This window comes from Neovison vison, chromosome 2, assembly GCF_020171115.1.
Source record: "Neovison vison isolate M4711 chromosome 2, ASM_NN_V1, whole genome shotgun sequence".
In the NCBI taxonomy this organism is placed as follows: Eukaryota; Metazoa; Chordata; class Mammalia; order Carnivora; family Mustelidae; genus Neogale; species Neogale vison.
Window position 1 is genome coordinate 17503128 of NC_058092.1, and position 67829 is coordinate 17570956.

Here is a 67829-nt window from a genome sequence, read left to right on the forward strand (position 1 = left end):
AAAGGCGAGAAACCCAGGTTTCTGGCTGCAGAGTGGGTACCACTCCACCTGTCAGTGCCCCAGGCGTGTGAAGGACCCAGGGGAGTCTCCTCTGTCTTCAGACTTCCCAATGAGAGCATAATGACAACTGACGCAGAAAGGTCACGCAGCAAGAACTTCAGGCCCTGCCCATTGGCCTGGCTAGCAGGACCCTCAGCCTCTGGCTAGTGGAGCCCAGGGCTTGGTGCAGCCTCTGCATATATTGCATCGTATTTTTTTTTTAAGAGTGAGATCACTAGCCGGGGAGGGGTGGTAGGTGAGAGGGAGGATCTTAAGCAGACTCCGTGCTGAGCGGGGAGCCCAACATGGGGCACCATCTCACCACCTTGGGATCAGGATTTGAGCCATAACCAAGAGTAGACGCTCAACTGACTCAGCCACCCAGGTGCCCCTGTGTTGGAGTGGATCTTCCATCAAACCGACATCATCTCCCAGAAGCACATTTTTATTATCCTTCTCTCCTCAAGAAGGCATTCTTGGTGTATGGCCTTAACTTTCCCCAACCTTTACTGGATCGAATGCTCACTGTAAGAAGCTACCATGCATTTGAAGTAAATTACGGAACGTGGTATCTGATGGATGATTTTCCCGGAGTTTGTAAGTTAGTACCTTGTTCTTTACTCATTAATTCAACATTTGCTGAGCCAGAACCTGGATGAGACCTGGGGATATAGAGAAGCACACCCGTCCGGCAGGCAGTTAGGTAAGAGTAACCACCCAGCACGTGGCAGGTACCCTCAGACTCCCCTACATTGTCTCAGTGATCATAGTGATCTTTCCAGGTAGGTGGTCAGGGCCCCATTTTCAAAACGAGAAAACTGAAGCATAAAGAAATTAAGAATGCATGCAAGCTCACACAGTCGGTGAGCAGGGTGCTGTGTGCTGGCCGGATTCCCAAGCACAGGTGGTCAGTCACATTTAACCATCTATACAATCACACACACCCGAGTTAGGCCAAACCCCAACACCAAAAAACACCCTGATTGTTGCGTACAGTGATTTCTTCTCTCTGCTACACGTAACTAATGCCCAGAACAACACTCTGGCTGGCACATCACCTTGACTGATGCCCTCTTCACAGACACTCTCCCCTCGGGTTCCACATCCACTCGGGTCTCTTGATTCTTTGCCCAAATGGTGAAACGGGCAGTCTGTCTTCACAGGCCCCCAGACTTCTCTTTCTGTGATGCCTACTGTCTCAACCCCTTTCAAAATCCTCTGTGGAAAGGGCAAGCCACTGAAAATTTTATATAGCTACACCCGTGTTTCTCAAGTATAGAATTTCTGGAGTTGGGGGCCTAATGTGCACACTGAAAAAGATGAAAAATTAAAAAAAAACCCAAGCAATTCTTAAAATGTACATTAAAAAGTTTGAGAACCGCTGTGGCTCATTGGCCGCAGATAGTTTATAAGCTCTTTGCAGTTGACCCATGGGTCAGAGCTGGGAAGTTTGCACATTCAGTGACACAGCCCATATTTTGCCCCCATCCTGTGTCACTGAATCAGACAGACATGGTCTCTGCATTCCTGGAGCTTCCGTCTAGCAGAGGAGACAGTAATCAGATTACTGCACCAATCATTGTTTAAGATACAGATTTCTTTTGGGCCCCACTACAGAAATCTGTTCACATAGATCAGAGGTCGGATCTGGAAGTAAGTACTTTTCAAGTACTTCCCCAGTGATGAACAGCCTGGTTTGGAAATGCCTAGCATAGTGGGAAAACTATGCATGAGCTTTGAAGAGAGGTCCAGGTTCGAATCCCAACTCCGCCATCCTTTAGCTTTGTGACACCTCTTGGACTTTGTTTCCTTGCCTATAAAATGGGCATAATGACACCTCACGGGAATTCATGTAAGGATTCAATGAGAGAAAGGGAACTCAATATTATTTTTTAATTATTATTAATTAAATAATTAATAATAATAATAATTAATTATTATTTTAATTTATTATTATTATTTTTAATAAGAACTGGTTTGGGTTTTGTTTGTTTTTGAAGATTTTGTTCATTTATTTGACAGAGACACAGTGAGAGAGGGAACACAAGCAGTGGGAGTGGGAGAGGGAGAAGCAGGCTTCCTGCCAAGCAGGGAGCCCGATGTGGGGCTTGATCCCAGGACCCTGGGATCACGACCCTAGCCGAAGGAGGCTGCTTAATGACTGAGCAACCCAGGTGCCCCTCAATATTATTTTTAAATGTTCTTCCTTGGGGCACCTGGGTGGCTCAGTGGGTTAAAGCCTCTGCCTTTGGCTCAGGTTATGATCCCAGGGTCATGGGATCGAGCCCCATATCGGCCTCTCTGCTCCGTGGGGAGCCTGATTCCTCCTCTCTCTCTCTGCCTGCCTCTCTGCCTACTTGTGATCTCTGTCAAATAAATAAATAAAATCTTTAAAAAAAATAAAATAAATGTTCTTCCTTCATTCTCTTGAAATGTGGAATGAAAGGAAAAGCTTTATTTCCTATTGATAGAAATTGAAGCTTTAGGGTCACAAGCTGAGCACTAACTTTGAGGTCAGCAGGTCCTTCCTGATAACTGAAACCCTAGTCTGTGCTGCCCCAGACAGGGTTATTCGACTTTTCTATTTTTGGACTCCTATCTGTCCTTTCAGATCCCTTAAACTATAGCCCCAAACAACCACAGAAACAGCAGTGACTCTTCCTAATTCCTTCTTATCTCAGGAATCACAAACTCATATACCAGGAGTTTGGTATAAGATAATAGTGGGGGTGGACAGAAACAGGAAGTGAAATCTATTTACCTAGATCCCCCATTGTCTCAAAGTAGAAGGAAGGCAAGGCCCAGTGCTGTCACATCTTTAGAATTTTTTTAAGAAGACAAAAATATAGAATTCTTTTTTCTTTTCTCTTTTTAAGATTTTATTTATTGGGGCGCCCGCGTGGCTCAGTCATTAAGTGTCTGCCTTCTGAGGTCATGATGCCAGTTTCCTGGGATCGAGCCACATCAGGCTCCCTGCTTGGTGGGAAGCCTGCTTCTCCCTCTCCCACTCCCTCTGCTTGTGTTCCCTTCTCACTTACTCTCACTCTCTATCAAATAAAAAGAATTGAAATTTTAAAAATAATAAAGATTTTATTTACTTGTATGAGACAGAGAGTGTAAGCAGGGGGAGGGGCAGAGGGAGAAGCCGGCTCCCCACTGAGCAGAGAGCCCAACTAGGGGCTCTATCCCAGGACCCTGGGCTGATGACCTAAGCCGAAGGCAGATTCGAAAGTGATTGGGCCACCCAAGTGCCCCCAGAAATCTAGACTTCTTTGTAAAATTTCCCAGCTCTTAAAGTCTTGGGCCACAAATACATGAAACAAATCAGGAAACCTATATGAAGTGGATAATTCTCTGGGTGTGTGTGTGTGTGTGTGTGTATGTGTGTGTGTGCGTAAACTTGCCAAAATTGACTCCTAATGAGATGTCAAGTCGAAACAGAGCCGTTACAGAAGGAACAGGGAAAGTAATTGTAGAGCCTCCCAGTTGGATGGTTTCATAGAGAAATTCTTCCCACCTTAAAGTCAGATAATACCAAGGCCACTTAAACTATTCCAAGCCAAACCAAAGGAAGGAAAATGCTATTGAAGTTAGTATAACACCAACATGGAAACTGGATGAAAACTGAACAACAACAAAAATTACAGACCAATCTTATTTAGGAATATTGATGTGACTATCCTAAGTATTAGCAGAATCTAACAGCATATTAGAATAAATAGGGGCCCCTGGGTGGTTCATTCAGTTAAGCATCTGACTCTTAGCTTCAGCACAGGTCGTGATCGCACGGATCTAGCCCACGTCAGGCTCTGCGCTCAGCGTGGACTCTGCTTTGGATTCTCCCTTTCCGTCATGCTCATTCTCTCTCTCTCAAATAAATAAATAAAAACTTCAAAATAAATAAACAAATAAAACAAAGAAATCATGCCGAAATGGGGTCTGCTTCAGACTGGCAGGATACTCAGACTGTTAGGCAAGGCTGGAGGTCATTCCCAACTTTTGCCCCTAACAAGACACTTGGCAAAAAAACGTTAAATATCCCACAGCACCAGGACAGCCTCCCAAAGCAAAATATTATCAGCCCCCAAATGTCCATAGTACTGAGGATGAGGAACCCTGGACTTGGTCATGTTGTAGTAACAACTCCCATATTTCGGTGGCTCCAAATGACAGGGTCTATTTCACATTAGGTGTCCTTTGTGGGTCTGATGGGGCTCTGCTTTATCCTTTCTCAGAGACCCAGGCAAAGGAGGGCATGAACTGTGCTGCTACGTTTTTCAGGACACGTGAAGAATATTGCACGGGCCGCTAAGCTACGTCCAGAAGTGACAGCCATCATTTCCACCATGTTTCACTGACTGCGCCCAAGTTCAAGGAGATAAGGAAGTACAACCCCTCCATGTGCCTGGACACAGAGAACCGGAAATATTTGCTAACAGCATCAAAGACTCCCAAAACAATTGCAACAGCCCTGGACCCCCAGGTAATCTACAAAGCCACCCAGCTTCAAATCCCACACTTCCTAGCTGTGTGTCCTCAAGCAAGTCCCTTGACCTCTCTGTGTCTCTGTTTCTTCCTCCAAAAATGAGGAAAATACATCAGCCCTGCAGAACTATTATACAACGATGTAATGAGTTAAAACATATAAAGTGCCAAAGACAGTGCCTGGCACATAGAAAGCGCTCAGGACATGTTAGCCAGAATGTTGATGATGAATAAGGTGATGTACCCCACATGGAATGGGCATCTAGTAAAGGACTATTGTTATGACTGAAGCTTTGAGGGAAATGAATGTCCAAAGTAACCCCGCTGGTTAAGTACAGCCTGGTGGTTAAAAGCCTGAGCTCTGGGGTCTCACCTTGGCACTCAGAAATACTCAGTAATGGTAATTACTATTTGGAGAAGGTTCAGTGTGGTTAAGAGTATAGACAGCCTGAGTTTAAGTCCTGGTTCCAATATTCATCAGCTGTGTGACCTTGGGCAAGTCGCTAAGCCTCTCTGCGCTCCAGTTTTATCATCTATAAAATGAGGATCATAATAGGACACCTGCAATTATGAAGTTTAAAACACAATATAAGTAAAGCCCTAGGGACCTTGCGGCCAAGTGTTTGGCATATTATCAGTGCCACGTGATTATTAGAGATTATTTTACCACATTCTCAGATTGCCACACAGAGGCAACCAAAAGAAAAACGGTTCTCTCCTTCCAGCCTAATTAAGACGGGTGAGAAGGTACAAATTTAGCAGTCCTTGAACCACAGAAATATTCCCAATGAACCGGAGAATGAGAGAAAGAAAAAAATTGGAAGCTTTTCCTACCTACGCCTCAGAGTCCTAGAAGTTAGTGAGAATTTCCATTTGTTCTCAGTCACCCCTGCAGCACAGGAATTCAAGAGAAGGGACAGGTAGAGTAAGCCCAGTAAGCAGAGGCAAAAGGGCGTTATTCCCAAATCAGAGCTAAATTACTCTGCAACTGCTGGTTTCCGCCAAAGCCAGCCCTTTGAAGCAATTGCAGTTTTCCCACTCAACCAGACGGGGGCGCTACGCCAAAGTCTTGCTCTTAGCAACTGTGAGTTACTTTTTAACTTTTTTCCTACTGACGTTGTTCCATTTTCCATGCATGATCTCACATTACCCTGATAGTAAAACCCTACAGAATTTATTATTATTATTTATTATTATTATTATTGCCATTTTAGGTATGACAAATCTGAGGAGAGTAACTAAGCAACTTGCCCAGTAGGCCATACCTAATATTTGCAGGACTGGGGTAAAAGTACACACCTTGGAGGCATACTTAAAAAGCTATAAATGGGGGCATCTGGGTGGCTCAGTGGGTTAAGCCTCTGTCTTCAACTCAGGTCATGATCTTGGGTCCTGGGATAGAGCCCCGCATCGGGCTCTCTGCTCAGCAGGGAGCCTGCTCCCCGCCCCCCCGCCTGCCTTTCTGCCTACTTGTGATCTCTCTCTCCATCTCTCTCTCTCTGTCAAATTAAAAAAAAAAAAATCTAAAAAAAAAGTTATAAATGAGGAGCGCCTGGGTGGCTCAGTCAATTAAGTGTCTGCCTTCAGCTCAGGTCATGATCCCAGGGCGCTCCCTCCTCAGTAAGGAGTCTGCTTCTCCCTCTCCTTCTACCCCTTCCCCTACTGGTGCTCTCAGTCTCTCTCTCAAATAAATAAAATCTTTTTAAAAAGTTACAAATGGATTTCATGAGCTGTTAAATGAAATACAGCCTATTGGGCTACCTTGAAAAATAAACCTTCACAATGACCTGGAAGGCCACATTCAAATTTCTTGGCTTCTCAGAGCTCTGCTCTAGAGGGTGGTGGAAGGTAGAAAAGCAGGACGATAGCCCCATGCCCCCTTTTCTTCATGCCCCTAACTGCGTTCCTCTGCAAGGGGCCTTGTGCACAAGTGTGCGGATGTCCTAACCTGTATGCTCACTTTCTGTTCTAAGATTCCAAAACTGAAAGGGTCCATCAGGTCTCCAGCACGGTGACTCACAGAAGAACCACAACAAAGCACAACATCATCACATTTCAGAGCACCAGGGACCAAGAGAAAAGCTTAAAAGCTTCCAGAAAGGGAGCGGGGGGGGGGGGGGGGAGACAACCAGGCAAAGAATCAGGAATCAGAATGGCAGTGTACTTCTCAAAGCTAGAAGAAAACAGCAATATCTTCAAATTTCAAGATGAATTTTATCTTCACTTAAATTACAAATTAAGTATAAGAGAAAACGAAAGACATTGTCAATGGTCATTTAGCATGGATGGTAGTGTGGTGGCCAGCCTTTAATGAGTTCTATCTCCTGCTATTTGTACCCTGACACAGGTTCTTCACACTTTGAATATGGCTGACCTGTGGAACCATGCGATATCTGGGAGTTGACAATACGTGATTTCTAAGCTAGCACATAAAACATGTGGTTTCTTCCTTGCTCTCTCTGCTTTGGTGAACGCCAGCTATTATGTCCTAAGGACACTCAAGCAGTCCTAGGGAGAGGTGTGTATGACAAACAAAGTGAAGCCTCCAGTCAACAGCCTGAACCAACTTGCCAGCCATGTGAGTGCGCCATCTTGGAAGCGCCAGTTAAGCCTTGAAAGACTGTAGGCTTGTGAGAGAACTGGGCCAGAACCACCCAGATAAACCATTCCCAAATTCCCGGCTCAGAGAGACTGAGATAAATACTAACTTGTTTTGCTGTTATGTGTAGGAGTATGGGTTAGATAACAAAAGATAATTAATACAGATATATTGGGGAGGAGGGAAAAGGAGCCACAGGATTTTGTAGTTCTCTCAGTCAAAAGGTGTAGTCAATACCTCCACCCTTAAGTTTGGATTGGGCCATGAAACTTGTTTTGGCTGATGGCACATTAGCAAAAATTACAGGAGAAGAGGGTTAAAAAGTGCTCATGCAATTGGGTCTTCCATCTCTCGTTGCTAGAACTCTGTAACTGCCACCACGTGACTAAGCTCAGGTGGCCTGCTAGAGGCGTATAGCCCCGCTGCCTCAGTGGACAGCCGACATCAACCAGACAGGTGAGTAGGGCCTTTCCAAATTACGCAGTCCAAGCCAAACTGCCCCAGAAAAAAACTGCCCAGGTAATCTACAGAATCACGAGTATAATGCCTGGAACCTAGTACTCAACAAATCAGTAAAGGATGAGAGTGATGAAAATGACAGGAAAGAAGCCAGAAGTGAGTAGTTGTTTTGGGTAAGGCCTGTGTTAGTCCTGCAGTGGGGCATGGTCTTTCCAACAAAAGGCTTCTGTCATCCAATTAAACAAATATTTGCCAAGTGTTTACTATGTGCCAGGCTCCTAGCCTGAAACTGCGATTGCAAAGTAGAAATAATCTGACATTGTACTGTTCTGAACCAGAACCAAGCTTGCCTATTTCACAAAGAATTGAACTAGGACATCAAAATATTTTAAGTAGGCTCCACGCCTAGTGTGGAGCTGGAACTCAGAACTCTGAGATTAAGAATCGCATGTTCTACTGATTGAGCCAGCCAGGCACCGCAGACATCAAAATATTTTTTAGTAGAACTTAACCAGATGGATATCTTTTTGTTGTATTTTGCCAGCCCCCAGTCTTGTCTGGGCACTCCAGACAAGAGCCAGGCATGAAAGACAACGGGGTATCCAGAGTATCCCATAACTCTCTCTACATCCTCTGTCTTTCCCCCTCCCCACCAGCAGTAAGAACACAGTCTGCTGTGAATCCAAAATCATTTCAACTCTAAACACTGGCTTCCAATTCTTTTGACTTCAACCCCCAACATGAAAAACACTTTACATTGCACCTGAGTGCACAAACCCCAAACTGGAACCAAAATTCTATAAATTGTGTGATATATTCTGAGTTTTTAAGTTATACACTATTTTATTTTTTTAAATGTTAGTCACAGCAGTCTAAATGGGTTTTAAGACCCATTAATGGGTCACAGTTTTTGAAAAAACTGCTCTGATATGTCACATGGCAAGGGGATTTAAAGGTCATCTAGTCCGATCTTTGCACTTTACAGTGGTAAACTGAGACTCAGAGAGGTTGAGTCACTTGCCAAAGTCCACATGGCTAGGAAGTCCTCGGTTCTTAGATTTGAACCAAGATCTGACTCAGCCATTGAAATTTTACCATGTGTCAGCCACTGTGAAGAGTTAAATTCATTATCTCATGTAATACTCACTGTGATCCTATAACATGTTATCATTCCCACTTTACAGACGAGGAAACGAAGTCTCGGGATGGGGAAAATGACTTATTGAGAGCGTCACAGTGTTAGTAGCAGACCCAGGACTTGTCTCCAGATCCGGTCGTCCGTGAAGCCTGCTCTCGACCGCTAAGCCCACTATGAAGAGAGTGGTTATGAGAGTGAGTCTGTGAGCTTTACAAGCCGGCTGGTGCACATGTGAAGCGGCGATAACGTTTTGCTCCCAACCCTCCGAACCTTATCACTGCTCACGCTTTCCTCGACCAACTCCCAACTTTGGTGGCAAAAGAGCACAGACTTTAGCCTAATGAGGAGGAGGAACCGAATCCCAACCCCGTCATCTACTCAGAACGGGAGCCTAATCTCTCTGAGCTGCAGTTTCCACACCCGAGTAGCGGGGAGAGCCATACCATCCCCCTCCAGGTCTGACGCCCTGGCACCTGCAAGCGCTGGTCAAGCGTCAAACCTTCTCCGAGTCCCGCCCCCTTTCTCTCCGGGCGCATGCGCCGCACAGGGGCGCCTTTTACGACGCGGCGGCGCGGCGCGCTTGGCGGCCGGAGCGGAGTGGGGTGAGCGCTGTGCTGGAGGCGGCGGCGGCTGGGCCGAGGGGACGCGCGGGCGGCGGCGTCGCCATGTCGCACGGCCACAGCCACGGCGGGGGCGGCTGTCGCTGTGCCGCCGAGCGGGAGGAGCCGCCCGAACAGCGCGGCCTGGCCTACGGCCTCTACCTGCGCATCGACCTGGAGCGGCTGCAGTGCCTCAACGAGAGTCGGGAGGGCAGCGGCCGCGGTGTCTTCAAGCCGTGGGAGGAGCGGACCGACCGCTCCAAGGTGGGCCTTTCGGGGCCTGGGGCGGGCGGGCGAGGCGGGGACCCGCGCGGGGCCTCCCTTCTGCTCTGTCGGCCTCAGTGCTGCTGTTAAAAATAACGACAGCCCGCTTGCCAAGCGCTTTCCCGTGCCCGTCACCTGTCCTGCCCCTGGGAAGAAAACAGGGTCGAGTCTCCCCATTTTGCAGATAGAGGAACTGAGGCCCAGAGAGGGGAAGGGGCGCTTTGGCTTTACACAGTCAGTATTCTCTTCCAGAGCTTCAGGAGGTGGCGGAGGATGGCCGTGAGGGCGTTTTCCCTACTGTTTGACTGCCAGTCCCAGTGACTGCCTGATCATATCACCTGATGCAGACCAAAGACAGGCTAGGCGGAAGAAGCGTGCTACCCGTTCTAGAGCATTTACCACTGTGGGGTCACAGAGCCGTTTGAACGCTCTGGCATGGATTTTTACACACAATTTCAGAAGGCTAGTTGGGTCTGGAAGTTCATTCAGGGGCTCCCCATTGAAGAACCCTCCCAGAGGATGGTCTATAGACTATTAACTTATTAACATCAAGTTAATAAGTGCTGGAACACCTAGGGAGGTTGACTATTGGCCTTGAACTCCAGTCATAGAACAGGGTGGAAGACGCCTGAAATTGTAGGCTCTCAGCAAATATTTGTTGCTTTCTCCTCCCCACTCCCCGTCCCCTCCAGTTTGTTGAAAGTGATGCAGATGAAGAGCTTCTGTTTAATATTCCGTAAGTATCTCCTTGGTGTTTGCCTCAGGCTAGATAGGCTATACCCAGTTGTCTTCTCAGGATTCATTCATTGGTTGTGTCAACGGCACACATCTGTTTCTAGGAATGGGAGAAATTACAGTGTGGTGGGTTTGAGGAGGAAAGCATAAAGATGTATCTGTTGAAAGATAACTGAGGAGTCAAGGTAAATATCTTAGAACTGCAGAATGCCAGAGGCAGACAGGATCTTAGAAATGTTCTGGTACAAGTCTGACACATGAGTTGAACTGAAGCCCAGAAAGGGGAAGGGTCTTGTCCAGGGTCACATAGCTACACAAAAGTTCATACCCAGGTTGACAGCTTCTTTTGCATTTTGGCAGATTTACAGGCAATGTCAAGCTCAAAGGCATCATTATAATGGGAGAGGATGATGACTCACACCCCTCTGAGATGAGACTGTAAGTGGTGAGGGCTGAGGCCCTCAGGAAGCTCCTAGTTCTCTTTTTTCTCTGGTAGCACTTTATTCCAGAATGACACACTTTTTTCTTTTTACTGGGTTAAATATTCCCCTCCCCCCAAATCTTGGTCTTGTTCTGTATCAGAATACACTTACCTCTTCCTGATTTAACGACTTTTTTAGATTAACCATCTTTAGGGCCAGTAGCTTGTGTACTTGCTGTGACACCATTCATCGAGAGAGCATCCATTAAAAGCCAATTGTTGATGACTTTGCTGTTTTCTTAGTAACCCAGCTGCAGATCTCAATGATCTTTGTGGTTTCTACGCTTGGGCTTAGTTTCCAAATTTACCCGTGTTATTTCACACGGTTAAAATCTTAGCGTGTGTTTTCGTTGACACGGAATTACTTCTCCATCTGCATGTGCATGTCCTGTAGTTAGCAAAGTTCTGTAAACCTGCTGCTACCAGGGTTAGTACTCCATTTTTGACAGCTTGCCTTAGTCCGGCATAGCCTTCCTAAAAGAAGGGGGAAACTTTTTTGACTGGTAGAGAAAGAAATACCAGAAGAACTTTATACATAAAAAAAATTTTTTCCTGAAAAATTGGTCAATTTAAGTGAGAAATTTAAGAAATTGATACTGTTTTTGAAAGTTAGAAACATGAATTTGAAACCAAACCCACATATTTAATCATTTTAAGGAAACAGTACGTTTGAGTTGATGGTTTTGGAGACTTGTTTACTGGGGAGATGGATAGACTTGAGAAAACTAGAAGTCTGTGTTGTGTTGTGGTGAAGAGTGGGCTCTGGAATAAACTGCTAGGGTTCACATTCTGGCTGTACCACTGGTGAGCTGCATGACTTTGGGGCATTCCTTCTCTTTATCTCAGTGCTCTCATATGTAAAATGACAGTAGTAATAGTGTGAACCTCTTAAGACTGTGGAGATGATTGATACATAACATGTAAAGAGCTTATAGTAAGTCCAGAACATAATAAATGTCCAGTTACAAATACTTAAATAGTCCTTGGTTCTGGGCACTTTACATATATTATACTTTACCAGATCTAAGTTGTCATTCATTGTAATTCTCTTACATGCCATTAATTTTTAAACATTTGCTTATTCAACTGTGACATGCCACTGACACATCTAGAAAGGTTAAGTTGGTATTTAATGAAATTTAAACACAGACGAGGTGTTAGAGGATTTTAAGGAATTACTGTCAATTGTTAATTTTTGTAAAATGTTATCATTTTAAGAGTGGTATTTTAAGAAGTCCTTACTTTTTGGAAATAAATACTAAAGGGACGCCTGGGTGGCTCAGTCATTGAGCGTCTGCCTTTGGCTTGGGTCGTGGTCCCAGGGTCCTGGGATTGAGCCCCACATTGGCTCCCTGCTCAGGGAGGAAGCCTGCTTCCCCCTCTCCCACTCCCCCTGGTTGTGTTCCCTCTCTTGCTGTGTTCTCTCTCTCTCTTTTTTTTAAAGATTTTATTTATTTATTTGACAGAGAGAGATCACAAGTAGGCAGAGCAGCAGGCAGAGGGAAGGGGGGAAGCAGATTCCCTGCTGAGCAGAGCACCCAACATGGGGCTCAGTCCCAGGACCCTGAGATCATGATCTGAGCCGAAGGCAGAGGCTCAACCCATTGAGCCACCCAGGCGCCCCTGCTGTGTTTCTCTCTGTCAAATAAATAATAAATAAAATCTTTTAAGAAAAAAAAAAAAAAAACAAATACATGAGTGAAATGTTTGGGATTGCTTTAAAATATCAAGCACAAACAAAAAGAGGGTGTTAGGAAATAGAGATGATGTTGATTATTGAAGCTGAGTGATAAATAAATGGATATTCATTGTATTTTTCTCTCTGCTTCTGTATATATTTGAAATTTTCCATTGTCAAATTTTAAAGTGTACATATCTTAGAATTGATTTAGTTTAATCTCATCATTGTATGCAATATGTACTATCACTATTCCCACTTTCTAAGTGAGGAAACAGATACAGAGAGGTTAAATCACTTCCCCAAAATTACACAGCTGGTAAGTGACAGAGCCACTCTTTAAACCTAGAAGTCTGGCTCCGGAGACACTGCTTTTAACTACAGTGCTACACTGCCTGTCATAATGCTACTCATAAATGTTCACTGTTATTATTCTGTGCATCATTCTTAGAAACACTTTGAAGCAAACATTTGGTTTCTGAAATTACATGTGTTTTGCTGCCCCTAATGTCTAGGCCCCTCCTGTGTGGGTGTGTTAATAAAACACTGTAGAGATGGTGGGGGTGTGGCTTAGGTCTTTAGAATCTGAGAGTTATGGAGGAGACAGCTGTTTCTTAGCTATTTCTTTGAAAAACTTTTTCTTCACTAGCAGTTTTACTTGACTTTCCAAAGCTCGTTGTGAGTTGGCAGACTTTTGTGCTCTTTCCAAAATGGAAACCCCCCAATTTTATTTTTTTTAAAGAACTGTAAGAGGACTCAATATATAGGGTAATTTTGAACACAAAAATTGCTCGAGGGTTAAGTTACCTGCTCTTATCTCTTAATTTTGTTTAATAGGTTTCTGCCAAAAGTATTTTTTCTCCCATGAGTAAGCTGTTTTATTTAACCTCCTCAGCTTGGTCTGAATATGCTGAGTTGCTGATTCTCTCCATGCATTTGCTGCACGTGACCTGGTTTGAGCCTCCTCTTTGTGTGTTGCTTCTCATGTGATCTTAACCCACTCAAAGATGCCACTGGCTTATGTTGTAGTTCTCAGCTCTTTTCTTGTTGGTTTAAAGATATTTGTGTATAAATGCCAGTAAAATGCCATTCCTAAAATTTGATCTCCTTTTGATAAAACTGAAGGCAGTTGAGTCAATAAGGAGTTTTTGAAAAACTGAAAAATATGCACAGTGTGATAAGGCACGTTTCTTGATTTTTCTTCCCTTTTCTTTCTCAGGTACAAAAACATTCCACAGATGTCCTTTGATGATACAGACAGGGAGCCAGATCAGACCTTTAGTCTGAATCGGGATCTTACGGGAGAATTAGAGTATGCTACAAAGTAAGCATTTGGCCTGGCTCCACTCTCTGGCATCTCCTGAGGAACAGCAGGTGTTCATTTGCAGTGAACATATATGCATTAGCACTTACTGAGCTTGCAGTTTAATTTTGGCCTATTTCCTGCTTTCTTAGCATGAGAAATGAGTTCAAACAGTGGAGGAAACTTGATCCTTAGCTTGGTTAATTTTTGGCAGAGATAGAGTGCTATCCATAGACTTGTTAAACTTGTAAGCTGACAGATCTGAGTGATCTCCTCGGGCGGTCTTGGGAAAGGTGGTTTCAGAATTCTTCTTTGCATAGTGGGTTTACAGTAGACCACGTTACCCAAGACCACCTTACGTCTTCACTGGTTCTTTTTCCTAACGGGAAGGTTGGTGAGATCAACACCGAACTTGGGTTAGGATCCTTGCCTGGTCAGACAGCGTTTCTCATTCCTGCTCCTTGAGGGCAGGGCAATGTTGACTCATTTTTCTATTCCTATTGCTTGGAGCAGGACCTGGTTAAGATCCTCAGGTAGTTTCCACTGAATCAATTCTTGTCCAGAAGAGAAGAATGATACATAAGAGTCCAAATGTTCTCCAACATTTACCTGGGTTTTAACCACAAATTGGAGCTGAAATTGTTGTTTTTGTCCTGGTGGTGAGATAGTCATTGAATTTTAACCTGTGTCTTCTCTATCCATTCCTTTCATACTCTAGAATTTCTCGTTTTTCAAACGTCTATCATCTCTCAATTCATATTTCAAAAAACTTTGGAGCTGATACCACAAAGGTCTTCTATATTGGTCTGAGAGGAGAATGGACTGAGGTAAGAAGGGGCGGGAAGCATACCTAACCTCCCCCCCCCGCCACCCTGCACATATGTACATACATTTGATTACATCTGTATATTGTGATATGGACGCTCTAAGGAAAGGAAAAAAGAGCAAGTGAGATACCACTTGCTCTCAATCTGTGTATAATTTTTCTTGGTTTCGTTTCTGTAACCAGTCCATCTCTTTTGACAGGCCATAGGTATTTTTAAGGGAATTGAAATAATACAGTTGATATCAATTCATTTTTTTCACTTTGAGATTCTTTTCTTCATTGACATTTTTGATAACTTTTCTTGTTTCAGGTACCCAGAGATAAGATAATAAACAAGATAGATAAGGTCCTCTTCTCTCATGATGGCACTGTAATAGTGGGGGAATAAATCTTTTGAGTTATGGGGTGAATTATTGATAGTGATCTTTGCAGTCTTCCTAGGATAAAAGTTTCAGAAGGGGGAAGAGGTGACTTCCAGAAATGAACCTGAATAAGGACTACTCCAGTGTGTGGTCTGAGAAATGACCAGCTGACCCAGACTCTCCCTTTTCTTGCAGCTTCGCCGACATGAGGTGACCATCTGCAATTACGAAGCATCAGCCAACCCAGCAGACCACAGGGTCCATCAGGTTACCCCACAGACACACTTCATTTCCTAAGACTGGCCAGGGCTCCCACAGAGGCGCTGTGTCGGTGAAGATGTACAGCATCCTGTTGGGGAGGACAGAGAGAGAAGGTTCCAGAGAGAGTTGGTGCCACAGCCTCTGCCAAGCTTTGTCTTTGGGGCTTGCTGCAGAAACTTGGCTAATGGAAGAAGCCCACGCCACCAGAGAGGGTAGTGTGGGTGCTGAGGACAATCGTGGTTCTCTAGGGCCTAGAAATTGAGTCTTGGGCTGGTCAGCATCTGGCAGTCATTGGGTAATGTCTGCCTTTCCAGTCAGTGTGGCCACGGGATCCCAAGTGTCTTGTTGCTTTGTGGCAGGATTTTTGTGTGACTTGTTTTTTTTAAAAAATGGAAACTATTCCTGGGCTCCAGTAAACTTTCTGAAGCCCTCAGCATTGTGTTTCTGTTAGCCATCAGGAGGGTCTCCAGCTAGAAATACTTGTCCCTGCTTGCTCTTTCTTCCTGTCAGCGTTCAGCATTCTTGTCAAGTTGCCCATCTTGGAGTTGTCTGTTATGTACTAGTGTCCCATGGTTAGAGCTAGAAGAGCAGGAATCGCCTGATGATGCTCAGTAGCTTGAGGTCTTTTTTCTTACTGCCTAGGTAAGCAGTCTGGGGAGAGCATGGGCATCATTTCTGTGTGAGATATCCTGGTTGGGACTTATGTAAGATTCCCCTTGGGACATCCTTAATGTTTATTAGCTTCTAACTAGTGTCGTAAGCGCAATGCCCGATATTGGAGATCTCAGTTCTTCTGTTCATGGGTTTTTATTCACCGTAACTAATAAGCTTCCTAATAAATCTTTGCCAGACTTAATGTTTGTATATTCTTTTGATTTCTTGGTAGTACTGATGAAACTTTTACTTTATTGGGAACTTTGACATTTTCTGTTGTTGTTTTGTACTAAGTAGGTTTTAGTGCCACAATTTAAGACTAGATCATTTTCTCCAGGAAAGGTACAGTGGACTAAAAACACTCCTACACGCCCCCCCCCCACTCCCCCACACTTTGTAAAGAGGAAGGTGAGGTTACAAACCATGGTCCAGTTCTCATGAGAGGAAGTAACTTGTGGAGTGACATTTACAAAACAAGGGAGAACAGATTCCGGAGCTCACCAGAAGAAATGAGAGCAAGGAAAATAAGTGAGCAGCATATGCGGACCCAAGACTGGACTTAAATTTTGTAAGTCAAGACAGCAACTGGAGACAGTTTAAGTATCTAAAATGAGGGGATTTGAGATGGTCAGTATTCTCTACCTTCGCAGAAAAAGAAACAGTGAATAATGGTAATTAGTGTTGAATCTCATCCTCTTGAGAGAATTCCTCTGAAGTGTTGGCCCACACTATTTCTCCAGCCTGTCCAAGGGAAAGCCTGCCACCACCAAACTTTGTCAAGCCTCAAGATTTCTAAAACGTAACCTGAAATCAACCAGAGTGCAAATACAATTCTTGATGCTCTAAGGGTCCCATTCCTCAGCCACTGCCTCTTTATTTCAGTTGGATCATTTTGGAGATTAAAAAAAATAATAATAAAGGCTATGTTTTAAAATTTGGAGTAGGAGGAACGTCTTAGACCAGACTATCCCTTCATTAGTTCCACTATTTAAAGCCTAATTGTAGGCAGGCCCTAGGACTGGGCTTCTGAATTTGAAACTTCACTCTGAAGAATTTGTACAAGAACTTGAAGAAGTGCCCCAGGGTCCCAGGCAATTGGGGGTGCAGGAGGAATTGTTTGCTCTTCTATAAGCAGACCTAGCAGAGCTCCTGGAGCAGGGGGTGGGTGGCTGGCAATTACGTGGTCTGGGCACACTCATCCTTTTCTGACATCCAGTCTGGTTCTTCGGCTTGTTGCAGTCCTCAGGACTCAAAAGATTTCCTGTTCAGAATCCTGGTATTTTAGGCTCTGTTTTTGTGACCTGTTGAGCAATTCAGACAAACTGCCTCTCAGTCTGGAAAAGTACTTGGAGTTCCCAAGTTTGCTGTTTTCTTTCAGTTCAAGAAAACTACTGTAGGTTACACTGGGAGAATGAGTCCTAAGCTGCTGAGGTAGCAGCATCACTCATTTCCTGTTTGTAGGTGCCCACATGTTCCCTTAGGGACATAGCCCTGCAACCCAATTAGCTTCCCTTTCCAGCCTTTCTGTGGCCCCGGAGCCCATTTCCACTTTATCGTGTAGCAAAGGACAAAATGAAGCCCTTTTGTTCTTAACAACGGGAGCTCATTGACGGTATTCTGTGCCTTGTCCACAAGGCATTGCTTGTTGAGGGCAGAGCTAAGACACGCTTCCTGTCCAGCTGTCCTGATGTGATCTCTGTTGTTTTCCCAGGGTTCTTTTTAGTCATTAAGTCCTCAGGCTGTAATTTTACAGTGTATAAAGCATTTCCACACGGCCTCATTTGAGCCTAACAGGAAAGCTGTGAAGTAGGCAGGGCGGTGTTTATCACCGTGTTACAGGTCAGGAAGCAGGTGCAGAGAGGCAGCATTACAGTGTCATCCTGAAATTGCTGTTTTCTTCCCCTCCCTGAGCGTCGGTTTCCTCATCTTTAGAATAAGAGTGGAGACTGAGATGGCCACTAAGGATGGCTTCAGTGCACGATGCCCTCCATCCAGTGTATGACCCATCCGAAACTATGCTAGTGTAAGCGCTGGCTCTCCTTCCGCATAGCTCTCCTTCAGGAGGCGCATGGGCGGTGATAGCGGGCGGGAATTACCGACGCGCTGCCTAGAACCTGCCGGGGACTCGGTGGCTTCATTACGGGGAGTGGCCCCACCGTACCCAACATGGCAGCTCCTATCTGGCGGATCGCCGACGCCCACTTCCGGGTTCCGTACCGCTGGCCAGGCTACTTCCGGCAGCGCGATGGCTGGGTTCCCGGGACTCAAACGGAAGTTCCGGCGGGGGCGGCCGAGGGGGAAGAGTGTGTGTCTGTGCAGGAGAAAGAGGAGAATCGCCCGAGAGGTCTCGAAACCCCCAGGGAGTGGAGGTACCCTTGTCCGGGGCCAGCCGACAGAGGGAAGGCGAGGGGAGGAGACCGGATCTCCGCGGGGGTCCTAGCGAGTGGGGAGGCGACCGCGGTTGTGAGGGATGGGGGTGGGGAGTGAAGTGCGAAGAGGCGCTGGCCGGTCTTGGGGACTTTGCGGGTAGAGAGGGGTAAGAAGGCGTCCGGCTAGGATGGGACGGACTTAGGGTCGGAAGTGGAAGATCCCATTGTGGGGCTGGGGCTCCCCGGGGTCAAAAGCAGAAGAGAGGGTCCTGGCTCAGGGTAGAAAATGTCACTGTAGGGAGGGAGCGACCGTTGGTCAGAACAGTCGTTCCTAGTGTGGAGAGTGGGAGCCCTTGGCTTAGGGTGGAAGTAGTTACTGTGGGGAGCTCCCTTCCCTGTTCAGGGGGGAAGACATCACTTTGAGAAGGGGGACCCTGGGGTGAGAGGTGGAAGTCTCTCAGCAAGGAAGGAAGGGAATCCCAGCTTAGGGTGAAAGGTGCATCCCTGTGTGGGAAGAAGGACCCCAGGGTCAGAGGTGAGGGATCCCACATGGAGAGGCACATTTGGGGTCAGAGATGGAAGGTTGAAGCTGTGGGAAGGGTGGTGGGGGGGTTGGACACCACTGGGAAGTGGTTGAACACCACTGGGAAGGTAGGCGCCTAGGGGCAGGTAGCTTCTGGGACTTTGGAGGATGCTAAGGATGCGGAGAAGCCAACCATCCTCACATTCTTTTGTGTGCTTGGGAGTCCCAGAGCATGGTCAAACTGGGGGACCTGGTTGGATTCAGTGGGCACTAGCAGTAGCAGGTAGCACCATTCAGTGGGGCACCAGTTATGGGGTGGGTAGTGGATGGGAGTCTGTGCCTCGTTCTGGGGACATGGGCAGCCCGGGGGGGGGGCTTTAGGAATGGCTGAGCCAGAAACTGCTTGTGAAGGCCGGGTGGGGGCTGGATGTCGGGGCGGGGGGAGGTTGGAGAAAATATGTGTGTGGGGGGGTGTTGGGGGTGGGGTCTGAAAGCATACTTTCTGGCATTTTTCTCCCCTTCATTTTCAAGTAAGGCTGGGAGTTGGGGAGGAGGGAACCCGGGGCTCTATTAGAGGCGCGATGATCAGAGAGCAGGAAGGAGGGAGTTAGTGGGGGGACCGCGACAGCAGGGGATGCCCTGGCTCCCCTCCCCCACAGCCCCTCAGCCCTCCCTCTGCCCCTCTGGATCCCCAGCAAGCTCAGGCTATGTGGTGGGCCAGAACCAGGGGCACTAGGGTGGCTTCTTCTGCTTTTCACCCCTGGAAGGGAGGCAAACTTCCTACCTGCTCTGGCCCAAGACTTTTTGCTTTTCTTGCCTTGCCCGTCTTTTCTTGGTGCACCTTGGAACAGAACCTAGGGTGTTACGGGGCACTGACAGTCTGAGTGGGCCCTCGGTTTGAGGCTCTTCTCCTGTATCAGGAGTCTCTCCCCACTGCCTGGTTCTGCTCTTGACTGCTCCCCTGAATTTGCACAGGCCCCAGCCGTGGAGCCTGCAGTGTATGTGTGGTAACACCATGTCTGTGCCCCTGCTCACCGATGCTGCCACCGTGTCTGGAGCTGAGCGGGAAACGGCCGCGGTAAGGCCCCCCACCCGCAACCGCCCTCAGCAGCCCCCAGCCCGGCCCCCAGCCCGGCCGGGGAAACTGGCTGGAAGGGGTGTGGGGAAAAATGGAGGTGATATAGTTGAGAAGGGAGCAAACTGAAGCCGGGGGTGACGGGTTAATAGCCTGTTTGGCTGCTGCCACAGTTCCCTCCAGGTCCTTGGGGGCGCGGGGGGGGGGGCGAAGTTGGAGAACTGCAGGGAAATGAGAGCAGGGTGGTGACTGCCCTCTTCCCACCTCCCTATGTCTGACCCTTTCTTAGGTTATTTTTTTACATGGACTTGGAGACACAGGGTGAGTGACCTGGAGAGGGAGGGGGTACTTCCTTGGGAAGGTGGAGAAGGGCCCAATGGGCAGGATTGGGGGGGGTCTGCACCCTTCCTCTCTCCCTCCCCACATTGGTGCTGTTTTCCCCTTCCTACAGGCACAGCTGGGCTGACGCCCTCTCCACCATCCGGCTCCCTCACGTCAAGTACATCTGTCCCCATGCGTGAGTGTCACCCCAGCAAGGAAGGAGCTGAGGCTGGGGATCAGCCGGGGGGTGGTCCTGTGGTCTCAGGCCTGTTCTCTCCTGCCAGCTGCATCCTGCGGTCTGGGCCCAGGGCAGTTAGAGGTGCCATTCTCAGCCTTCACTCCCATGGAGCTTGGAGCCCCAGCCCCCAGCCCTAGACCCTCCTAGAGCAGGGATCTCCTAGACCCAGGAGATCCTGGGCCCCTTCCCCAAGTACTCACCCACTGAGCTGGAACCCCGTCACACCGAGTGTCAGGCTCTGCTGCTCTGCTGGTGCCCCAGCCACAGCCTCCAGCCCCACGTGGCAGGTTGCCTGGCAACACCTTAAACACAGGCCTTGCCTGTTGGGAGGGGCCCCCAGGGGCTACTCTGCCCTCTCCTGGCTCTCTGCTGTGGCTTTCTCATTCCTTCTGCACATCATGGCCTTTCTTGCTGCCCCTCCCCAGACCCCGGATTCCTGTGACCCTCAACATGAAGATGGTGATGCCCTCCTGGTGAGTTGGTGGGGGTGTTGTGCGGGGCCGGGGAGAAAGGATGGGAGCGGAGAGAGCTGCAGGGGCCTGGCCAGGGCCTTCCAGGAGCCAACACTTCTCTCCTCCCCCAGGTTTGACCTGATGGGGCTGAGTCCAGATGCCCCCGAGGACGAGGCTGGCATCAAGAAGGCAGCAGAGAACAGTAAGGCCCCAGCCCCTCCTCACCATCCGCCCTCCTCTCTCCACACCGCACCCCCCCCCACCAAGAAAGCTTTGGGCAGTGTCTGGCTCCCTTCCTTGGGCCCCAGCAGCTTTTCCCCTACTCAGTCATGTCCCCTACCCCAGTCAAGGCCTTGATTGAGCACGAGATGAAGAATGGGATCCCTGCTAATCGAATCGTCCTGGGAGGCTTTTCACAGGTGAGGGGAGACAGAGGGGGTGGGAGGTGGGAGGTGGGCTGTGCCCTCATGACCTTTCATTCTCTCCTCCCTCCAGGGTGGGGCCCTGTCCCTCTACACGGCCCTTACCTGTCCCCACCCTCTGGCTGGCATTGTCGCATTGAGCTGTTGGCTGCCTCTGCACCGGGCCTTCCCCCAGGTGAGTGTCTCCGCGACCCCACTCCTGCCCTTTGAGGCTCCTGTGGCTTGGGAGTTGTGCCGAAGCATTGGCTTTGCCCTGGAGGTCCTGTCTGGCCCACAGGCAGCCAACGGCAGTGCCAAGGACCTGGCCATCCTTCAATGCCATGGGGAGCTGGACCCCATGGTTCCAGTACGGTTTGGAGCCCTGACGGCTGAGAAGCTCCGGTCTGTTGTCACACCTGCCAGGGTCCAGTTCAAGACTTACCCAGGTGTCATGCACAGCTCTTGTCCTCAGGTCAGTGATGAGGGGCCCCTTCCTGCTCCTAACCCTCTCTCCCCCCTCCAGCTGGGAGCCTCTCACAATCCCTCCTCACCCCCAGGAGATGGCAGCTGTGAAGGAGTTTCTTGAGAAGCTGCTGCCTCCTGTCTAACCAGAGGCGCTGGCCTCCAGCGCAGTCCCCCAGCTCCTGGGGGGCCCAGCACGCGCGGCACCATCTTGGATCTGAGCCGGTCGAGCCCGTCCCCACCATCCCTGACCTGTCCTCTTTCCATAGGCCTCTGGGGCAGGTGGGCTGAGGCCCGGCCAGGCTTTCCTTCCTGGCCTCAGCCTCCTGGCTCTCTGCAGCAGGGGGTAGGCTGCCCTCTTCTCCCGTGTCCCTGGAGGCAGGCCCCCCTGGCAGCAGTATTGGGCAGGGCTGTAGGCAGCGGGAGAAAGGGGCCCAGCCGCTGACCCACTCACTCAGGACCTCACTCACTAGCCCCGCTTTGGGCCCCCTCCTGTGACCTCAGGGTTTGGCCCATGGGGCCCTCCCAGGCCCCACCTACCACTCCACCCCAAGTGATTCTGCCCAGATAATCGTGCGTCTCTCCTCCTCTCCAGCTGCTTCTCAATCATGAATGTGTCCATGGCCCTGGGCCCCTGTGCTGCTGTGGGCTACCTGCCCCTGCGCAGGGGTATTGGTGAGGGGGCAGAGTCCTTTGAAGGGGGCCTTCCCTTAGCCTCCCCAATGTGGGGGCTGGGCCCTGCCCCCCCCTTCCCCTGTTCCCCCGTAGGCCTGGAGCCTGCAGGGCTGGACTGAGGCTCAAGGTCTCCCCCAGCTGTCCCACCCCACGTTGTCCCCACTCTAGCGCCGGGGGGCGGTGGGGGAGGAGTTGTGTCTCGTCTTCTGTCTCCATGTGGTTTTGGGTGTTTTTCTTGTTGTGTCCTGGATTCCGATAAAATTAAATTGCTTCAACTCTCAGGCTGCATGGTTCTGTCCGAGGGGTAGGGACTGATTGTGGGTAAGAATCTCAGCGTTAGAAAACTTTTATTTTAAATACTTCGGAAAGCTCTTTCAGAGCATTATAAATTAGTGCCTGTCTTGGGCCTCCTGCTCCCCCATTCACTTCTGGCGGACCCGATGGGTTCCTGGACCCTGCTGTAGAGAAGAGTTATGGACCCCCCCCCCAGCTCCTGATCAGTGGAACCCTTGGCCTCATGCCTGGTAGGCTGAGAAGGCCCAGCTGGGGTTTGAGGTAGGGGAGGCTGAGGCCCCTGGGTTCCCACCAGAGGCTGGAGAGCAGGCGGTTGTCCTTTCCCTTCCTGGTGCATGGTAGGGGAGGGTCTCAGGCCTGCGCACTAAAGCCTGAAGGATTCTGCTTCTGCCAGCGCCACAGATCTTCACCTGTGATGGGGGGAGGTGGAGTGAGGGTCCACACTGGAATGCAGGACCCCCCCATCTTGGGCAGCCCAGGGTGGGCCTGCTCAGACCCAGGCAGCCCATGCCCTGCCCCTGACTCCCTCCCAGGGGTCAAGCCAGCACCCAGAGTCAGGGGTCGAGGCAAAAACTCACACATCCTGTCCAGCCCTAAGACTGCTGTCCAGCCCAGCTCCTTGAGGGCCAGGCTGGGGTTGGCGTAACAGGCAGCCACATCGCCTTCCCGCCGTGCCACCACCTTGTATGGGATCTGGGAGAGAGGAAGCAGCTATAGCTTAGCTGAGCTGGCCCTGGGAAGGGCCTGGGTCGCTCTGAAAGCCGGGGTAGGGGGTGCCAACGCGGGGCTGGAGTACAGCCGGCCTACCTTCTGGCCAGAAGCCTTCTCCATGGCCTGGACCATCTGTAGCACTGAATAGCCCGTGCCTGTACCCAGGTTGTAGATCTGCCCAGGAGAGAACGAGTGGAGGAGCGGGTTGGACTAACTGTCCTCTCTGGACCCCGTCTCCCTCTCCAGACTCGCTTCTCCCTTTCTCCCTACCCGACAGCCACACTGCTCCTTCAGCTTCCTCAAGGCCGCGATGTGGCCCTTGGCCAGATCCACAACATGGATATAATCCCGGACACCTGCAGAGAGGTGGTGGGGTGTGGGGGATGTTCAGTACCATGTCTGTCAGCCCTCACTCTCCCCCCAGCTCCCACTCCTGGGTCCTCCTGGTCCTCGGCTCACCTGTACCATCCTCCGTGTTGTAGTCGCTGCCAAAGACATTCAGTACCTCCCGGCGCCCGATCGCCACCTGGAGTGGAGATCAAGTCAGCTTTTCCCAGGCCCTGGGCACCAGCTGCACCCTTCAATCCTAGCCCTGCCCCGCCCCCGCCCTTCTCCCTTACCTGGGAGACATAGGGCATGAGGTTGTTGGGGATGCCCTGGGGATCCTCGCCAATGCAGCCCGAGGCATGGGCACCTATGGGGTTGAAGTACCGCAGCAGCACCGCGTTCCAGGTCTGCGGGACACAGGTCAGGGGACGTGTGGGGGCAGGGTGAGGGGGCAGGCCGCGTGCAGGCGCAACCCCGAGCTCTTTACCTGCACCCCCAGCTCCCAGCCATGCCTGATCTCTATCCCTGGAAAGTAGCTGGGTCCACCCGCCCAGGGCCAGGACATGGGGCGAGTCACTGCAGCTCCCGGAGTCCTCCTTCCTCCTGGGTGGGGGGTGCTCAGGCTCCCACCCTCAGGTTCCCGGGAAGCCTGGAGTCCGTGACTGGAGCCAGGGCTGGGTCAAGGAGGGCCCTCACCTTGTCTGCCCGGCACAGGTCCCGGATCATTTCCTCGATGAAGAACTTAGACTTGCCGTAGGGGTTGGTGCAGCCACCCGTGGGGTGGGCCTCATCCAGGGGCAGGTACTGTGGGTTCCCGTACACGGTGGCCGAGCTGCTGAACACCAGGTTCTTCACCCCGTGGGCCCTCATGACCTGGCCACGGAGGGGAGGTGTCAGTGGCCTTTGCCTGGCACATTATTTCCACCACCCCCCCGTTCCTCCTTCACAGGGGAGAGGAGAGGGGCTGAGGTTTGGGCATTCCTGTTTACAGATGGTGAAACTGGGGCGGAAAGGTAGGAAGAGGTGGAGAGACCTGTGTCTAAAATGGTACAGCTTGGGCGCCGCCTGACTGTCCCCTCGAGGCCCCTCATCCAGTGTCTGGTCCTGCCGGCCCGGGTGGGAGCCTGGGCCTCCCGGTGTCTGTGATCTTGCCGCTTGTCTCACCTCCAATAGCTGGATGCTTCCAGTCAGGTTAACTTTGTAATAATCCAGAGGCTTCTGCACGGACTCTCCCACTGCCTTGAGGCCCGCAAAGTGGATGACTGCCGTAAAGTTGTGCTGTAGGGGTGAAGCCAGGGTCAGAGGTCGCTGCATAGGCCTGGCCCTTGGCAGTGCCCCCTCCCTGCCTTCCAAGTACCTACCTTCTTAAAGAGACGCTGTAGGGCTGCCTGGTCCAAGATGTCCATCTCCTCAAACTCCACAGAGCGGCCTGTAAGCGCTTGAACCCGCTGCAGGCTCTCAGGCATGGAGCCCCTTCCTGGTTGAGCACAAGGGTGCCATCAGAGGAGGACATGGGTCCTGGGCTCCCCAGTGATGAGGGAGACCCACACCCATAGGAGGTGGTGTGGAACCCACCGTTTTCCTTCCATCCCCACCTGAAGCCCGAGCCCCCGCCCCTGTGCTCACCGCGGATGGCGTTGTGGAAGTTGTCGATGACCACGGGCAAATAGCCGGCCTCCAGCAGCTCCAGCACCGTGTGACTGCCGATGTAGCCAGCCCCGCCTGTCACCAGCACCTTCTCTGCCATTGTACCTGGCCCAGAACACAGTGTCAGAGGGGGCCGAGACTGCCCGCTCGGGGCCTCCGGCTCACAGCGGAGGGCAGTGGCAGTGTGTCCTGGTGAACAGCGCGGCTCTGGAATCGGCCCCGCTCCACATCTGGCTGCAGGCCTTGGAGCTCACTTATTCTCTCCTGGCCTCACTTTCTAGCTCTAGAAGCTGAGTTTATAATTGTACAAACGTGATGTGGTACGTGCCTTGAAAGGCCTGGCACAGTGGGTGGGGAGACTGATGTGCAGGCACCACAATTTCTACTTCCAATTTACCTGGGACTGAGAAGATGAAACCCAAAGCCTCCAAAGTGTCTGGGGACTAGGCAGTCCTGGCCAGAAGTAAACATGGCAGCAGCACTGCTCCTCCCAAGAGCCCAGTAAGAGGTTCTGCCTGCTCCGATTCAGGCCTTCCAGTCCTTCTGCCATCACTAGGTGAAAACTGGCCAGTGATTAATACTGCCTGCTCTAGGCAGGGCCCCAGACTCCCTCTCCAACAGTCAGCTGGGAGGAAGCAGGAAATATACCAAATGGCCCCAGGGTGGGGTGCTTTGCCAGGCAGGCAAAGCCCAACTCTGGGGCTGCAGCACCAAGATCCGGGAATGGGCCCCACCCCAGGTCAGTTAGGCCCCTACCAATGCATGCCAGGGCCAGCTGGGTCACTGCCCGCTAGGAGCTAACGATCCCATCCAACTTTGGGACCCACGGAGACAGGCAGTGTAGACGTGGCCCTGGTTCCAAATCCACTGCCAGGTGTGCACCTCCGCCCTGAACAAACTCTGCGGGCGGGTGGGAGGGTGTGGGGGGAGGAGGTTCCAGACACTCAGGTCTTTCATTCGGAGTGGCCTGGCCCGCAGCCGCCTTCCTTCTGGCTGCCTCAATCCCCCCTCTGGGCTTATCCACTCCCACACTCTTAACAGCGGTTGCTGCGTGCCAGACTCTGTACCGGGCACTTCTGCATTATTTTCTTGGATTCCCTTAACATCCTGATGAGCCAGGTGTGACGGCTGGCACTTCACCAAGAAGGATACTAAGGTCAGAAAGGTTAAGTAATTTGCCCGAGGACACACAGCTGTGATAGCCCGGCTAGAATCCGGATCTCCAGGCTCACAACTCGCTAATCTCGCGCCAAGCGGTACACCCTTCCCCCTCACCACCGCTTTCAGTTGGACTTTGCTCGGTACGCCGAGGCCGCCCCCACCCCCACCCCACCGTGCGGAAGCCCTAGAAGTGGTCGCGGATGGGGTCCCAGGAGGCGGAAAGGCTGGTGAGGCCAGCCTCGCCCCGGACCAGCGGGGTGACCTCGGTCGGCTGTCGTCGCCTTGGCTTTCCCAGTCTGCAAAATGGAGGGGAGGAGGCGGTGAGCGTCGGTCTGGGATTTGGGCCGTGGCTCCGAGGGGGCCGAGCTCGGAGTCCCCGGGTCGGGAATGAATGAACCCGGGCCGCCCCAGCCAAGGCAGCGGGAGCTGAAAGCTGCAGGAGCCTGCCCTAGTAGGACTCTATCCAGGATGCGGCCCGGATCCCTGAAGCCCTCCCTCGCTCTCCGCAGACCACCCAGTCCTTCGCGAGCCCGCCAGGCCTCCCACCCATTCGCCTAGCGAACCTGCTCCAAACCGCGCGCGCCCCGCTCTGCCTCCAGCGGCGCCGCCTCCCGCGCCCCGCGTCCGGGTCCCTTTAAGAGCCGACGGCCCACCTGGCCCCGCCCCCTCCACGCCCCCAAGGAAACGTGTCACCGGGGAGCGCGCTACCGGGCGCCGGGAGGACCAAAGGCGCTGTGGTGTCAAGGCGCCTGCGCGGCGAGGCTCGGTGCAGGGGCGAGGGGCGGGGCTGACGAGCCCGGCTCCGCAGGAAATCAGCGACCGCGAGCCCCAGAGGCCGTCCGCGGCGGCGCTGACCGAAGGAAGCTAGTTCTGGGAGGTCTGGTTGCACCCTTCCCCGGCCTCCTCCCCGCGAGGCCGGGAAGGCTCTGCGGCCAAGGGAGAGATCGCGCTGCCGACTGCGCTCAGCCCCCACACGAACCGCCGGGGATGGTCGGTGTGTCCGCACCCCGCCTCCCAGAGTCGGCTAGAAAATGAGGCGGTGCTTCGGTTTAAAGGAAAGGTGGGGCCAAGTGATGGCATCCTGATGAGCCGCCGTCCGAGCCCGGCCCGGAGTCCTGCAGGGACAGACGGCAGCGCCTACACCCGCACCTCCCTGCCCACAGAGCCAGGAGCCTCGGCAACCACCTCTCCAGGGTGTTCCGGCCAGGCGGGAGCGGGCCCAAAGCCATGGGTTTGCAGTCATTAGGAATTCCGGAATCAGGTGGGGAAACGGAGAAGATCCAGAGACGTGCAGACTAGTTCCAGGTGTACACGTTCCTCTCAGAATGCCCTGCTGTGGAGAGGTTTTGTTCCCCACCGGTCTCCCCCGTTCCTGCGCACACAACTGCACAACACAGACTGGTACACGCTTTTATGTCATTAGACCTTTAATTACACAAGCTGTGCTCAGAAATCATGTTCAGAGCGGGCCTTTTCCAAAGACGCTGGCGTTGGCAGGTGGTCACCAGAGCAGCTAGCCTTCACCCCTTCTGCAAATGTCCTCTGCCAGCTTGGGGAAAAACTCCTCCAGGCCCCTCTGTCCTCCGGAGTCAGCGATGGCCCCAGAGTCACAGCAGGGTCAGGCTGTGTAGCTTGCTGACGGACCTCACCCAGAGATGGGGCCTGAGCACCAGGAAACTGGGCATTCAACTCCTGGGCCGGGGGGCTCATGGGGCAGGGAGACCCACAGTCCTCCAGGCTTCTCACTCAGACTAGAGTTTGGCAGGGAGGGCCAGAGGCCAAGCAGCTCCTGTCCCTTGCCTCCCTTTTGCAGGAGACCTATGTGTGGACCTGCTAGGGAGGTGCCTGCTCCCATTTCCACATGCCCTTTCCTGAACCATTCACGAGTGCCCCTATTCCCAAAGAGTCCCCCAAAGGGGCTTACAGCTTACAGGTAGCCTGAGCCACTTTGGAGCTGGTTTTTCTGTTCAGGGCTTGGCAGATAAAGGTCCCAGCTTCCAGGAGCTTCTGGAGGTTCACACCCTTCGAGAAACAAGAGGATGCTCTAGGTTATGCCATGCCTGCAGTGTCCAGGGAGACCTTGGACTGGACCCAAAACCAGTACTGAGAGAGTAATGGTGAAGACAGATGGGTTCTTGTTCCTCTTGTGCTGGGACAGCCTCTCCTTGCAAGGCAGCAGCCTTCTGCCATCTGGGGTGACCCCCCCACCCCCACAGGCTCCCCCTACGTAAGATGTCTCCGTCTGTGGAATGGTTTCTACTGCTGCCACCAGGGCAGGGATCTTGCCAGTCTTGTTCCATCCCCGTTTCCAGCGCCCAGCGCAGGGCCCGGCCCGCAGCAGTCAGCAAGTGCGAACTGAAGTGATAAAGACGGCCAGGTAGAGCGAGCCAGGAGGGAAGCACCAACCGAAAGGACCATCCCAAAAATCTGTCCGTGCCAGGAGCTCCCATGTACTGGTGTGTACCATGCGCTCAGCTCTGGGCTGGGCACTCTGCACTTTCCTACCTAGTCACCGCAGCCCCATGAAAGGTGCTGCCAGCATTCACATTTCTTAGGTCCTGGGAGGTGAAATCATTTGTCAGGTCACACAGCTCGTGAGTGGAGGACCAGGTTTTAAACCAAGATCCATCTGGTCCCAAAGCTCAGACACGGTACTGCTTCCAACCCACCACTGAGGGTCCTGACTCTGACAGAGCCCTGGGGAGGGCTGTCTCCTTCTCCTGCCCTCATTTTACATGGAATGAAACAGAGGTCCAGAGGGAACTGATTCAGGTCACGGATGTGGCCTTTTCCCTACACCTTGGTGCCTCCTCTGCTACCTCTTAACTCTCCTCACTATCAGCAAAAAAAACCCTCAACAAAACAATCCCACTTCTGTCCTTGGACTTCAAGGAGAGTTCTAGTCATTTCAGGGCTGTTGCCACCAGGGGGCAGGCGAGCTTACCGTGTGAATGCCTAAGCCAGACAGCATGTAGACGAGGTCCTCAGTGGCCAAGTTTCCGGATGCCCCCTGTGCATAGGGACAGCCTCCGAGTCCTGCCACAGAAGAGTCCACGACACTCACTCCCATCTGGAAACACAAGGATGGTGAAACATGGGTGTCACTGTGGGGACAAGAGTCTACAAAGCCAGGAGGTCCTTGCAAACCTCCCAATCAACTGCTGCCTGAAGTAACTGAGTTACTCCTTCCTTTGGCTAAGGAGTCTATTTATTTTTTTAATTAATTAATTAATTAATTAATTTAAAGATTTTATTTCTTTGACAGAGAGAGACACAGCGAGAGTAGGAACACAGGCAGGGGGAGAGGGAGAAGCAGGCTTCCCGCTGAGCAGGGAGCCTGACACTGGGCTCTGTCCTAGGACCCTGGGATCATGACCTGAGCCAAAGGCAGACGCTTAACGACTGAGTCACCAAGGTGTCCCTCAATGGTTCTTTTCAGTTCCTAAAACAGTGTGAGTCTTCTTTGTGGACAGTTTCCTCCGCCAGGGTTATCTTCCCTGGTTCCTTTCATGCTCAATTCCTCACCCTGAAACGTCTCTGAAACGTCTCCCCAGGCCCTTTCTGATCACAAACCTAAAGGAAGCATTACCCTTGGTTCAGATTTCAGGCCTCTATTGTTTCCTGTGATTCATTTACCCCCCACCACCCCCACCACCCCCATCTAAGTAAGGCTGCTCTCACTTCAAGTTGGGCCTCTAACCCCAGGGGGCCTATCCCATTTCCCTGGCCAGGGCAACCCACTTTCCTAATGACGTTTCCCTTTCTCCTCTCCCCTCAAACCTCTCACAGACCTTAACCTGGACAGCTACAATGGAGAAAACAAAGTTACAGAGTCATGTGGCTTAGAGACCTGCGCCTCTAGGAGATAACTTAATATTAAAAAAAAAAAAAAAAAGAAACAACCAACCAAAAAAGGAAAAAAAAAACTCTAAGAACAAAGACGGCCCAGGACTGCTTTAGCAAACCTAAAGGCAACAGGCCAGACTTCAACCAATGTGACAGGAAGGTCAGATACAAGACAGACACAGCCTGTGGTCAGACACAGAACTTTCCTTCTAAGGGGTGGCCAGTTCACAGAATCCTCCTTCCTAGCCCACAAGGAGCAAAACTCGAGGGTAACCCAATCTGAAGCCTCAGTTCAATCTTTGGGGAGCAGCACCCCTGGAGTGACCTCTGCTGCCTCTCTGCCTCGCCTCCCCTGCCCACTCCCTAAGCGCATGTGCAGTCACAACACTTGGTGGGCCTGGGGTTGTGTCCTCCCCAAACCCCACCTCAGCCTTTCAGCCCAGGGCTGCCTAGTCAGCTTCCTGTTCCCCCTTTTCCAACTGCTTTTCTTCCTCACATCCTCCAGGCCTCACTCAGGTCTCTTGTGGCAAATCCACTCTGACCACCCCAGCTGGGACGGAGGCCTTCCTTAGTCATGTGCTTCCTCCCTGCAAGTGACCTGTCCCAACACATGAGGATTACCACGGAACTCCCTTGACTGTCCCCCTCACACACCGGTACAGGCCAGGGTCACATGTCCGTGTCCTCTGTGGCCGCCCAGGGCCTGGCACACAAGTATCCGTGAGTGCTCACTGAAAGAACCCGGGAGCCTAGCTGGCCTGCCACTATGTCCTCCTGGAGGACGGACACGCGCCTTTCTCCTCGGACCCACCTTACCTGCAGGGCCATCAAGGTGTTGGCCAGGGCCTGGCCATAGGTGTCATGGCAGTGGACAGCTAGGGCAGCCACGGGCACCTCGTGCATGACCGCAGACAGCATGTCCTTCATGACCCCAGGCGTGCCCACACCGATGGTGTCCCCCAGGGAGATCTCGTAGCAGCCCATCGAGTACATCTTCTTGGTGACCTGGGAGAGCAAGCAAGCAAGCACTTGGAGGACATCAAATTCCTCAAGCCAGGGGTCCAAGACCTCAGAAGCAGGGGTCCTGGGCCTGGGCAGGACATCTCCCTGTCCGAAACGCTAAATTCCTGTCCGATCGTAGGCTGCTTACAAGTTTGAGTGGGGACGAAAACCCCCTCTCTACTCACTAGGAAGCAGAGATGGAAGGAACAGAGCCGGCCCCGCAAGCCCGAGCTTTCCTCCCACCCGCCCCTCCCCCCGCGGCCTCTGACTGCACGTGCCACCTCCGCACCCTGCGTCGGAGCCAACAACCGGAATCAGGAAGACGGACTCCTCTCACAGAACTGTCTTCAGTAAGATCTGCGACCTCGTGGGTCTGAGCAGCTATTTTCAACAGAAGTACCTGTTTAAACTTTCAGAAGCTCATCTGCACATCCCTGAAATCACTGAGAAACCAGTGCAACGTGTGCCCCTCTCGAGGAGATGCTGCCCCACACGGCGCTGCCACAAGTGGACAGTGCGACAGGGCAGGGATGCAGAGGACACTCAGCACGGGCCTGCCAGGCACATGGGACTGGCGAGCACCCCACCGCCCGGGCAGCAGACTGAGGACAGCGGGTGGAGGCAAAGGCCACAGCGAAGGGAGCGGCTCTGGAGTGACACACGCTGGGGCCCCGACCCAGTTCGGCTGCTCCTTGGCTGGGTGGGGGGGCTCGGAGCTTCCATCTCTCCTTCCAAGAAGCAGTGGCGAGGCTTTGCGCAGCCGCAGAGAGGGCTGGCGGGACGGGAGGCTGGGACAGGGGCAGAGCGGCCGCTCTCAGGGAGCACCGCTCTCTCCTTGGTGCTCCCTGCTATGCCGGAAGGGCGGGTGTGTGAGTGTGTGTGTTTCCTCGCTTGAGAAACAGACTAACAATAACACCAAATTTGCACAGTAACTTTGACAACTAAGGGGCATATGTCCTTGGGTTGCTCAGACCCTGTTCCCACACTGTGTTCTCCTCCGTGCTGACTTGGTTCCCGCTTGGAGGACAGCGAGGGTGAGGAACTTTTGGGAGCCTGGGCAGGGAGCCCCTCCACGGATCACCTCAACTATCACCTGTCCACTGACCAGACCGCAAACTGAGTCAGAGGCTTCCAGGCTGGGGCAGAGGGTAGGGCTTCAAGCGTGCTAGGAGGTGGGCCTCCAGGAGCAAGTGCTGGGCGGTGCTCCCAGAGGGGCGCAATGAAGGAGCTGTGGGAACGAATGACATCAGTGACCCACCAGGAACAGGTGGTGAGGGGAACCTCACAAGCAGGCAAGGCAGACAACCCTTGGAAAACCCCTGGCCCGATATACACACACCTCAGCTACTTTGGCCGGGGAGATCTTCCCTTCATAGGGGCATCCAAGCACACAGGAGACATACCTGCGGGAGGACAGGGGAGGGATGGTGTCAGGGCCCCAGAGCTCCCAGGCCCGCAGGGCTGACCTGGGTAGCTGTCTGACAGTCATCTCTGAGGTGCAGCAAGGTCAAATGCCCCGGGAAAAGGGAGATTCCTTGGGGGGGGGGGGGCAGCGCATGGGGCCAGGAGGGGGCGGCGGAGAGCCAGGGCAGGGAAGGGATGGGCCTCCTCTGCTGCTTGCTGGGGAAGCTGGGGTTGTGCAGGCCTGAGGAGAGAAGCAAGCCAAAGAGGGCAGTGAGCAGGCATCGGAGCTGTAAGGCGTTGAGATCAAGCAGAACATGTGCTGCAAGGTAGCTGGGTCCCCTACTCCCGTACTCCTTGGTCCCTGGAGGGGACCACGGACAGATGAAACCAAGCAGGAACAAAAGGGCTGGGCTGGCCTGAAGGCCAAGGATTGGCTGCTCCAGTGAGCTGCCCCAAGAGTCACACTCATTTATTCGACGGATACTGAGAGAGCTGCCCACTACGTGCCCGGCGCTGGGTCATGCAGTGAAAAGATGGACACGGTCCCTACGCTCATGGAGGTTATTTCCAGTTAGAGAGCGACCTGATGAGAGGGCAACCGAAGGAACGGGTGAGATGGTCTCAGAGAGATGCGCCATGAAGGGAAGAACGGCGGCGTGGCGGGAGCAAGGAGAGGCTGGCCGTAGCCAGGGGGGCCCAGGAAGACCTCCAGGCCGTGACACGGAGCAGAGGAGGGGAGCAGGTGGCAGGAGCCACTGGGAGAGTGTCCCGGGCAGAGAGCAGAGCAGCGTGGAGCCCAGGATGTAGAGAGGATGTGCTCAAGCTCAGAGGACGGAAGAGCTGGGCACAGACAGCCAGCGACAGAGAACACAGCACGTGGCTGGACAGGAGGGCGCAGGCCGATCACGGCGCCCTGCCAGCTGTGGGAAGGAGTTTAGATCTTTGGATCTTGGTGGGCTTCTGTTCCCACCTGCCCTGTTGGAGCTAGGCCCCACTGAGACCTCTTAGAGTTTGGCAAACTCTTCAGCATGTGAGAAGCAACACAGATGTTGTCTGGATACATCATTTCGGGCCCAAAGATCTCAGTGTTTTCCCAACTTCCTTCTCCTCCTTGTTCTGCAGTCACTGCTGAGCAAGAAGGGAGATGCTGATAACGAGCACAGGCTTGGAGTCAGGCAGACCCCATGGGCCCCTGCTTCCCCACGCACCGCCCCCCCAAGCCACCCACCCCTTGCTTCCCCAGCACCCTGGCGTGCTGGCCCTGCACTGCGGGAGGGAGCCCACCATGAACTGTGGCACGTGGGCTCTGCCCTCATGGGGCGCGGGGTCCATCGGGAGTGGGAGGCAGGGAAGAAGCTACCATGAAGCCAAGTGCTCTGTCAGAGGATATCTGGGGGCCCTGAGAGCCCGACAAGGGGTACTAACACCAGCTGAGGCCAGAAAAAGCTTCCTGGAGAAGCCAGAGGATGAGCAGAGCTAGCCTGGACAAGGGGGATGTAGGATAGGAGAGGACAAGTCTATGGAAAGCACGTGCAAAGGCCCAGAGGCAAGAGTGGGAGCATGGAAGTAAGGACTGAAGTTCCAGTCAGGCTGGAATGCAGCGAGCTGAGGAGGCAGGACTGGGTGGTTAGCAGCAGTGGACAACGAGGCTGCAGACAAAGGCTGTGTCTCGGAACCAGGTGGGAAGTCCAGAGAGCATCACTGACAGGTTTTAACCAGGGAGTGAGGTGATCACACGTGCACTTTCTGAAAGAGCACGCTGGCTGCAGTGTGGACAGTGTCGACCTCACAGCCGACTCTTCGGCCTTCCTGAGCCGGTTCTGTCCTCTGGAAGCAGGGACAGCCCTGCTTGCTGGGTGACCATGGGGTCACAGTCAGATAACACAGGGACGATGCCTAGCACTCCGGCGTGAAAGATGTGATGCTGGAGACCTAGAAGCCGAGAGGGTTCCTCGGACTGTGTGGATGGGGGTGCTGGAGCTGGGATTCATCTGACCTCCACAGACTCCGGGGAGTGTCCTGTCCTGCTGGATTCCTCTGGGGAACAGACCCCAAAACCAGGTTTGGAGAAAGCACTTGCCAGGATTTCTTCTGACCACATCTACTCGAGGAGAGATGTCAAGGTGTGGAGTGTAGGCAGCCTGTGCTCAGGATAAGGAGTTTGTAGGGGGAAGGTGGCTTGAATCAGAGCCTGGCCACCTTTCCAGAATGGTTCTGAGGAGAAGGCAGGCAGCACTGACATAGAGTGACTCACCCACGCACGGGGATCCCGGCCGCCCGAGCCGCCCTCAGGATCTCGTCAGATCGCTGTAAACTCTCCTCAATGGAGCAATTGGTGTTCTTCTTGGTGAACAGCTCTGAGGCAGCTCCAAAGACGGTCACCTCCTTGGCTCCAGCAGCAATCTGCCAATAGCCAGGTGAATTCCTTTCAGCTTTTTTTCTCTTTGAGGAACACCAGCGTTGGCAAAGTGGCAAAAACCCTTGTCTTACAGTGAATTTTATAACACACAAATATCATGAGTTGAACTGTGCCCCACCCCCCACCAAAAGAAGGTCTGTAGAAGTCCTAATCCCCAGTACCTCAGAATGTGGCCTTATTTGGAAATAGGGTAGGTGTAGAAGTAATTGGTTAAAATGAGGTCATAGTGGTCGTGACTCCAATAGGAATGGCGTCCTTCTAAGATGGAGGCCGTGTGAAGACACACACAGAGGCCAGTGAGGACACAGGTGGGATGGGAGTGAGGCGAGTGAGGGCTGCCAGTCTTCACCAGAAGCTAGGACAGCCGCGTCCTCCCAGCCCTCAGGAGGAACAGTGGTATGTGGAGGAACCAAGTACCCCCGGGGTTTCAGACTTTGAGCCTCCAAAGCTGTGAGAGAACACATTTCTGTTGTTCTAAGGCACCTAAGCTTTTGGTATTTTCTTATGGCAGCCCCAGGAGTGAACACAGTGAATTCTAGCCCCATCAAAGAAACACAACCACCCTGAGCCATCCCCCAGGGCCCAGCACTGCTGCTGTCATCACCATCCTGGATGTCACTCTTAAGAACAGCTTTCTGGGGGCGCCTGGGTGGCGCAGTTGGTTAAACGACTGCCTCCGGCTCAGGGCGTGATCCTGGAGTCCCTGGATCGAGTCCCACATCAGGCTCCCAGCTCCATGGGGAGTCTGCTTCGCTCTCTGACCTTCTCCTCGCTCATTCTCTCTCTCTCAAATAAATAAAATAAAATCTTTAAAAAAAAAAAAAAAAAAAAAAAAGAACAGCTTTCTGGGGCGCCTGGGTGGCTCAGTGGGTTAAACCTCTCCTTCAGCTCAGGTCATGATCTCAGGGTCCTGGGATTGAGCCCCGCATCGGGCTCTCTGCTCAGCGGGGATCCTGCTTCCCCGTCTCTCTCTGCCTGCCTCTGGCTACTTGTGATCATCTCTCTGTCAAATAAATAAATAAAATCTTTTTTAAAATTATATATATATATAGAGAGAGAGAACAGCTTTCTGCCTAAATTCAGAATCAGAATCCCCAGTGACATTCTTGTCCAACACTCCAGGAAAGACAGCAGATACCAGCAACCAGTGTGGGGAGCACGATCTTCTCTAAAGAGAAAATGGATAATGACAACAAGAGCTAATATTTACTAAGCACTTACTTTCTTCAAGCCTCTTGGTAAGTAATATGGGTGCATTCTAGCCTCTGAAATCCTTCCAGCATTAGGTACTATGATCAGCCCTAATTTACAGGCATAATCTGAGGCTCAGAGAGGCTAAACAGCTGGTCAAGGTCAGAGAGCTGGGGGTGGCAGGGCCAGGACTGCCTTGGGTCTGTCTGACAGCGCTCATCACTACCAGAGGCAAGCCCTTCAGACAGATGGCCCAGGACAGGGACTAGGCCCAGCGACAAGACAGGGACCAACATCATCAATCTCATTTCAGGGGCCCCCCGCCATCAAGCAAGTCTCTTACCGCTGCCTGGAAGCCTTTGATATTCGGGGTCAGGACTGGGTAGTTGATGCCAGGAAATTTCTGGATGCCCTTCAAAACCTCAGCATTGTCAGCCATCTGGGAGCCAAAGGAGACATTACCAGGTCACTGCCAAGGCAGGCAGAGAGCTCAGGTAGAAAAAGCGTTTCTATCACACAATCTCTTGTCTAGAACCCCTGGAGAAGGAGTCCTTTTGCAGAGCTGGGTCTCTCCAGTGCTTCTCTCCAGTACTCTTTGTTTGACCGCTGATGGGCCCAGGGCTCCTTGGTGCAAGTAAGTCCCCCAATTTCTCTCTATGGCTAATACTGACAGCTTCTCACAAGCGGCGACAACACTACCAGCCATTTACCGAGAAACTCTGTTACTTAACGCTCAGCTGAAACAAGATCTCTCTTTCCACTTGATTGTTTCTGTGAACCAGGAGTCATCTGTCTTTCCCTTTTACAAACACAGACGCCACATCTCTAGACAGGGCTAGAGATTCTAGACTTCCAGAGCCAGAAGAGGCTTGAGAGGCCACCCTAAGCTTGGAGTGGGGGAAGATCTCACCAAGGTCCCCAAGCAAGTCAGGGCCAAAGCCAAGATGGAATCCAAGCCTCCTGCCTTCCGGGTGATGGTCTTCTGCTGCCCCATGCTTACAGAAGTCACGAAAGCAAGCCAGAGGTCTGGAGCCCTACGTTCCCAACGTCTACGTTCTTCCAGGGCAACTGCAAAACTTCACATTGGTCTCATCTGAAAAACGCTTATTACTGAGGGCTGGGGCTCACCTGGGGCACCCACTTGGGGGACACAAAGCTGGTGGCTTCTATAACGGGGAGTCCTGCTTCAGAAAGCATATCTATCAGCTTGATTTTTGTAGAAGTAGATACGATATTCTGTGATGGAGAAAGAAACACCAGAAAAGACGGGTCAGCAAAAGTGGCAAGCAAATGGCCTCAGCCCCAGTGCCTGTTAGTCCAAAGCTTGGCTACAGCGTGCACTTCGCTATCTCGACTTTCAGACACAAGCACGAATCCACGTGTAATTCAGGCCAACAGATGGGGGACAGCTTCAAGTTCTACAGATAATATTTTGCAGGGGAGGCAACTTCTCGCCTGAAGAGGACTAAATGTGTAAACGGAAACAACAGTTTTGTATCATAAAGCCTTTTTCTTAACTGTTTCTTGATTTACGACCCCATCGTAAACAAACTGAGAGCCACGTGCTGTGGCCTGAAAGGGCAGTGATGACTAACCATGTCTGGGTCCCCTTTTCCGTCTCCGAAATGACCGTCCCATGGTTGGCTTCCCGCTTCTCTCTCTCCCTCCCCCACCATGCCTAGTTGCTCATTAGATTCTACAGTTCTCTCTTTCCAAATCTACTACCATTCCTCCTTGTAGTTAGGGCATGGTCTCACTCTACCAATTCATCCCACACAGGAGTCTTTCTAAAACAGTCACCATTGTTTCAGTCTCCTGCTCAAAAGCCTTCCATGGCTCCCTAGTGCTTACAGGATTAGATTAAAAAAAATTCCAAGAACTCAATGTCTTTCTCACCAGGCCTTTTCACACCAACCCCATCAATTTCTCTCCCATTACTTTACCTTAATCCATCCCATAAGTAATTTCTGGGAGCCCTCCATGTTCCAGGCACGGTGCTAGGTGCTAGGGATACAGCAGTGGGCAGAACAGACACGATTCTGCCCTTACAAAACTTTTAGTTTATCGTTATCAATAAGTTCTCACTATTGAAGCTACGCCTTCCAAAAAAAGAAAAAGCTTTTCCGATTGAAAAAATAATGCACAATTATTTCAGAAAACATGCCCAAAACAAACAAAAACATCCTTAAAATCTCCCAGAGATAACACTAGTTACATCATAATGTGACTTTCTAGATCTGTGCAGTCCAATATATTAGACACTAGCCATAAGTGGTTATTTAAATTTACGTGAATTTAAATTACATAAAAACAAAATTTCAGTTTCCCCGCTATAGCAGTCACATTTCAAGTGCTCAAAACCCACATGTCCAAGACAGTTCACATCTAGAACGTTTCCATCTTCACAGAAAGTGCTACTGGACAGAACTGTTCTAGATCCTTCTCTAAGTGGATGTTCCCACAGATGTATAAGCTTTTTGTTTTACATAGAAGTGCAAGATTAAAGAAAATGCCTATGATTTTATAATCTGCTTAGTCACTTAACATACTCCTATATTAGTACAGCTTCCTAATCCATTTAATGAAGTCATTAAAGTATATTTGAGCTAACTTTCTCCACACTGAGCACTGAGGTGGTTTCCAACTATTTTATTACAACAAGGTTGTGAGGAGCATCTCCAAGGCTAAGTCTTTGCATGTGGCCTTCATGACATCCTTTGGTAAGTCCCCTCATGCGGAAATGGAATTGCCAGGTGAAAGGCATATGCCCTTACCTTCCGTCTACTCTCCTGCGGCCTTTCCCATCTGCCCTGCCGCACGGACCGCGCAACACCACACCTGATATGCCACCGTCTTAGACTGCTGTACTGTCACCCCACCCGACCTGGCCTCCTCGACTTCTCGACTTTGCTTGGCGTCAGCTGGGGCGATCCGATCTGGCACAGCTCTGTCCACCCCTCTGCGCCCACCACAGGCAACTCCCACTGCTCGAAAAACCTCTTTTGGCTGATTTCCATCTTTACCTTTTCATTCTGTAGTCCATCTCGGGCACCAACTTCCACAATTTTCACTCGCTTTGGGAAAGTACCCAGAGAAGAGGTGCTGACCTTTGGTTTAAAAGAGGAAACAAAAAGGGTTGGGAGAAGATTGTCACAATTCTCCAAGGAGCCAAATCTAAAAGAAGGGACCCATCTTCATGGAGATAGGACGCAGTATCTCTCACTGTAAACACGACGTATCTCTTACATTTGGATGGTTTTAGAAGGAAAAACGTAAAGAACAAAAGCGTTTCACTGAGGAGTGGGCATGAGATTCCTGCTCCTAGTACCGGCCCATTTCCAACAGCCCGTCTGCCAGCTGAGCATGTAGGTTGTTTCCTACACAAACCTATTTGCACCTCCCCAAACAGAACTGTTTAAATTCCGTCTGGCTTCATGCTTTCTCAGTAAAAAGCAACACATGTATTCCATTGCTTAAGCCAGAAACCTGACTCATCCCCTTACCCCACTCCCCATGGGCTAGAAGGTTCTTATCATTTGGTTCCTGCTGATCTCCGTGAACTCATGACTTGTTTCTACTGTCCCACATTTCCCAGTGAACTCCTTACTTGTCCTGACTCCCTCATATTCCCCTCCCCACACCACCCCCAGTAGAGGGTCCCTATACTGCAGCCCCAGTGGCCTTCCTCCCCCAGCAGGGCCCCAAGGCTTACTACTCCCTCTGGCCAGAATGCTCTTCCACATCTGGCTCCTTCTCATCGTTCAGCCAGATGGGCCTCCTCTGACTGCCCTTTGTAAAGCTGCCGATCCCTTGACCCTCAACATTTTCTATTTCAAAACTTTAATTCCCGGGGCGCCTGGGTGGCTTAGTCGGTTAAGCGTCCGACTCGTGATTTCAGCTCAGGTCATGGTCTCAGGGTTGTGAGACTGAGCCCTGCATTAGGCTCTGCCCTGGGTATGGAGCCTGCTTGAGATTCCCTCTCCAGGAATAGCAAATAAATGCATGAAGGGCATAGCCACCCCGGGGGAAGGGCAATTCCTAGGTATGGGAAGCAATAGTTAGCCTTGGACTTTGTGAGGCTTGGGGGAAGGAGGAGGACTTGTTCTGTTACAGTCACAGGCTGGGTGATGACAAGGGGTATGTCTGGGGAGAGAGGACACCAACAGCTGAAGACAGTTTTAAAAAAAAAAAGGCTTTTCCACTTAAAGTCTGCTCCAAATCCTCTCCACCTTACCCCCAAGCAATATGAAGCTTCTTTTCCCTCTTTCCTCTGTTCTTAATATTGTAACTCTTCAAATTAACTTTGCTTTACCAGATTTAACCTGGTAAATCTGGCAGGATAAACATACTGCAGTGGGGCAAGGGGAGAAGTGCACTCAGTAATCTACTAAGGATCCCAAACACCTGAAACCCTCAAGGAAGGAAGCGCTCCCTGCTACAGATCAGCTGGAACTTGAACAACTCACCTGAACTGGCCTTGCCTTCAGCCAGCAAAATTTCCTAGAGACTAAAGTGACAAGCCATTGAATTGCATGAAGTCACCAGGCTAGGTTGAAAGGTCCCTGCCAGTTGAATGTCCCTACAACAGGCTATTCAGCCTTTGCTGATACACGGCCCTAAGTCGATCCCACTGGAATGTGAGCTGCGTGAGACTTTGTTTTCTCCATTGCTGTAATTCTAAGGCCCTGGGACATAACAGGGGCTTGAGAGGTAACTGCTGGCTGTTGTTGAAAGCACGCAAGACCTGCTTTCAAGCTCCTTTTACGAAAACAGAACAAACTTAATTCCACATCCTTTGCGGCACCTGGGTGTCTTGATCGTTAAGCGTCTGCCTTCAGATCAGGTCATGATCCCAGGGTCCTGGGACTGAGCCCAGCATCAAGCTCCCTGCTTGGCAAGAAGCCTGCTTCTCTCTCTCCCACTCCCCCTGCTTCTGTTCCCTCTCTCACTGTGTCTCTGCCAAATAAATAAAATCTGAAAAAAAAAAAAAAAAAAAAAAAAAAGAAATTCCATCTCCTTCCCTATAACAACTCTTCACATAACAATAAAACAATCACATTTATTAAGCACTTAATATCTGCCAGGCACTCGTAAGAGCCTTTGACACATTAACCTTTATCAACCTCTCAAGCTTATTCGGTAGGAACTATTACAATCTCCATTTTACTGTGAAAAATATGAAGCCCAGAGATTAAGTAACTTTCCCAAGATCACATGGTTAGCTGGTCACGAGTCATTATCTGAACCTGGCAGTGTTGATCTACAGCGCTAGCTCTTAACCCCTGGGCCACGTTGCCTCTTTGCCACCTTTCTGCCCTCCACACCCTCCCCCGCCACCAGTATTCTCTTGTCTTGGTTAAACACCCAGTTCATTCCCTCGGTATAGCCCTGCTCAGAGAGGATCTCCTCTAACCACAGAAGTCCAGGGCCAAGCCTCCTGAGCTAAGGCCTATCTATACCAACAGCTAGTACCAACTAAAGCCCAGTGCTAACTTCAGGATCTGTACCTCATTTAGTACCTACATGGCAGGGACTATCATTATCTCAACCTCATACAGGAAGAAACAGTCTCAGAAAGATTCTCCAAAATCACACAGCTAGCAAGTGAAGTCTGGCTTGAACCATCTGTTTCTGACACCAAGCCTCTGCTAGTAACCCCACGGCGGATCTATGACCTCATTACACCAGGAATTTTTTCAAAGCATATTAATATCCACCATCTCACGTAATTTTCTTAGTCCTCCAAGTTGGAAGTGCCATCTTTATTTTACACATTAATGATTGGTAGGGGTGGGTGGCCTAGTAGACATTAAAGTGGCTTTCTGAGGGGCCCACTTGCGAAGATGGTGTGATCTCCCCACTACACACTTAGACTCCTTCTAAATCAAAGCAAAATTAATGCACCTCATTTATCACTTACTATGAGCTAAAGCAATGTCAAATGCTTTACCTCTGCTTCCCTTAACCTCTAAAGAACTCAGATAATGTTTACCCATGTTATAGACGAGCAAACTGAGATTTAGAGAGCAAACAACGGTCATGCGACCTAGAAAGTGGCAGAACCACTGGGAAACCACAGCTTCAGCTTTAGCCAAAACCATTTATTTCTTCAACCCCTCGTTCAACTAGGTCTCTTACACTTCCCCTCCAGTCACCGAGCATTGGTGGGGGAAACATCAGGATCCAACATGCCCAAAGTACAATTCCAAGGCAATCAGTCGCACATGTCCTAAGTCCCCAAACGCAGCAAGAGCTGGAAAAGCAGGCAGAGGGAGGGGGAGGACCTCGCTTTTTCCACTCGGAACTGGAAGATTATACGTATCACTTCTGAGGAGCTTGGAGAGCTCAGAGGGAGAAGGTGCCAGGGTGGCCGGGAAGAGCCTCAGACGGAATCAGGGCACCTGGGATGGCGCCCCAGGTCTCCACGACCCGAGCAAGTCGTTCCCCATCTCTGGGCCTCAGTCTCCCCATGCCCCTCAAGAGATGTGGGCGGGACAAAGATCGAGACTCCACGGCCCTCCCGACAGTGGCCTGGGCAACTGTCCGGCTTCGCCTCTCAGAGCGCTGCCTCCACGGGCCAGGGCCCCGACCCCGACTGTCACGGTGCCTGCAGGGCCACCCCTCGGCGGGCCGGGGCACTTACAGCCCGGAGAGACGCTAAGCCCACCAGTCTCCGCGGCAGCGCGTTCCTCATAGTCGCCATCTTGGCCCAGCTTCCCCCGCCGCCCCCAGCTGAGTCCCACGTGACCGCCGACAGCCGGGTGGGCGTGCCCCGCGTTTGGGGGCGGCGCTTCTGGAGTAACGTGGGACGCCCTGCGAGGACTGTTTCCAGCTTCTAGGAGGAATTCGGCAGCACATATACTAGGAGGTTTTCATTCCTTTTGGGCAGTTTTTTTTTTCATCCATTATATTTTTTCTGAGTGCTTTCTACTTGCCATGGCAAAGTGAGGCTAGGACTATGAAAATGAACAAAAAATAATCAAGGGGTTTAGAGTTCGGGAGCTCTGGGAAGGCATATTAATAATCACACAATTAGTTGCATAATTACTACCTTTCGCAATAAAAGACGGAGCATTACTATTTGCCATGCGCTGTTCTGAGTTCTTCGGCCGTGTTAACTCTTCCATCACGATCTCCAGGATTCACATGCAGGCAGTCGACGGGAGGGAGAGAAAGAGCGCGCGCGCGCTCTAGTGAGCGAGAAACATCCTTTGATTTCATCCTTTTAAAATGGGTACGATTTATCCAGGTAAAGAAGACACAAGAAGAACTTTCCAGAGAACATAACATATGCCAACAAGACCCTGAGGCAAAGCAATTGAATGCTTAGAGCAGTGTTTTTCAACCATGTTGTACCCCATTAACTGGTTATAACATTAATCTAATGGGTGCCAACTTAAAAAAAAAAAAAGCATTGGAGTGTACTGCGTAAGTAATAAAGTTAAGTATTGCTTTGCAAATCTTGTTTGTTGTTATATAGGTTAACCAGATTGCAATGTAGGCTGACTGTAGGCTGCAATTAGAAATGTTTGGGGAAAAAATTGTTTTAAGAAGATGGAAAGAAGGCCAGAATGACTGCAGAGCTGCGAGGGAGTAAGGACAGACTTCCCACCAAGATGGGAGAGATTGACAGGGACCATACCACCGACTTTGGAGAACACGTAGCAATTCATTTAATGGATTTTAAACAAAGAGATTATCAAATTTGCATTTCGTGATTAGTCACTGTGGCTACTGGGTGGGTGGATATCCAAATGTTAAGTACACTGACTGGCATTCTTAGGGGAGCAGAGAGGGTACTGTCCCTTCCAACAGGGGGCTCAGATTTTAGCTATGGAGAGAACAAAACCTGGTAAGTGTTCTGTTTTGCTTCTGCAGCACCCAAAATTTCCTCCGTTATAACAGACCTGTACTCACAGAATTCTCAAACCTCCAGCGAGAGGACTGAACATGACCCCAAACTACTAGCATGACATTTATTTCAAAATATTTATGTGTGATGTTCATGACTATAATTTTTGACTTTCAAGAATTGCACAGTGAAGGGGCGCCTGGGTGGCTCAGTGGTTAAGCCTCTGCCTTCAGCTCAGGTCGTGATCTCAGGGTCCTGGGATCGAATCCTGCATCGGGCTCTCTGCTTGGCAGGGAGCCTGCTTCCTCCTCTCTCTCTCTCTCTCTGCCTGCCTCTTTGCCTGCTTGGACTCTCTGTGTCAAACAAATAAATAAAATCTTTAAAAAAAAAAAAAAGGAATTGCACAGTGAAAATTACAAACACTTCCTGAAGTTAAAGAAGACAGGGATTAGGGGCAGCTGGGAGGCTCGGTCAGTTAAGTGTCTGCCTTTGGTTCAAGTCATGATCTTGGGGTCCTGGGATGGAGCCTGCATTGGGCTCCCTGCCTAGCAGGGAGTCTGCTTCTCCCTCTCCCTGTGTTCTTCCCCCTTGCTGCTGGAGCACACCCTCTCTCTCTGACAGGACCCTGGGATCATAACCCAAGCCGAAGGCAGAAGCTTAACTGACTGAGCCACCCAGGCCTCCCTAAAGGAGATTTTTAAGTATCTCTGCACCCAGTGTGGGACTGGAACTTATGACCCTGAAATCAAGAGTTTCATGCTCTTCTGACTGAGCCAGCCAAGTGCCACTCTATTCCTAGTTTCTTGAGCATGTGTATTACAAAAAGGTGTTGAATTTTGTCAAATGTGTTTCTGCTTCAGTGGTTTTTTTCCCCTTCATTTTGTTAATGTGGTTTATTACAATGATTGATTTCTGTATCTTGAACCATCCTTGCATCCCATGAATAAATCCCACTTGGTGATGGCGTGTAATACTTGGAATATGTTGCTGATTTTGGTTTGCGAGTATTTTGTGGAAGAGTTCTGCATCAATGATGATAAGGGATGTTGGTCTGTAGTCTTCTGGTAGTGTCTTTGTCTGGATTTGGTGCCAGGCTAATGCTGGCCTCATAGAGTAAGTTAGGAAGTTTTCTCTCCTCTTTACTTTTCTGGAAATGTTAGTTCTTTAAATGTTTAGTAGAATTCACCAAAGAAGCTAGGAACCAAAGAAGGTTCCAGGGCTTTTCTTTGACAGGAGATCTTAAAATTACTGATTTGATCTCCTTACTTGTTCTACGTCTATTCAGGTTTTCTATTTCTTTGTGATCTAGTCTTGGTAGGTTTTGTTTTTTTAGAAAATTTCTCACTTCATCTAGTTACCCAATTTGTTGGAGTACAACGGCTCTATAGTGCTCCCATAATCCTTTTCATTTCTGTAGAACTCATAGTAGTGTCCCACTTTCATTTTTATTTTAGTAATTTGGATCTTTTCTTTTTCCTCAGTCCAACTTAGCTATGGGTTTGTCATTTTGCTGATCTTTTCGAAAAACCAACTTTATCTTCTCTGTTGTTTTTCCCTATTTTGTTTATCTTTGCTCTAACGTGGTTTTTCGTCAATCTTCTTTCAATTCCTCAGACTCAGTAATTTACATTGTCCTATCTTCTGGTACAATATTCTTTCCTCTGCCTGCTCAAATCTGCCTTTGAATCCCTCTGGGGAATTTCTCATTTCAATTGTACTTTTCAGCTCCAAAATTGTGTTATGTGTGTGGTTTCTTCTTAGATTATCTATCTAGCCATTTCTTCATATATCTGTTTCATTCATGCATCATTTTCTTGACTTCCCCACAGCTTCCTTTACTTTTCTGAGTATCTTTAAGGCAGCTGTTTTAAGGTCTGTCTAGTTTATCTGCCACCAGGTCTTTTTCAGGGGCTTGTTTCAGTTTCTGTTGATTCACTCTTTTCTTTTGAATGGGCCATGTTTTCCTGTATCTCTTTGTGCCTTGTGATTTCTTTGCGGACATCTGGACATTGGACTCTAATAATGTGGTAACTCTGGAAGTCAGATACCTCCTCCCTCTACCCACTTCCCAGGACTTTCTGGGTTTTTTAATTTTTGCATTTTGATTGTTGTCGTCGGTCTCTTGGCTACAGATGAGCCAGAGGTGTAAACTTAGGCTCTTTTCTGAGCCTTTCCGTGGGCATGTGTGGTCATTTTCTAATTTTCCTCATACGTGCAGTTGTTTTTGAATGTCCTAATTTTTAATGTCTGGCTCCCAAAAGGGGGAATATTTGAATGGGGGGGGTATCAGTCCCTTAAATCCACTGGAAATCACTTCAGCCAGAGGCAGGGCTTGCAGCCGTGGGAGAGGTCCAACAACAGATGCCTACCCCTTTGCCTGTACCTCTGTGATCAGAAACAGCAATCAGAGATCAGAGCTCAAAACTCAAATCCCAGATATTTGGAGAACAGCGTCCTTTTTGCCCATGTTGACTCCCACAGGCTGTGTGTAAGTTGCTCCAGGAACATGTTCATCACTGCCAGCTCCATGGCTGTGGCTGGGGGATAGGTAGGTGGATTGACCCAAACCACAATTTACCATCTGAATCTTCCTCTGGAACTGGAGCCTTGGTAGACTCCGGACTTGTACAAGAGTTCCACCAGATTCTGCCAGTGTTAATTGTTGTCGAGGTCAGGAGACAGAGTGCTGGTGCCTACTCACTGCCATCTTCCCAGGATCCTCCCTAAGGACTTCATCTCACAAAGCTCAGTACATTGTGGTCTCAGCATTATCCTAAGTATTTCCTAATTCCTTGTATGGTGCCTTCATTGATCAGTGACTTATTCTGAAGTGTGTTTTAAAATTTCCAAATATATAGATTTTTTTCCTTCAAGTTTTTATTTTTTTATGGTCCTTTAATTATGTTGCAGACACACCCATCTGTATGATAGTGCTCCTTTGGTATTTACATTTGTAAATATTCCATGTGCTTGAGAAAAACAAATATTCTTCAAATGTTGGGTAAAGATTTATAAATATATCTATTAAATAAAAAAGAAAGAGAAAATCTGATTATATCTGTAATAATCAAAGGGGCTGAACTAGTAGCCAGCTCAAAAGGATGGTACTAGAAGTGAGAAGCAGAAAAACCAAAGGAATTATGTTCTTTGTTTGGCATTAAGGAGACTTGACAAGTCCTTTGGGTTTTGTTTTTTGTCTTTAACAGAAACAAAGCTTTTCATAAGCAGTCCTTAAGAAACTGGGAGAAGAAAACTACAACATGCTTTTTGGTAGAAATGATTTGACATAAAAATTTATTTATTGGATCATATTTTAAAAAGCAGGGCAGAATCACATTCATTTTCTTCAAAATACCACTGTAAACAGACTGATTTTCTGAGCCCCTACTTTGCTTTGGAAACTTCCAAAGGGCTGATCACTAGCAGCTCTAGCAAAACTTTTCCTTCCCTTCCAGGCTCTCCTCCTCTGAGGGGTGCTGGGGACAACTGATGCTAAGTACACAGCACATGGCTGAGCTTGCCAAATCCTTTCTACCTCCTTCCATAGGCAGTAGGGTGACTTGGCTCATTCCTTAATCTGAAGTCATTGATTAAGGAGACAGGTTTCAAACACAGAGAATGGAATGAAGTTTCTGGGGCAGATAATTTCCCAGGTTAGGAACAGAAGGATGAATTCAGAGCTTAACCGGTTAGTGCCTCCTGCTGATCAGGGAGAGGTATGCCAGCAATGGATCTCAGATTCTCTGATCCACTGAGACATCAGTATAATGCATTCAGTTCCTTTGATTAAAATGTGTTGGAAAAGCCATCTCTGAGTAGAGAAGTAGTTTATTACAATGCTGGTGCTATAAGAGGAAAACCAAAGCAGCAAAGAGGAGGCAGTTCTGCCTGAACTCCCAACGATCAATGCACTCCTGTCATCTTTATAGTCCAGCCAAACTCAATTGGCAGAGTGAAGAGTGGCAGCTGAGGCAGGTAAATGAGCAGACCTTCTTCCGGATCTGTGGACCACTTCAGATCTTTCTGGATCCCCAGCATCGTTATCTGCAGAAAGCAAAAGGGAACGGAGAAGACATCAGCGCACTGAATACAGAATATGGCTTGAACGTGATGGGAGGCGGTCACACTGGGGCAGGGCAGATAATCTAGAAGGAGGGGTGCAATCCAGGGGAGACCTGGGGCAGGAAGGAAGAAGTAGAGAAGACCCAATTCCTTTAGGAAAGGTGCCTCTTGGAACAGACTGGCTGAGGCTCCTCACCTGTGTAGTCGAGGTAGTTACAGGGGATGCAAGGTTTAAGACTCCGTTTTCTGGCCAGTGCAGGAAAATGGCATAAACCGCTGTTTCTCTTGAGGTATACCTGGGAAAAAAGAAACATCAACGTCAGAAATACCTGGCTTGAGAGCCTGACACAAAGCCTCATGTAGCCCCCCTTCAACTGGCTACCGACCCCAACGCCTTGAGTCTGTCAGTGCCCTAGGAAGTGCGCTAACTCACTACTATGGAGCTCTGGGGGAAGAAGGCAGCCCGGTAAGACTCTTTCTGGGGACTGCTTACGTTTTCTTTAAACATCTTTAACGCTTACGCTAGTTACCACACACTGAAGCCATGTGCCTTTTTATTCAAATCTTTTTTTCAACTCCAAATCCAAGGGAAAATGGCAGAGGCTCCAATAAAATGTGCAGTGAAGAGGGATTTGTTCCGGGAGTTCGCCGTGCACAGACAAGAGGGTGAAAATCCCTAAACAGGAGTTCAGCCCAAACGGAAAGATGAACGTGTTTTCCCGGATGCCAAGAGCTTCGTCCGCTGGTATCACAGGCGCAGAGACCTTTCACCGAGCACTTTGCACACGCCTGGTGCTCTGCTCGGCGCTTCACGTAAATTACACTTCATAACCACCACAGGAAGCTAAGTATCATCACCCTATTTCAGACTGTAACACACAGGCCCAAGGTCAAATAACTAGATCCACAAAGCCAAGTTTGAATCACGACTTCTCCGTGAGTTGGGTCTGTGATCCCAGGCGAGGAAGAGCGCTGCTCTGGGTCCCCCTTCTCACTTGGAACATGGGGGTAATTAACAGTATCCATTCGTGCGACTGTTGAGGGGATTCAGTGAGTGGAAAGAATCTGGACTGGAGCCTTACACATTGGAGGTGCTGTGCAAGCGTCGGCTAGTACTATGTTGGGGAGGCAGGGTAACAAGGTCAAGTATATTCACAGATACTTGGTAGCTCCTCCTTTCAGCAGGTCACCAGACCTCTCACTAGTCAAAGATACCCTGGTGGCTTAAGGCATAAATTGGGGTACAAATTTACTAGCAAAAGCGCAGCTTTGGGGTTTCCTCCTGACAGCTTCTACCCTGGCTTGTAACACTGTGGACTGAGGAGGCGCCAGCCAGGGAGGGGCTGTCGTCCTGGTCCCATACGCGACAGAGGGCGAGCTCACCACACAGACGTCGTGTTCTTTTCCAGTTGTATCCTCCATGGTTTAGAGGAATAGATCGCCTCCCCATTGACGCTCAGCCACTTCCCCACAGCAAAAAGCCTTTCTTGGAAGATGGGAACAATCAGTCCATCTTTGGTTGCTCCAATGTTAAGAAGGTAGTTGCCTCCCAGGCTCACGGTCTGCACCAGTTCCTGGAGAGAGGAGAACAATGGAATCCTAGCATCGGGTGCCAAGTCCAGCAGGACACTTAGAGCCCACAAGTATGAAGAGAAGAAAAAGAATCGGGGGCACATTCTCTCCTTTGGTGAAGAGCCTTTATCCTTCTGGAAAGTCTATTTTTTGTCATCATGAAAGCAGGACGGGCTTATATGAGAAAATTGAAAATCCTGCTACCAACTGCTACCGACTATTAATTCGAATTCCACGGACTGATCACCGGCCTACACTTCCACCGGCCTACACTTCCCCCAGTGCGGCACACAGTGGGATGGGCCAGGTGGCGGCTGCACAGAGTGTGATCAGGGAAGCTGAGAAGTAGGAGGAGAGAGTATGGGGATCAGAGGAGAGAGGTTGTGAGTGGGTGCCAGGGAGACTTGGGGAACATGGAAGAGAATGCAGAATTTGGAACACTGTATAAAATGGGCGACATAAATGTATATGCTGTCCCTTTGGGAAAACATGCTGTAAAGGGATATATTCTTCAAGGCTTCTGGAGTGGTGTGATGTGTCTGGTGTGTACATGCATGTGTGTGTGCACGTGCGTGTGTTTACTGTGACCTTGAATAGGTATGCTTCAAATGGACCCAGAAAAATTACATTCAGAAAATTTAAAAAAGAACGTATTGGAGTACCACAAAGACACAACACCAACGACTTTTGATATTCCCTCTGGTCTTTTCCCTGTGCGATGGAAATATATTTTATACAGTTGTGATAATTTGTAACTTACTTTTTCACTCAAACCCTATGCATTGACCTATACTGCATTCATAAAAATTTTAATGGTTAAGAAAAATCCCCAGATCTACTTAAATATCCCTTTATGGCTGCAAGAAATTAAAACAACCCACATATCCAACTGCAAAAAATTCTGGGAAGAACATCTCTATATGTAAGACTTTCTTCTGTAATTATAATTATTTCCTTAGGACAGGTGTTTTTTGTTTTTTTTTTTCAATTTAAGATTTATTTATTTGAGGGGGATGGATAGAGGGAGAGAGAGAGAGAATCCCAAGTAGATTCCATGCTGAGCGCGGATTCTGATGTGGGGTTCAGTCTCACAATTCCAAGATCACGATCTGAGCCGAAACCAAGAGTTGGATGTTTAACCAACTAAGTCACCCAGATGCCCCAGGACAGGTGTCTATGGTTATGTTCAATGACCCCAGAGGGTTCTATTGACGTGCACTTCCATCCAGAGTGCTCCCACCACCCTTAGTTAGAAGGGTAATTTGAGACAGTAGTTAACAAGTAACTCACAGGTGCTCTTACCGAAATGATTTCACATTCACTTGCAATGTCCCCCATCACCATGTTCCGACGAAAGCCCCAGGAGAGCTTGTCTATGGAGGTACACATTTCCCACTTGTGATCTGGCAAGCTCTCTGGCTTGAATTTATCTTGACAGTTGTAGTATCCTCCATGGTGACAGGAAGAGTTCTGACCCCACCGGTCATTTACCACTACCTGTTCCTAAAAGAAGAGAGTACTGGGTCATCTGGGGGTAAAACCACTTAATTTCCTTACATAATGCAGGTTGATAAGTTGTGTTTGGGAACATAAGGAATGGACTTGGTCTAGAACCGTTCTCAATTGAGGGCTATTGTGCTCGAGAGACTTTTGGCAAAGTCTAGAGACACTTTGGTTGCCACGGTGGGGTGCTACTGCCATCTAGTGGTAGAGGCGAGGCATGCTGTTAAATGTCTTAGGACGAACAAAACAGCCCCTTCACAGCAAATATCCAACCCCAAATGTCCATTGTGCTGAGGCTGAGAAACCAAGGTCAAGCCACATGTAATGTCAGAGCTGGAAGAGCCTCTTTGAAAGATCATCTGGTAAACTATTTCTTCTATTAAAGGAGAAATGGGGAGGACAAGACATGCCCAAGGTCATACCCCTGGGCAGTTTCAGGAAGCTGCGTCTGTGAATCAGGTATGTGAACCTGACTGCTTTCTACTGCATGGCCCTGACTTTTTCAGGAAACATTTTCTTTCCTTCAAATCTTGGCTGAACTACGAGAAATCATAATGCAGAATACCTTTTTTTTTTTTTTTTTTTTTAAGATTTTAAAAAACTTGAGACAGAACATAAGCAGCGGGAGTGGTAGGCAGAGGGAGCAGCGGACACCACGTTGAGCAGGGAGCCCCATGCAGGGCTTGATCCTGGGATCCTGCGATTGTGACCCAAGGCTAAGGCAGACACGTAGCCAACTGAGCCACCCAGGTGCCTGCATAATATCTTAAGGTTAATGATGAACACTTCTATGATTTTTGTACTGTATCCAAGGGGAATAAAACTGCTCTTGCCCTTAGAGATCCAGCAAAGACTGGCTGAGTAGACAGGTATGTGGACAATACAACATCACATCAGAGTTATTTATCTAACTTAAATGGGGAACACTGATCCCGGTGGATAGGTGTGACGTCACCTAATCTACCGTGGATGTAAGAGAAATGAAATTCCCTCTTAAGAGTTAAGCTGCATAACCAGCACAGATAGATGAGGGCATAAATAGTTGCATCTTATTCCCATCATTTAATTGTATAGGTTTTGTATATTAATTTTTGGGGATGTTTTTCTCATTTATAATGTTTGCATGCTTAATATTTATTTTACTTTCTCTCTCTCGGACTTCTACGTACTGCTTCTATTCTATTACTTAAATTTAACAAGCTTTAAACCTCTATTGTCAAAATCAAGAATTAAAGGAGAGAAAGAAAGCTTATACTAAGGAAGGCGGGGAAAAGAATTAAAGGAGAAACCTTTAACATCCATGAAATCCCCTGGTCCCTACCACTTCCATGTTGCCACTAGGATTTATTATTGTTGCTGTTATCACTGTTATTACTCTGGATCTTGGCTTCTTACTCTTTCTTTTCTCATAACAGGTTCATAAGAGAGAAGTCGTACAATCACGTGCCTTGACTGGGCTATCATTGTAGAGCCAAGAAAGAAACTCTGTAGAGTTCCAGTAAGTATCAGGACATTCCCACTCTCCATCAGACCAAATCAAGTCAGGTTGGTATCTGAAAGACAGGCGATTAGGACAACGTCTGTTATCTGAATCTATTCATAGTAAAGTGTCATGGATCTATTTTGTAACAAATACTTTTAAGATTTTCTCTCATTATGAAAGTGCCATATAATTACCATGGTCCAGACAATGCGGAAAAGTAAAGAGATAAAACAACAACCACAGCTCTGTTAATGTCACTCACAGAACCGCTGTTTAGTACACAGTATTTTGGAACATTTCCTCCTAATCTTTTTTCAGTGTCTTCTGAAAAAAACAGGGTTGTAATCAGCACATAAATAATTTGGTTCCCTTGCAGCAACTAATTCCAATGAAAAGAGTCCAGAACTCTTTTCTGTCCAGAACTACAGACTTAAGGTTTCTGCATTTAAGATGCATTAACAAGTCAGGAAATGACAGAGGTTGGCGAGGATGTGGAGAAAGGGGAACCCTCCTACACTGTTGATGGGAATGCAAGCTGGTGCAACCACTCTAAAAAACAGCATGGAGGTTCCTCAAAGAGTTAAAAATAGAGCTACCCTATTGACCCAGCAATCGCACTACTGGGTCTTTAGCCTAAAGATATAAATGTAGGGATCTGAAGGGGCATGTGTACCCAAATGTTTATAGCAGCAATGTCCACAACAGCCAAAATACAGAAAATAAAGATGTGGCACACACATGTGCGCACAGGCACACACACACACAGGACTATTACTCAGCTATCAAAAAGAATGAAATATTTCCATTTGCAAAGATGTGGATGGAACTAGAGTGTATTATGCTAAGTGAAATAAATCTGTCACAGAGAGACAAATACCAGATGATTTCACTCATATGCAGAATTTAAGAAACAAAACACTAAGAACATAGGAGAAGGGAAGCAAAAATAAAATGAGTTCAAAACAGAGAGAGAGGCAAACTCTAAGAGACTCCTAACTCTAGGGAACAAACTGAGGGGGGCTAGAGGGGAGATGGGTGGGTGGATGGGGTCACTGGGTGAGGGGCATGAAGGAGGGCACATGATGGGATGAGCACTGGGTCTTCTATGCAACTGATGAATCACTAAACTACCGTGAACCTAATAATACATTACTAAGTTCAATTTAAATTTAAAAAATTATCTGTCTTTCATTAAAAAAAAATTTTTTTTTAAGAGCTTGAACTATTCCGGGAAATGCACTGTTTTGGACAACTGCCCAAAGTTTCCACTACAAAGGATCTCTAGAGTCCCCCTGAGCCACACAGCCACAGCTTCCACATATTCCACTCTGACCTCTACGTGGCGTGTGTGAGTGTGTGCGTGTGCACGCACGTGCATTCATACACACCCATAAGGTAAGCATGATTATTCCCATTAAGAGAGCGCGAACTGGAGGCTCAACAAGGCAATCTGTTTTAGGTGACAAAACTTCCAAGTAACAGGAGCTGGAACTCAAATGCACATCTGCTGATGCCTGGTCCTAGGCTGTCCTCTGTAATCAGGACGGCACACAGATTCTAAGGAAAAGACTGCCTGTCTAAGAGGCAAGTATAATGCAGACGGTCTGTGTTTTACTGCGAACGAGAAACTGTGCGAGGCCTTCTATACTCAGCACCTCCCTAGTTTTCACAGCACCACTGCGGTGTGTGTCATCCCCATTTCACAGATAAAGAAACTGTGATCTCGAAAGATTAGGGAGGGTATTCAAGGCCACACAGCCAGCAAGAAAAAGAAGTGGATTTCAGATCCAGTTCTGTCTGTCTCCAAGCCTCTGCTGGTCTCTTAGGACCTACTGTTTCCTTAGGGAAGTCATCTGGATGCAAGGAACTTTGTTTGGTTTTGGTCTAAAATGAGAGTCCAGGCAGAGGTGGCTGCCCCTAGAGCTTTAAAGATCCACCCTCCTGGGTGCGCCAGCCCCCAGATGCAAGAAGAGCAAACTAGAAATAAAGCATGGTGAAGACTAGTGATGAGTCCCATTGTGAAAGTGATCACTTTAAGAAAAATAATGATAACAGCATCCTTATTCTATAGCAGGCAAGATGACAAGTGTTTTTCACATGTCATTCTGAGCCCTGTATTGAAGGCATTTCCTTTAAGGCCGGTGAGTAACAAAAGCCAGGGTTCACATGCAAATCTGCCAGATCCCAAATCCAGTGCAAGGTCCTTGGGGGTCATGTTGCCTCTCTCCAAGGTCCTGACAAAGAAACCAGCAGGCAAGGAGGGACTGAAGTCTTGACTTTAAAACTTAAAAACCCCCATCCTCGGTCTGTTTCAATCTATAAAAGCAATATGACCACATTATGGGAGTTTTGAATAGGAGGAAGAAAAAACATTTTCTGTCTTAATGCAAACCACTATTTTCATTTTGACGTCTTATAGATTTTTTTCCCCACATTCCTTCCTTCTCCCCTTCTCCCCTAACTTAACAGTATCCTATAGAAGTTCTCATTTCATTAATAAAAGTCATAAGGACAAAAACTTTTTTTTTTTTTTTTACCTGTTAACAAGGTCATATAGTTCTGGCATTGTTTTTGCACGGACAAAATACTGTGTTTTGAAGCCATTTTTCTTATCAAGTAGGTAGAGTGGGTGGAACCATTCTAAAAGTGAGTGGTAGAGTCCATAACGTATATTCCTTAAATAGAAAAACAGAACAGCAAATGTCCATCAAACAAAAAAAAAATAATGTTGTTTAAGAAAAATCAGTGGCAGCATTTTTACATCTCAGTGAAACTTACCAGTAAGGGCATGCAGGGGCAAGGGGGACCGCAAACCATTTCCTTAAATTACCTCTTATTGTTAACTTAAACAAAGTTACTGGGTTTTTGATCACACGCAGGACTATTTTTTATATTTAAGTACCTTAGCACCGAATATCATTTTTTGGAAAAATTTTATTTATTTGAGAGAGAGAGAGAGAGCGGGAGAGAGCACAAGCAGTGGGGGAGGAAAAGTGGGGGAAGCAGGCTCCCCGCTGAGCAGAGCGCCTCATTCAGGACTCCATCCCAGGACCCTGAAATCATGACCTGAGCCAAAGGCAGACACTTAACCGACTGAGCCACCCAGGCGCCCCTCAAATGTCATTTAAACCATTTTTTATCTATGTCCGTTATCTCAGTAATGACACATGGTCCTTTTAAAAAACTGTTTTCTCTGTCAACTGTAAGAATACATATTGTAGAGATACTAGGAAACTGAAAAAAGTATAGAAACTAAAACATCCCAAATCTTAATCACAACAATTTCTATGTAGCTGAAATTAATGAACATGGGTTTATTGTTTCATTTATTTAAGATTTGCTAACAGTTCTTAACATTAATATGTCAAGAATTCTCAACAAAAATGAAAAAGAGTCCAAGTGACCTATTTTCGTACACAATGAACTTGTTTTGAGTTATGAATGGTGAGTGTCACAGAAAGGCCTTACTGCAGTGGGAAGTAAGGATCATATTGCAACAGCACAGATAAGACAGAAAGAATAAGAGTTAGCTATTTCATCATATGACTCGGGGACTAAATAGATACAAAGAAGGTAAAAATCAAGGATGGTAAAGTCCAGTCTGATCGACATCTGACTTTTATAGCAGGACTGTTTTCTTTGCAGGACTTTGTGCACTGCACTGGGAAACTGAATACTGAGCAGGTCTCCAAAGACAGCAAACTCTTTCTTTATGGGCCATGTAGCATTTTAGGCTTTGCAGGCGTTGCGGTCTCTAGTCCAACTCTGAAACTGTAACTTGAAAGCACCCATAGACACAACACATAAATGAGTGGGCGTAACTGTGTTCCAATCAAATGTTACCTATACAAACAAGTAGCTGGCCTACTCCTTAAACAGTGCATCAAGTTTACCAAATCACAACAGAGCTGAGATGGGGTAAGGTACAAATACCACCTTTCCTCTCTGTAGACAATCATACCCAGAACTGTAGGGGCCAAAACCAGAATAACTGGGTTCAAATCCCACCTCTGCCACTTCCAAGCTATTTGATCTTGGGAAGTTACTTCTTATTAAGTGGCATATATTTGGGAACATTACTTAGAATCATCTAAGCGGCTCCACCTCACTTTCTGGCTCCTTTAACTGCTGCCCTTGTCAGCTCCCTCTTGACCTAGCATTCACCCAAACTTTCTAGCTGCAGGTGGACAGCTAAGGGGGACACAAAGATGACAGAACCAGTCTTTCGTCAGACCCTGGAAAAGGCCTCGAATTGGAAGGCTTTCCAGAGAGAATCCTTCGCAGAATGCAAACAAAGCACTGTGGGCTACGTTGGGTATCCCTCACCTAAACAGGACCATGAATTTCTCTGATGATGTCACCTTTGGTCACCTGTAAAGTGCCGAGCATCAAACACTGCTAATTCAAAGGCCAGAACCTTTTAGGTTTACTCACTACACGCACACTTAGAAAACACACAAGAGCAAAGAGGAATGAGAGGTGAAAAGAGATGACAGACTAACCATCTGTAGATACTTACCTCTTCCGGAGGGCTTTTCCCAACTCACCAACCAAATCACGATGGGGACCCACATCCTTAGAGTTCCAGTTCCAAGACACAGGGCTTGGCCAGTTTGTGAAGCCTTCATGGTGTTTTGTCGTCAGGACTACATACCTGTGGACAGCAAAGAAAGCAGGTGGTGGGCCACAAGCATGAGCTTACCCAGCATGCCCCATGCTTTTAAAAAAGGCTGCGAGAACTTGACCACAGGAAATGTACTTGCATGAGTGACTGTGCTGGTGATCCACAGGGAGATGCTCCGGGCACATCTCCCCGTGGATACTGCTCTAGGGATGGAAGCAAACTTAAGGAAGCCAGAATCCTTAGTCCCCAGCCAAGGAGGAGGCCCAGAGGGAAGGAAGGAGTAGATAAGAAAAAGAAGTGGCCCTTAGCTCTCTTGTTCTGGAAATAGCAGATGACAGAAAAGTAAAAGAAAAGGTCACATGAACTGCCTCTCATTTACAGAGGTGACCAGAGACCAAAAGAGCTGGGGAGAAAAGTGCAGTGTTGAAATAACACTCAACATTTCATTTGCTTGTACAGCAGAAAAACTGATGATACCTGCATGTGATCATTTAATCACTGGCTGGTGTGGGGAGCTCCAAGACTTCGAGGGCCAGATAGTATTTCAGCCTTCGAGGGCTCCATTCCTCTCTGTGGCATATTCTTTTTCTTTTTTAACCTTTTTAAAATGTAAAGATCGTTCTCATCTCATGGAATTTGCGGGAACGGGCAGAGGACCTCTCTCTCTCTGGCCATGGTTTGCAGATCCCTGGTATGGTGAAAGGAACCTTTGGCTTGGAGTCTTGAGATTTGGGTGTAGGACATTAGTTCCCTTCCTCCATCTGGGCTTGTCATCTGGGCCACAGAATAAGGGGTCTGGACAAAGTTCTCCAAGATTTCAATTTTTATTTGTAAACTAGGGATCTCTAAGGCTCCTATGAGACAGTGACCACCACATGTGTTTATTTGAGCCTTATATTTCCATATATTTATCGGCACACACTAAACATCAGCTGTAAATTTTCTTCAGTACAAGGTCCAAAGGAAACGAAAACCCAGGAGGTGACAGAGGAGACAAGGTAAGGATGGAAGACTGCTCTAAGCCAGGAGCTGGAAAACCTCCTTGCTTCCATTCTTACCCTCCTCCAACCCGCTTCCTTCCTGGCCGCCAAGCTATTTCTTCTAGAAGCTGAGGGCAACCATTCTTTGATTTCATGCCTGGCAACATACTGCCCTCCAGGATTAGTCCTTCCGTATTGGCCCCAGCCTTCAACAGTCTCTCCCTTCCCCATTTCAGCACGCCACACTTTCACTTCTCTGAACCCTCCACACTCAAAGCTCTGACAGCTCTCAAAATAGCTCAAACATCTCTTGAGCACTCTCTGTGTGCAAGGCACAGAGAAGGCAGGTGAGTGGGAATCGGTCCCGTTGTCCAAATACACTGCGCACCAGAACCCTCTTTCCCTCCCTTTTCCTCTGGGAGATATTAAAGCTGAAAGGAACTAACACAATCCCTTTCTATCATCATGGAAGGAGGCTGCAGGGAGGTGACAAAATGCCAGACCACAGGATGAAAATTCTGGAATCCTGATTGTCTTGATGACCTGGAAGGGACATTAGGTATCACCCAGCTCGATCGTCTCGATATACAAGTGTAGACACCGAGGGCTGTCCAGCCCACGGCCTTTTAGAAAACCTTTATTTTCTTCTAATCCTCAAGCAGACACGCCTCCTCCGCGTGACCCGGCGTGCCACATTCAATTCTGCATCCTTCAGGAGGCAAATCACTGGACCGGGGGCTCAGGAAGTCAGACCCGCAGCTGAGCGACCCCGGGCGAGCCGGCGCGCCCCCGCGCCCCCCCGCATCCCCGCCCCCTCGGTTCCCACCTGCCTAACGTCAGCCCGAGCCGGGAACGGGGCTCCGCCGGGCTCCGCGGCAACACTCACTTGGCCCCGGACGCCTGGAAGAGGTCGGTCCAGGCTTCCGGGTGGAAGAAGCGCGCCGTGAACTGCGGCCCGAAGTCCGCGTAGCTGAAGCCGGGCGGATAGTTGTCGCTCATGAACTGCTCGTACTGCGGCAGCCCCTCGCCCTTCCAGTGCCACCAGAACCACTCGCTGCCCCAGGCCGGTACCGAGAACACGCCCCAGTGCACGAACACCCCGAACTTGGCCTTGTCGAACCAGTCCGGCAGCGGCCGGGAGTCCAGACTCTGCCAGTCTGGGGTGTAGCGGCGCGGACGCTGGACCCCACGCACGGACGCCGCTCGGAGCAGCAGCACCAGCAGCACCAGCAGCGGCCCGGGACCCACCGGCCTCGACTTCATGTCGGAAGCCGGGTCGCTGCCTCCAAGCCTACGCGGCCGCCTCTTAACGCGCAGGTACGCAGCGCGCGGTTCCGCCCACTCTCACTAATGATTGGCTCGGAAGGGAAAAGGGGCGTGTCAACCCCGGCGGCTTGGCGACTGTCCTCCCCTCCGGATCGGCCGTTCCTGCAGCGCCCCCTGGCGCTCAAACGGAGAAAGACGCAAAGTGTCGTTGACCGCGCTCCGCGGGACGGACGAATGAATGCTGGGGAAGGGACATCATAGCAGGGTTCAATCGTGAGAGTATGGGAGCCCCAGTGCGTGCTGAGAGCTGAGAGTAGTCCATTTTGGCATTGGGAGCCATAGGGGACTTCTTGAACTGTAGTAAAGAAGAGCAAGCCGGGAGGCAGGAATACCAGATGGGAAAGCATCCTGATAGCCCTAGCAAAAATATGGGGTGGAGGTATAGGGAGAGGAAGTATTACCAGGGAAGAGGAAGGAGAAAGGTGGGCACTGAATAAGGAAGAGCATCTGTGATCATTTTGTCTGTCTTATATTTATTGAGCTTGCTTTGGGGATTCTGAGGCAATACAGAGAGCTTAATGTCTTATTGGGGAAATAAGACCCTTTGGCTGCCCCAAAGGAACGTTTTTAGAGTAAGCAGGGTGAGAAATTGAGAGCCGCAGGTCAAAGAAGTTCCCATGTCAGCCTTCTCTGGTAGGGAGGTCACCGGTTGCTTTACAATTTGTATGCTGTGTGCTCAAACAGGAGGTGAGGTCATCAGGTGGGGAAGGTCTAATGACCCCACGTGGCACACAGTCAGTCCCCACCTATCAGTGAGAGAACTGCAGCATATCAGAGTTTGAAGGGACTTTGGAGATCGTGGATGCTATCCCTTTCCCTACTCTTCCCATTTTACAGAGGAGGAAACTGAGGCCCAGAGAGGGAACTGGAGTCGCCCAAGATCACACTGCTCATTTGAGCAGGGATGGGAGGAGAATCCAGGTATTCTGGTGGGGTATCTGTACCTCTGAACAAGCCGCTCCTCTCTCACACCCTGGGAGGGGCAGGGACCTGTGTTGACAGAACCAAGCACTTCCTCATTCCAGGAGCTGCAAGGAAACACAGTAGCTTTCACTGATGGAAGAGCTGTTTTATCTCTAGTGTTTTCTCTGCAAGATTATATTGAAATAGTGCCCAGAACAGTAAGCACTGACACCTCAAAAAACCAAACCAAAACAAAACCCATTTTGTTTGCACACATCTTCTCGTGATCAGAGTGAGTAATGGTCTTTGGTGTTAGAGAACTCTTCATGGGGAAGATAAAATGGGACACTATGGCCTTTACAGTTCCTTATCCTCATAACCAACACGTAAATCTGCAGGGACAAGCAAGAGACATGATGACAGAGTGGACAAAGCTAGAAGTTGGGAAACCTGCATTTCTAGCACTGGATATCATCTTGTTGGGTCTTCTTGGGCAAGTCTTGTCCACTAAATGGGCCCGTTCCATCATCCAAACAATGAGGGCAGCTCTCTCTCGCATCCAGGGCCCTCCTTCTCTGCTTGCTCTCCTCTTCCATAAACTAGTTCTTTAATTAGGGCAGAAATGAAGCGTGAATGTGAAAAGAGAGAGGTAGAAAGTGATGAAGTGCATTTAATTCAATGATTTTTAAACTCTGGTTTTATTCCTTAAACATTAAATATTTATTGATTTATTCTAGGAACTTAAGCATTTTCTTTGCTAAAGGGAGAAAAGATCCCACCAACGAATAAAGAAAGGTATGTCCAAACTTTAAGGAGTCACAAGTTTACCTTAAAAACTCATGCCATGTCTTTGCCTTACAAAAAGATAGGTATCTGGATTAAAATGAAATTTGATGTTCCAAAGTGCTTTTCAGGAGCAGTTTTGTTCTATAGATGTTGACCAGCGCTCTTAAGACTCTGTGCTTTTGGGCACCTGGGTGGCTTGGTTGGTTAAGTGTCTGCACTGGGCTCAGGTCATGATCCCTGGGTCCTGGGATGGAGTCCTGGGATCCAGTCCTGTAAGGGGCTCCCTGCTCAGTGGGGAGTCTGCTTCTCCCTCTGCCTCTCCCCACTCCCCTGCCCACTTGTGCACAGGCTCTCTCTCTCGCTCTCAAAGGAAAAAAAAATATTAAAAGAAAAGACTTTATGCTGTTATCAAGAATAGCCAAATTATGGGACGAGCCCAAGTGTCCCATTGCTGATGAATGGATAAAGATGGGGGATATATATTATATTATATATTATATATATATATATATTATATATATATAATGATGAGGGAACAAACCAGAAGAACATATGGGAAGGGAAAAAAAAGTGGGATGGAAGCAAACTACAAGAGATTCTTTTTTTTTTTTTTTTTTTAAAAGATTTTATTTATTTGTCAGAGAGAGAGAGGGAGAGAGAGCGAGCACAGGCAGACAGAATGGCAGGCAGACAGAATGGCAGGCAGAGGCAGAGGGAGAAGCAGGCTCCCCGCCAAGCAAGGAGCCCGATGTGGGACTCGATCCCAGGACGCTGGGATCATGACCTGAGCCGAAGGCAGCTGCTTAACCAACTGAGCCACCCAGGCGTCCCTACTACAAGAGATTCTTAACAAGAGAACAAACAGGGCTGATGGAGGGAAGGGGGTGGGGGAAGGGCTAAATGGGTGATGGGTATTAAGGAGGGCACTCGTCACGTTGAATAGTAGAATTAACTAGAATTTAAATAAAAATTTAGGGAAAAAAAAGGCTCTATGTTGGATTGTCCAGAGAACTGGGGACCAAGACTCGAACATGGAGGTCATCTCATGGGGGAAGACTAGCCAGTGACTGCCACTTAATACAGTCCGTGATATGGACTGTAATGGAGGGGTTTACTTTGTTCTTGGGGGACTGTATTTTTTTTAAAGATTTTATTTATTTATTTGTCAGAGAGAGAGGGAGAGAGAGAGAGCACAGGCAGACAGAGAGGCAGGCAGAGGCAGAGGGAGAAGCAGGCTCCCTGCCGAGCAAGGAGCCCGATGTGGGACTCGATCCCAGGACGCTGGGATCATGACCTGAGCCGAAGGCAGCTAGCTGCCTCACCAACTGAGCCACCCAGGCGTCCCTGGGGACTGTACTGAGTTGAATAATGTCCCCCCAGATTTCAGGTACACTCGGAACCAGTGGATGTTTCCTTATTTGGAAATAGTCTTTGTAGATGTAATTTGTTCAATTAGGATGAGGTCATACAGGATTAGAATGTGTCTTAATCCAAAGATTGACATCCTTGAAAGAAGACACCAAGAGATAACGTGAAGAGAGGAGGGTCATATGAAGATGGAGGCAGAGATTGGAGTTATGTTGCTACAAGCCAAAGAACTTCAGGAGCTGCCAAAGGTTGGAAGAAGCAAGGAAAGATACTCCCTTAAACCTTTGCAGGGAACATGGCCCTGGTGATGCCTTGATTTTGGACTTCTAGCTTCCAGAAGCTTCCATGAAAGAGTAAGTTTCTGTTGTTTAAAGCCACTTGGTGGAAAACATTTTTTTTAAATATTTTTATTTTTAAGTACTCTCTCCACCCAACGTGGGGCTCAAACTCACAACCATAAGATAAAAAATAGCACATTCCACCAACTGAGGCAGCCGGGAACCCCAAGAAATTGATACAGGACATAAAATGAAGTATATTGAGAAATAACGTTGAGTTAAGATTGCAGCAATCTGATGTTATAGAAATCGAGTATTTTTCCTAATCAAGCAGACATTGACTAAACTAGGCCAAGAGGTTAGTGGTAAAGGGGGGCAGGCTTTGGAAACTCCAGCTTTGGGTATATATCAGCAGTGTGATCTCAGGCGAGTGATTTTTACCTTTTGAATGTTTCCTTATCAAAAAAATATGAAGGTACCAAGACCCTCTTGTTCAGGTTATTCTGAAGACTAAGTAAAATACTTCATTTGAAAGCACTTATCCCAGTGTGTGGCACATAGTAAAGATTCAATAAAAACCAGCTGGCATTTATGACCAGAGCACATAGTAGGTCTACCGTACCTAAAGTTGCCTCAATTAATCCCTATCACATGACCTTGATGATTTCCTTCATTGTACCACCAGTAATTATCTTCTTTAGTGGCTGTCTTCCCACCAAAATGTAGAATGTAAACCCCATTAGACAGGGGCAGAACCTATCTAATTTATGGCGCACCACCAGGACTTAGCACAAAGGCTGGCATGTATTTGTGAGATGGGTGCATGAGTGAATGGACAGTGGGCACCTTGTCTTGCAAACAGACAATGGAACTGGACTGAGGGGCAACTGGGAACAATTTGGGGGTTTATAAAATCTTAGTGAATGCCTTCCTTTTTCTTGGAGTTAGGCTGAGCCATTGCCTGCTTCCAGTGGAAGGACTTCAGAGGGGCCACAAAATTCTCTGAAAATTCTGTGTCAGCCAGTCCCAGCCTCCCTTGTATTTCCCAGGGACCTAGGAGGTCACAGTGGCTGTGAGTGGAGATTATCAGGGAGTCAAGTGGGGCCATTGCCCTAATAACAAGATTCCTTGAACTAGAGGCTTGTCAATTACCTATGAAAGAGGTAGGATCAACACCCTTGGTCCTCATTGTATCAAATTTTTTGGTCCTCAGTAGGAAAGGGTGACCAGAGAGTGGGGTCTTTTATAGCCTTAGAACCAAGGAAGTCCCAACAATCAAGCAAGAACAGGGTTGGCCAGCCATCCCATTTGACATCTTGAGATCCCAGGAAAATAATCCATTCATCTTCTCAGATGTCCTCTGAGTCCCTCATTGCTGAGCCTGAAGGCTCCATCTGGCTCCCGCGCTCTCTGGAGGATGCAAGCACTAAACCCTCTTGTTAGGGGAGGTTCTCCTAACCTGAACGTGCACTGAGCCTCCTCAAGCCTTTTGCCCACTTTGCCACTCCTCACAGGGCTTAGGTATCCAACAGTCTGCATGCAAACAGGTATGGCCAGGTTACCTGCCAGGGTCAGTGTCATCAGTCATCAGCAAAAGGGGTAAGTGTCCAAGCCTCTGGGGCCTGGCTCAAGTAAGACAATAGGGTCAAGGCTGCTCCTCCAGGGAGTGAAATGACTCTGACTCAGCTTGTTTAAAACTGTGAAAACTCGTCAGCATTCAGAGCAGTTTAGTCCTCTAGAATCTGACCATGGGGTGATTTTCACATCAGCCTCTGTCTCAGTGACTGAGGACCTTGGGACTTCTTTGTTTCCTTCAAGTCCGAGTCTCCTCAGACGTTTCCTCCAGTGGGCCAGCCGGTGGTGGGCAGAAGAGCGAATCTCCCCACTCCGCAGGGCATAGATGATGGGGTTGATCATGGAGTTGACAAGGCAGAGCAAGGAGAAGAAGGCAAAGACCTTCTTGACCTGGTCGCTTAGGGTGGTGGTCAGACTGTAGACCATGAGGGCCAGTACTGGGAGCCAGCATATGAAAAGCACGGCCAGCACCACCCCCAGGGTCTTGGCCAATCTCACATCAAGCCTCATTCGCACCATTCCTGGCATCAGCCTGTCCTGGTGTTCAGCCAAGCTGGCTACATGCTGATGGGCCTTCCAGAGGACATGCCCATATGTGTAGATGATGCCAGAGAAGAGGAAAGCAATGAACAGGAGCCAGCCCAGCAGATAGTCATTGGGGATCAGGGGGAATAGCTCAGAGCAGGGACTGGGACAGCAAGTCCATCCCATAAGGGGCAGGTAGGAGACCAATGCTGAGAGAACCCACATGATGCCCAGAGTTGCCAGTGCCCTCCCACGGGTGAGTAGGACTTTGTATGTAGGTGGATGGCACAGACAGAGGTAGCGGTCAATGGCAGTCAGTAGTAGACTGCCTACAGAGGCTGTGAAGTTCATAGTCACGCTGCCAATCTTCAGTAGGAAGACAGCCTTGGAATCCATGTCATGGAAGACATGGAATTCCACAAAGTTGCAAGCAAAGATCACACTGGCAAGGAAGTCAGCCACAGCCAAGCTGCTGATGAACAGGTATGAGGGCTTCCTGCGGAGCCGGTGGGAGGACAGGATCAGGCAGAGCACAGCCAGGTTCTCCAGGGCACTTAGCAGGGCAAGAGAGGTGCACAGCACGGCAATAGCTATCCTTTGGGAACTGTTCAGGACCATGTACTCTTTCATGGGGTCGAAATCCAAGCCATCCTTACAGCCATTGGCTGCCTCCATCACCCAGCGTCTCTCCATGAGGTGGGTCCCTTGGCTTCTGCTGGGCTTGTCAAGAAGCCTTTGCTGTAGTACAATGAGAAGAAGAAAGGAATCTTTTTCAATCAGGCAATAATGACTTCACACAGTCAATATAGCTCTAGACCAACCCTTTACCTGTGTTGAGGAATCACATGTTGAAATAGCAATTTATATTTTGTTCCTTTATATTTTGCCCTCTTTCCATTCTACTGGGTCACTAGATCTGTACCGGTTGCCTTAGGAAAGGTATGTGGGAATTCAAGATGCAGAAGTGGCCTGTGAGGTTTTCAGTCTTTTGTTTCCAAAAAGACCAATCCTGAGACTTCCCTTTAAAAGAGAAATCTTCAAGGGCCAATAACTAAGAAATCAAAACCAAGAAAAAATGGAATCCAGAATACTAAGATGGAGGGGATTTTTCCATTGGTGTTCTGTTCTGTTTTTGTTTGTTTGTTTGTTTGTTTGTCTGTTTTGGTAAGTAAGATGCTGAGGTTTTAACAACAAAGACAAAACTTTGTCATCATATCAGCAGCGTTGCCAGATAAAATATAAGAATCCAGATAAACCTGAATGTCAGATAATTAATCTTTATTTTTGGTATAAGTATGCTTTAAATATTGAGAAACACCAAACCAGAGCACCCAAATATCACATGGGACATCATTAGATACTATTAGAAAGAAAACTTGAAATTTCTCCAGAGGAATATACCTTCTAGCCAGGGTACATGAGTTTCCCATATGAAGGGACCCATGGGATTTGAACTCCCAATGTAAAATAACAAAATATGTAAGGACATGTGAATAAGAGTTCTCAGAAATGTCAGTAGAATGAGACTTTCAAGGACTTCAGTCATTCTTGGGAATACGATTAATATAATTAAACCATAAGGAATCAAAACCATGAGTACATAATGGAAGACTGCCTAAGCAGATTTGAAAAAGAATCAAGTAGAATATCTGGAATTCTGGAAGTGAAAAACAAAGTCTTTGAAATAAGAACCCTTAAAGGTAGGTGAAAGAACAGAACAGATTAGTTGGAAAGCGTTGATCCCAAAGGTAGATCTGGACATTTCTGAAAACGCAGCACAAAGAGACAAAGAGATGGAGCAGATGAAAGAGAGGCTAAGGACTGAATGAAAAATCCTAGAATATATCTAACTGGAGTTTCAGAAGGGAAGAATAGAAGTGGGGGTGGGCATTGCGGAGGTGGGCAGGGCTGCGGAGAGTGGAGAATTGTCCAGAATTCTCCTTATCCTCCTCAGATTCAGAAATCACAGTGCACTATAAGCAGAATTTATTAATTAATTTATTTATATGTTTATATATTTATGACTTTCATTTATTTATTTGAGAGACAGCGAGAGAGAAAGCATGAGAGAGTACAAGCAGGGAGAGGGAGAAGCAGGCTGCGTATGCAGCAGGGAGCCTGATGTTGGGCTCCATCCCAGGACCCAGGGACCACGACCTGAGCTGAAGGCAGCCACTTAACTGGCTGAGCCACTCAGGTGCTCCTATTATTTATTTTTTTAAAAAGTTTTATTTACTTGAGAGAGAGAGAACATAAGCTGGGGAGAAGGGCAGAGAGAGAGAGAGAGGAAGAAGCAGGCTCCCTGCTAAGCAGGGAGCTTGTCCCAGGGCTTGATCCCATGACAAGATAGAATCAAGATTTTACTCAGATCATGACCTGAGTAAAAGGCAGATGCTAACCAACTGAGCCACCTAGGCGCCCCTACAAGCAGGATTTTAAAACAAATTAATTCCATATTCACATATATCATCATAAAACTTCAGAACACGAAAGACGAAGAGAAAAAATTAAAAGCAATCAGAGAGAAAGGACACAATACTAGCAAATGAATCATAATGAAATTAAATGCAGATTTTCCAATAAGAACAAAA

The 67829-nt window shown here is 48.9% G+C and overlaps 6 protein-coding genes across 7 annotated transcripts; 2 read left to right on the forward strand and 4 right to left on the reverse strand.

Annotated features, from left to right (window-relative positions):
- The first annotated feature begins 9353 nt into the window (after nucleotides 1-9353).
- Nucleotides 9354-16085, forward strand: PITHD1 (PITH domain containing 1). The gene is made up of 6 exons (XM_044237422.1): nucleotides 9354-9583; nucleotides 10276-10319; nucleotides 10679-10756; nucleotides 13697-13801; nucleotides 14499-14607; nucleotides 15164-16085. The coding sequence occupies exons 1-6, from the start codon at nucleotides 9386-9388 to the stop codon at nucleotides 15263-15265; spliced, it is 636 nt and encodes a 211-aa protein (XP_044093357.1). The 5' UTR covers nucleotides 9354-9385; the 3' UTR covers nucleotides 15266-16085.
- Nucleotides 16086-18034: 1949 nt separating this feature from the next.
- Nucleotides 18035-22680, forward strand: LYPLA2 (lysophospholipase 2). 2 transcript variants are annotated; one of them, XM_044237423.1, is made up of 10 exons: nucleotides 18035-18252; nucleotides 19751-19853; nucleotides 20140-20171; nucleotides 20302-20367; nucleotides 20835-20882; nucleotides 20993-21063; nucleotides 21207-21280; nucleotides 21357-21458; nucleotides 21543-21734; nucleotides 21820-22680. In XM_044237423.1, the coding sequence occupies exons 1-10, from the start codon at nucleotides 18050-18052 to the stop codon at nucleotides 21868-21870; spliced, it is 942 nt and encodes a 313-aa protein (XP_044093358.1). In that variant the 5' UTR covers nucleotides 18035-18049; the 3' UTR covers nucleotides 21871-22680. The 2 variants fall into 2 exon arrangements, with proteins under 2 accessions (XP_044093358.1, XP_044093359.1); XM_044237424.1 differs by having other exon boundaries at nucleotides 18171-18252; nucleotides 21561-21734.
- A 49-nt stretch (nucleotides 22681-22729) lies between these two features.
- Nucleotides 22730-27179, reverse strand: GALE (UDP-galactose-4-epimerase). The gene is made up of 11 exons (XM_044237425.1): nucleotides 27103-27179; nucleotides 25358-25483; nucleotides 25093-25208; nucleotides 24896-25009; nucleotides 24428-24604; nucleotides 24025-24138; nucleotides 23864-23930; nucleotides 23675-23760; nucleotides 23501-23578; nucleotides 23272-23386; nucleotides 22730-23103 (listed from the first exon to the last, which is right to left on the reverse strand). The coding sequence occupies exons 2-11, from the start codon at nucleotides 25476-25478 to the stop codon at nucleotides 23045-23047; spliced, it is 1047 nt and encodes a 348-aa protein (XP_044093360.1). The 5' UTR covers nucleotides 25479-25483; nucleotides 27103-27179; the 3' UTR covers nucleotides 22730-23044.
- Nucleotides 27180-27943: 764 nt separating this feature from the next.
- Nucleotides 27944-43138, reverse strand: HMGCL (3-hydroxy-3-methylglutaryl-CoA lyase). Its single transcript, XM_044237426.1, has 9 exons — nucleotides 43045-43138; nucleotides 39425-39508; nucleotides 37530-37637; nucleotides 36745-36840; nucleotides 35046-35194; nucleotides 32727-32790; nucleotides 31202-31390; nucleotides 29484-29609; nucleotides 27944-28561 (listed from the first exon to the last, which is right to left on the reverse strand). The coding sequence occupies exons 1-9, from the start codon at nucleotides 43102-43104 to the stop codon at nucleotides 28460-28462; spliced, it is 978 nt and encodes a 325-aa protein (XP_044093361.1). The 5' UTR covers nucleotides 43105-43138; the 3' UTR covers nucleotides 27944-28459.
- A 4395-nt stretch (nucleotides 43139-47533) lies between these two features.
- FUCA1 (alpha-L-fucosidase 1) lies at nucleotides 47534-59774 on the reverse strand. Its single transcript, XM_044237427.1, has 8 exons — nucleotides 59364-59774; nucleotides 57393-57527; nucleotides 55411-55548; nucleotides 52838-52943; nucleotides 51190-51390; nucleotides 49699-49889; nucleotides 48512-48611; nucleotides 47534-48297 (listed from the first exon to the last, which is right to left on the reverse strand). The coding sequence occupies exons 1-8, from the start codon at nucleotides 59738-59740 to the stop codon at nucleotides 48157-48159; spliced, it is 1389 nt and encodes a 462-aa protein (XP_044093362.1). The 5' UTR covers nucleotides 59741-59774; the 3' UTR covers nucleotides 47534-48156.
- Nucleotides 59775-64694: 4920 nt separating this feature from the next.
- Nucleotides 64695-66004, reverse strand: CNR2 (cannabinoid receptor 2). Its single transcript, XM_044236322.1, has one exon. The coding sequence runs from the start codon at nucleotides 65929-65931 to the stop codon at nucleotides 64849-64851; it is 1083 nt and encodes a 360-aa protein (XP_044092257.1). The 5' UTR covers nucleotides 65932-66004; the 3' UTR covers nucleotides 64695-64848.
- Between the last annotated feature and the right edge of the window lie 1825 nt (nucleotides 66005-67829).

Excerpts from the sequence above, each read along its gene's own strand:
- HMGCL (XM_044237426.1), bottom strand. The coding sequence starts at position 43,104 with ATGGCGACTATGAGGAACGCGCTGCCGCGGAGACTGGTGGGCTTAGCG. Across the intron at positions 32,791-35,045 it reads GCCGGGATCCCCGTGCGTGG|GTATGTCTCCTGTGTGCTTG; the intron begins GTGAGTCACTCT and ends GTCCTCCCGCAG. Across the intron at positions 28,562-29,483 it reads CTGGCTTAGGCATTCACACG|GGTGTGAACCTCCAGAAGCT; the intron begins GTAAGCTCGCCT and ends TGTTTCTCGAAG.
- GALE (XM_044237425.1), bottom strand. The coding sequence starts at position 25,478 with ATGGCAGAGAAGGTGCTGGTGACAGGCGGGGCTGGCTACATCGGCAGT. Across the intron at positions 24,605-24,895 it reads GAAGCATCCAGCTATTGGAG|GTCATGAGGGCCCACGGGGT; the intron begins GTGAGACAAGCG and ends CTCCGTGGCCAG. Across the intron at positions 23,104-23,271 it reads CTTAGGGCTGGACAGGATGT|GTGAAGATCTGTGGCGCTGG; the intron begins GTGAGTTTTTGC and ends CCCCCATCACAG.
- CNR2 (XM_044236322.1), bottom strand. The coding sequence starts at position 65,931 with ATGGAGAGACGCTGGGTGATGGAGGCAGCCAATGGCTGTAAGGATGGC.
- FUCA1 (XM_044237427.1), bottom strand. The coding sequence starts at position 59,740 with ATGAAGTCGAGGCCGGTGGGTCCCGGGCCGCTGCTGGTGCTGCTGGTG. Across the intron at positions 57,528-59,363 it reads TTCCAGGCGTCCGGGGCCAA|GTATGTAGTCCTGACGACAA; the intron begins GTGAGTGTTGCC and ends TGCTGTCCACAG. Across the intron at positions 51,391-52,837 it reads ACAATGATAGCCCAGTCAAG|GAACAGGTAGTGGTAAATGA; the intron begins GCACGTGATTGT and ends CTCTTCTTTTAG.
- PITHD1 (XM_044237422.1), top strand. The coding sequence starts at position 9,386 with ATGTCGCACGGCCACAGCCACGGCGGGGGCGGCTGTCGCTGTGCCGCC. Across the intron at positions 9,584-10,275 it reads AGCGGACCGACCGCTCCAAG|TTTGTTGAAAGTGATGCAGA; the intron begins GTGGGCCTTTCG and ends CGTCCCCTCCAG. Across the intron at positions 14,608-15,163 it reads TGAGAGGAGAATGGACTGAG|CTTCGCCGACATGAGGTGAC; the intron begins GTAAGAAGGGGC and ends CTTTTCTTGCAG.
- LYPLA2 (XM_044237423.1), top strand. The coding sequence starts at position 18,050 with ATGGCAGCTCCTATCTGGCGGATCGCCGACGCCCACTTCCGGGTTCCG. Across the intron at positions 21,064-21,206 it reads CAAGAAGGCAGCAGAGAACA|TCAAGGCCTTGATTGAGCAC; the intron begins GTAAGGCCCCAG and ends CCCCTACCCCAG. Across the intron at positions 21,281-21,356 it reads TCCTGGGAGGCTTTTCACAG|GGTGGGGCCCTGTCCCTCTA; the intron begins GTGAGGGGAGAC and ends TCCTCCCTCCAG.